This window comes from Microcebus murinus, chromosome 6, assembly GCF_040939455.1.
Source record: "Microcebus murinus isolate Inina chromosome 6, M.murinus_Inina_mat1.0, whole genome shotgun sequence".
NCBI lineage: Eukaryota > Metazoa > Chordata > Mammalia > Primates > Cheirogaleidae > Microcebus > Microcebus murinus.
Genome location: NC_134109.1, coordinates 110,057,406 through 110,125,664, shown reverse-complemented (window position 1 = coordinate 110,125,664; position 68,259 = coordinate 110,057,406). Strand labels below are relative to the sequence as shown.

General features: G+C 60.5%; 2 protein-coding genes across 2 annotated transcripts; one reads left to right on the top strand and one right to left on the bottom strand.

Moving 5' to 3' along the window:
- Positions 1-2,702: 2,702 nt before the first annotated feature.
- Positions 2,703-8,155, bottom strand: CIMAP1C (ciliary microtubule associated protein 1C). Its single transcript, XM_012735407.3, has 5 exons — positions 8,120-8,155; positions 5,751-6,088; positions 4,865-4,975; positions 3,933-4,046; positions 2,703-3,338 (listed from the first exon to the last, which is right to left on the bottom strand). Exons 2-5 carry the CDS (start codon positions 5,869-5,871, stop codon positions 2,857-2,859), a joined length of 828 nt encoding a protein of 275 aa, XP_012590861.1. The 5' UTR covers positions 5,872-6,088; positions 8,120-8,155; the 3' UTR covers positions 2,703-2,856.
- A 7,787-nt stretch (positions 8,156-15,942) lies between these two features.
- Positions 15,943-54,863, top strand: CSPG4 (chondroitin sulfate proteoglycan 4). The gene is made up of 10 exons (XM_012735408.2): positions 15,943-16,128; positions 36,626-36,789; positions 38,217-41,753; positions 43,136-43,618; positions 43,912-44,088; positions 45,721-45,919; positions 46,027-46,161; positions 46,306-46,472; positions 51,379-51,562; positions 51,852-54,863. Exons 1-10 carry the CDS (start codon positions 16,041-16,043, stop codon positions 53,684-53,686), a joined length of 6,969 nt encoding a protein of 2,322 aa, XP_012590862.2. The 5' UTR covers positions 15,943-16,040; the 3' UTR covers positions 53,687-54,863.
- The last annotated feature ends 13,396 nt before the right edge of the window (positions 54,864-68,259 follow it).

Below are 68,259 nucleotides of genomic sequence, written 5' to 3'. Positions count from 1 at the left end.
ACCCCCCTGTCCCCAAGACAGCAGGGTGTAAACTCGGCTGGGCTCCTGCCCGGCACTGCGCCTCATCAGCCCTCCAGTGTCTCCTAGAGGTTGGACAGAGCGAATTCTCACCCCCGCAGGGCTCCCTGGGAACGCGTGGTGGCCAGGGCCCCAGGTGCAACAGTCTCTCCATACCCTGGGCCACCCAGAGCCCCGCACAGGGCAGGGGCTCAGCCAGCGGCCACTGACTGGACAAATGAACGATGGGTGTTCGTGTCTGTGTGATCGGGGGCCAGGCTCCAGGGCCCAAGTACCTGTGGGCACAGGTTTAAGTCCTAGAGGCATCAAATCCCGGCTTTCTGCAACGCCAGCGTTGAAGCAGATCAGCACTCAGCCGTGGGGGCCATGCCTGTCTGACCTCCTGCAGGTCACCTATCAGGAGGCACCAGCACGGGGGGAGCAAGGCGAAGACATAGGATGGTTTCATCAAAAGACCAATCCCAAGCTAAACCCCTGTCATTTTGCAGGCCAAGGCACAAGGGAGGCCCATCATCTCCCTGGACTTCCAGCCCCTCGTGGCGGGGCCATCTCTCATGCAAACATCTCCATTACCCCAAGATTCACTCTGAACCCTCTGTCCTCCTTCTCTCCTCCCTTGGGACCACAAACCCACCCTAATAGTTGTCACCCTAGGGCCAGCTCCCAATCCAGCCCCTATCTGGTAGCAGCTGGGGCCAGGCTGAATGTCTGTCCCAGTCTGAACCATAGAGGCAAAAATCTAGGAAAGCATCTCACCCCAGACTGAGCCCCGACCCTGGCCACACACTGAGCCTGGACCTCTTTCTAGAGACAGGCCACTAATTTGTCGAGTGGGCAAAGTTATTTCCAGGCTCTGGGCCTCAGTTTCCTTACCTTTCTAATGGAGAGTCTTGGCCTGGGGTAGGCACTGAATCAGAAAACCCCTGTTCAGAGTTGGCCTGAAGTCCCCCCACCACCACCCCACCACCCCACCACCCCACCACCCCACCACCCGACCTGGTGACACAGAGACGCATCGCCTGCTGTCACCTGCCAGCCCCACCCCCACGCAACACTCTTGGCCCAGGCATCACTAATTCTTGCAGCCACCGTGATAAATGGCACTGTTGGCAAAATGGCATCTTTCCAGTCTGCTACAAGACAGATGGGTCCCCAAGCTCCCTCAGCCTCCAGAGAGCCGGGGGGGATGCTTGATGAGGAGGGGAGGGCAGGCCAGCTGCGACGCCAGGGCTGGCGCAGGCGGGTGGGGCAGGGGCTGCAGGGCCCAGAGTCGGGCATGTCCCCAGCGGCTCGCCGTGAGCCTCTTTTCTACATATTTAGTCATGTGTTTTCTTTTTAATATTCCAAAGATATTCTCTGTTCCTTTCTGTCCAAAGTTAGGTCTTCAATTCAATTTTCATTTTCAATTAAAACCTGAATATTGCTCAAGTTTACAAGGACGAGCCGTTGGACGCCGGTTCCGAGGTGGTCCTTCCTTCCTGTCTCCCTAAGCTCTGGCAGCCTGCTGCAGAAGGAAGTGCCTCCGCCCGAGTCCTTGAGTCTGGGCCTCTCCTCACCCGCCCTCTTGAAGCCCCTCTCCCTCGGGCTGCTCCCACTCCCCTCCCAGCCTCCCAGCTGCCCTCAGCTGCACCTGCTCTGGGCCTCACCTTGGCTCTGGCTGCCAGGTGGGGTGGAACTCCCTCCACACCTTTCTGCTGGGAGAGGGTCTTCTTCCAGGTGGAGGTGAATTGGGGATCCGGATGCCAGGGAAGAATGAACACCAGCCCCTGAGACCTCAGCCTCCCCAAAGACCAAAAGCAGAGAAGCTGGTTGGGGGTGGGGTGGGGAGTGGGACAGTCTTGGACCTGAAGATCGAGGCAGTGCTGCCCCCTGCTGGCTATTTTGTGGCTCCTCCTCTACCAGGCACTACCAGGCTAAGCTGTTGAGGCTGGGGACATAGCAAGTGACTCTCGAAAGACAGCATGTGACAGGCAGACCCCTCCCAGCAGCCTACTAGCTGACCACAGCCTCCAGGCTCTGCCCATCCTGTCCAAGCTTCTCCCACCGCCCAGAGAATCTTCCAGCCCGAGCACCCTCAGGACAAAGCCTGAGGCCCCTCCCCATGCCCGTGACCTGGACGCTGCTAGCAGCCCCGCCCCTTGCACTCCCTGTCCCTGCACCCTTGGTCCCACTTGCATGCTTTTGCTCTCACCTTCACCTGCCCCTACACAATGTCTCCACTTGTCCTCTTGGCCACTCCCCCAGGAGAACCCCCTCTCCCCCATCTGAATCAGAACAGCCCCTCCATCCTCTGCCTGCACCCCCCTTGCCCCACTGCTCTCTGGGGTACTGGCCAATGTGAGCGATCAGAGTCACACAGTTCTGGAACTGGGGGCAACTTGGACTGCTTCCAGACCTGCTCCCCTTCACTGTGCAAAGTGAAGGCCCAGAGATCCTGAGGCCCAGAGAGGGGCAGAAGCTTCACAAGGCCACACAGCATGTTGGTGGCAGAGTTGGAACTGGAACTCAGCTCTCCAGAGTCCCTGCCCAAAAGGCCCCTTGGAGGACGCACAAGAAGCTTCCCTCCTGGTGAGCCAGAGCGGAACTCCTCAAGGACGGGAGCTGCACGGTTCCTCCCAGTGTCCCCAGCCCCTCAGCACAGCAGGGCGCGCAGGAAGCAGCTGTGAGTATACGCAAAACAAAGGGATGAATAAATGAAAGTATTTATCTAATGCTTTCTGTGTGCTGGACATTCAGGAAGCACCAGCTTTGCTACTTGAAATCTTGGTCAAACTGCTCAATTTTGCATAGAAAAATGATTTCTGGGGGAGGGGGAGTGGTCAGTGCACCAGGAGGGCCTCAGTCACGGATGTCAACGACCAGCGGGCACAGGTGGGGCGAGTGCTTGACGCCCATGCTGAAAGCGGGCATGCGGGGCTTGTGCGCCGTGACCTGCTGGACCTGGTGGGAGCCCGGGCCCGGCCGAGGCGTGCGGTCGCACGGGTAGCTGAAGCGCTTGGCCATGCTGTAGACCGGACTGCGGTTCTGGTAGACGGACGGCTCAGGCCGGGCGTGCGCGGCAGGGCCGGGGCCTCCTGCCACATCCTCCTTGTAGAACCAGTACCTGTCTGCGGAGGCCAGACTGTAGCAGGGGGCGGCCCGGCTGACAGGGGCGGTGGGCCCCAGCAGGGCTGGCAGCTGGTACTGGTTGGGGGCCGGGTTGGGTTCCATCACTCTGTACGGGCATCGGTACCCGAAAGTATGCCGGGGAGCCTTGCGTTCCGCCGGTGGGGGGGTCTTCTCAAAGGGGTAGTGGCAAGGGGCCAGGGTGGGGCTCAGGCCTGAAAGTGAACACAGGGAGGGACAAGAGGGGAGAGGTCTCAGGGCAGGGACCAGGCCACATTCCCTGGTTAGCCTGCTGTGACTTCAGCATGACCACCTTAGCAGCAGGACAGGGACATCACTGCCCCTGCATGGGTCTATGACAGGGAGAGGGACAGCAAGATGGTCACTTAGGCCATCCTGACATCAGCAGGATGGCACTGTCCTCATAATATTAAAACAAGTGTCATCAGAACTTCACCCTTGGGCTGTCAGCATCCTGACACTGTCCCTCTGAGAGCACCATGGAAACATTCTGAGATCACCAGGGCCTGTGAGCTCATCAGCGTGGCAAAGTTGCAGCCACCACACCTGAGCCCCAGGACACCCTAACCCCGTGCTGTGACGTGCCTGCTTATCATAACATTGGCTTCCAGACACGATGATGTCAGCATCGTGACACTGGTGTCTTGATGTGCCACTGCGGGGAGATGCCAGCATGCACAGCTAGCCCTGGGGAAGGCAGTCGTAACCCCCGCGCCTGCTAAGTCCTAAGGGCGGGCCCCCATCCCCCAACCTCCCAGCCCCCACTTCCCTCCTCAGCCCCATCTTACGCTGGTTGGCAACACGCTCCTCGCTGGGGACCTGTGGGCAGCTGGACATTCCAAACCGGGTTATTTTGGGATCCAAGAAGTAGCAAGGCCCAGGGCTGCATATGTCCGTGATCCCTGCAGGGCAGCCAAGGAGAGGCTGGTCAGCCCCCAAGGCCCCCTCACACGGGGCTCCCTCCCCCAAAGAGGAGCAAGGGCTCCCTTCACATCCCTTTGGCCCTTGGGTGTTTGGGGGCCCTTGATTTCCTCATCTGTAAAATGGGACTTTTAACTCATGACCCGCCATTTTCAAGAACTGGTTCAGAGGAACGGATGAACGAACAGCAAGCAGCGCAGCAGCTGTCTGGACTCGAAAGGGCCCAGCCCAGACCAGGGCTGCTGCTGCTGAGGAGGGCGTGTCCCCCAGGGAGAGACCCCGAAGGCACCCTAATCTCAGACCCCCAAGGACACACCACCACGGCCTGCTCAGCCTTCCTCTCTCGGACCGGAGCCAGCAGCCCCAGGTCTCCTGTGGCCGTCTGCCCCACCCTTCCAGGGGCTGTAGGCCAGCTGGGAAGCTCTGGGGTGGCCACCCCGACTCCCCACTGCTGCCCCAGCCGCTCCTGCCCAGCCGCTGGCAAGCGAACCCCGCAGGACCGTGGCAGCCAGAGCTGGAGGGCCCAGCCGAGGGCCAGGCAGGGAGGAGCCCTGCTCTGCTGTCTGCACGGACCGTGTCCCGCAGGCTCCCTCGGGAGTCGGGCCGGGGACCCCCGGAGTTACCTCCAGAGGGATGGGTCACTCGGCACCTCTGCCAGCTCCCTCTGGACCCAGGAGGCCACTTGAGTGTGCCCCTCAGTGCAGACCTCGGTCGCTAGCGTCCTGTGGCCTCTCACTGCCCCACACCCCAACAGGGACCCTGCCCCCGTGGGGAGGCCGTGGGGCGGGGGTGTGCTCACGCTTCTGCGAGTGCCGTGTGTGCAGGGTGTACGCCGGCTCCCGGAACATGGAGCTGTCGTGGTCGATGTAGCCCGTGCAGGACGGCCGCAGGTACTTGGCAGGCCCTGGCCCTGTGAGGACAGACAGGGCAGCCTTCGCCTGGGCCCGCCGGGCAGAGGCAGGAAAGCCCAGACACAGCGCACTGGGCCTGCTCTTGCTGGCACCACGCTGCAGCGGCCCCACCCCCATGCCGCCAACTCGGGGAGGGCAGTGGTCCCAGACAAAACGCAGCTTCCCTTGAACAGGCAAAGCGCAACAAGAAAGGCAGCAGTTGCAGTTCGTGGGGAGCCTACTCTGCGCCGAGTACCCTGCTACGCATCTGATACGGATTATTTTGGTCAAGCCCCTAACCACCTCGTACGGTAGGTAGACCCTCCTGTCGTTCCCACCGATGAGAATATGGAGGCTTAGAAACATCAATCTGCCCAAAGTCACACAGGCTGGTCATGTGAAAGTTCTCATAATCGGCCAAATGCTTGAACCCAACCAAGCATCTGATCACTGCACCAAACCACCTCCCACTTAGAGCAATACTCAGTCATTAACAACATAGTAAGAATTAGCTTGCTCTCCCCTGAGAGTAAGATGAAGGGAAGTGAGGAAAGCTAAGCCAGGCTCGAGGCTCCCAGCCTTTCTGAAACTGGCTGCCTGCCTCGTGCTCTCGGCCTCCCCACCCCTCAGACAATGTCGGCAGCTAACACCGCTGTAAAGTTCAGCTTGGAGGTGCAGGTCTTCTGTAAGGCTTTGAGGAAGTCGAAGGGGCCTTGCAGGAGGCAGGCCGAGGCCGAGACAGGCTCCGCAGCCCTGTGACAAGGGGTGGGTCCCAGCCCGCAGGGCTGCTCTCACCTTTGATTGTGGCCATGATGACAGGGGTCTGCTTGATTTCCTGCCATGACGGCAACTGCTCCTTCTTCTCTGGGTGCTGCGCGTAGAACACAGATTTCCTGGCCCCCTGGGGCAGTTTCATGGTGGGGCCGGGAGGGAGCACTGCAGCTCTGGCTGGACCCGAGCGCAGCCCAGGAGCCGGGCACCCCTGCCCAGGCACTATGTGGGGCCGAGAAGGAGCCCAGGCCGTCTGGGGTGCAGCCAGCTGCAGGGCCCAGCAGGCTGGAGCTGGGATGACATCACAGCAGAACCTGGACTGTGAGACTCGGAGTGTTTATTTCCCCTGGTTGCCGTGGCGCCTGAACCATGGTGTAGAAGTCTTACGCTGTGAGCCGAGTTGTGGAACCCTGAGAACTCCGCCCCACTGTCCCCCACCACCAGCCAGGCTAAATGGCCTGGGAGTCCCCCAGACCTGGGTCAGGGGAGGGAAAGGGAGAGGCAGCGTCACAACCCAGACGGCTCTTCACGTCCACGGGAGCACTCAGGCTGGGGAAAGGGGCAAGGGCTAAGGGGTCCTGCAGCACAGACAGCCCCGACCCAGGGCCTCTGCCCTCACCCCTCCATCTATCTCCCCAAGCTCCAGTCATGCTCTCCCTTCTATCAAAGCCTGTTTCTCTCTTGGCAAAGGATCAAGTCAACTACTTCACACTAAGGTATGACTGTCTAAATAGCGCCTTTCCAGACTCCAATCCCAAGGCATGGTATCTTTTTTTTTTTTTTTTTTGAGACAGAGTCTCGCTTTGTTGCCCAGGCTAGAGTGAGTGCCGTGGCGTCAGCCTAGCTCACAGCAACTTCAAACTCCTGGGCTCGAGTGATCCTTCTGCCTCAGCCTCCCGGGTAGCTGGGACTACAGGCATGCGCCACCATGCCCAGCTAATTTTTTATACATATATCAGTTGGCCAATTAATTTCTTTCTATTTATACTAGAGACGGGGTCTCGCTCTTGCTCAGGCTGGTTTTGAACTCCTGACCTTGAGCAATCCGCCCGCCTCGGCCTCCCAAGAGCTAGGATTACAGGCGTGAGCCACAGCGCCCGGCCTTTTTTTTTTTTTTTTTTTTTGAGACAGAATCTTGCACTGCCACCCAGGCTAGAGTGCAGTGGTGTCATCATAGCCCACAGCAACCTCAAACTCCTGGCCTCAAGTGATCCTCCTGCCTCAGCCTCCCAAGTAGCTGGGAATACAGGCCATGCCACCCCGACACCTGGCTCATTTTTTCTATTTTTTTGTAGAGATGGGGTCTTGCCCATACTCCGGCTGGTCTTGAACTCCAGGCCTCAATCGATCCTCCCACCTCGGCTTCCCAAAGTGTTAGGATTACAGGCATGAGCCATGGTGCCAGGCCCAAAGCATGATCTCTTTAGAGATCCATATCTAGCTCAAGGAACACTTGCCTGCTGGTGGCATTTCAGAAAGGAAATGGGAGGCCAATAGAAGAGGATGGAAGGATGGAGCTGAGGCCACAAGGGGCCACTTCTTGTGCCTGTGGCCAAGAGCACTCCCTTGAGGGAGGAAGTGTGGGAGAAACATTGAGGGGCAGGGAAGATACCCAGACCCCATAACACAGGATGAGCCCCAGGGCTGAGGAAGGGCTGGAGACCTCCTCACTCCTCAGAAGCCAGAGGGCCTGGGGCGCTGGAGCCCACACCCACCAGCTCATAGCTCTGACCAGAGATCCGGCTGGGACCGGGCAAGAGCTGTCTGTCTGAGGGACCAGATAGCTGCTGGCTTTAGAGAGGGTGTCTGTCACCACGCTGGTGGACACATGTGGAAACTGAGGCCCAGAGAGGATCAAGAACGTACTCCAAGTTCCCTATTACATCAATAGCAGACATGGAACCAGGACATAAAATCCAGGGCTCTTCCGGATCATGGTCTCTGATTTAATGAGCACCAAAGCGTGCTCTGAGCTCATTCCCACCAGCAGGCACCACGAGGACTGACAGCAGCCAACAGGCCGGCGTGCCGGGTGCTCCAGAGCCCGCAGGGTCCAGGAGGCTCGGGGCAGGGGACAGGGCTCCCTCAGTGGCGGCAGGCCCTCCCCGCACCCCCACGTGCCCATGGGGTGACCGAGACTCTGGTCTCTGGGGAGGGAGGGCTGGCAGGGCTGGGGTCGACCGGCTTCAGCTGGCCTCAGCCCCACCCTCCTCAGCCTCATCGGCTCTCCACTGGTCCTCAGTGTTGGCAGGACCAGGCCTGGCGCTGGGCCCCGCCTTCCTGCTCTAGGGGTCTCCAGGTATTTCAGACCCAGGAGCCCCTGCCTTCCTCCCCGCACTGCTCCTGTGCTCAGCTTTCGGGGAAGCCCAGCCCCCCATGCCCCAGCAGCTCACAGCCACTCCACATTGGTCCAAGTGCTCCCTTCCTCCAGCTTCGATGGAGACCCAGCTCACCCCTGGGGACGCCCCTCAGCCTCTCCACAGCTGGCTGTCCCATCACCACACGCCCTCGTGCCTCATAGTGCACGGCGGAGTGCACCCCGCCCCCCTAGGTGCTCGGACAGGCCCCTCCCATCAAACACCGCTCCCTGGGGTGCCAGCGTCCAGCCCTGCCCCTCAGCTCCCCAGCTGCCATTTGTCCCTCATCTGTAAACTGGGCAACCTTGTCTCACAGCTTTCTCTGCCCTTCCTCCAACTCCTGCCATTACCATGGTGACTAAGGTCTCCCCCAGTGCCACCCGCCACTCTCCTGGCCTCCCGGTTGCCAGCCCCCACGTGTGAACACCTCCACTCTACCACTTCTCAGCCGCAGCCCTACAGCAATCCCGGGCTTCCCACCGCCTCCCATGGCTCTGACCATCCGCCTCCCCTCCCCTCCCGGGAATGCCAGCCCTGCCTCCCCTGTCAGCCACTGAGACCCTGTCGCCGACCCTGCACTTCCTCCTCGTCCTCCGGGGCCTCCTGCCTTCACCGCCCTCCCTGGGCAGCCTCTTTCCTGGTGGTCTGGCCCTGAGCCGCCCAGGTCTGCCTTGTCCACCTGCACCAGGCCGCTGAAGGCTGCTGGGGACAGTCACATCCCAGAACCCTGGACTTGCCCTCCTCACCGCCGGCCCCTCTGAGCAGCTTGCTCTCCCCTCCCTCTCTCCAGAATTGTCGCCCCTCTGTGTGCCTGGCCCTCCCAGGCCCTGCTCACTCACTCCCCAGCAGGGAAACTGAGGCCATCAGACTGACTCTGCCTGGAGCCCTCCACCACACCCGAGCCCCCATCTGTCCTCCCCAGCTCCCCCACCTGGGCACTGCGGGCTCTCCTCTCCTTTCACCTCTCTCTGGCCCCCTCTGTCACACTGCCAGTTGCCTTGCTCCCTCCACATGTGACGCTGACGCCATCTCCGTGGCCCCACACGCCTCCGCTGCCTCCTGTCTCCTCTGCCCAGTCGGCAGGCAGACTTCCCCAGAGCCATTTTCTCGAATTGTCACCACCCTCACCTCCCTGTCACCTCCACTTGCCCCAACCTCCCTGCTTGACTGGCTCCCGCGGCCTGCATGTGGCCACTGCTCCAGTGCACACTTCCAGCCCTTCTGCACCGGCCTCTCCCTGCTGGCCCGGGATGCCCGGCCACTCCCCTCCACACAGCGGCTCCTCCCGCTTCCAGGATGTCTTCCCCGCTGCCCCTTCACAGGCCTTCTCCCTGCCTCTTCCTCCTCGACCTGACCTTTCCGTGCTGGCCCATGCTGACTCACCACAAAGGGAAAAACAGCAACTTTACGGGGAGAAGCCTGGCAGGCACCCCTGGGCCAAGCGCTGGAGGCTGACACCCGGCAGTGGTGCCCAGAAGGCCAAGCCTCCCCCAGCACGCCAGAGGGACACACATCGCTTCTGGGGCGCTGCTGCCCAAGACGCAGAACCTGAGTCTAATCCCGAGGAAACCAGACAAACTCAAACCAAAAGCCACTCTACAAACCACTGGCCTGTGCTCGCCCAAAGTGGCAACGTCATGGAAGACAAAGGCGGCTGAAGAACCACACCAGATTAACAGAAAGGGAAAAGACAGGACAAGTAAATGCCAGGATTTTTTTTCTATAAAGGATATTGTTGGGGAAATTGACAAAACTTGGGGGTAAAGTCTGGGGCTCAGTTCAAAGTGCTGTGCCAATGCTGACTTCCTGATTTGGGGAACTGCACTCAGGTCATGAAGGAGAAGTCCTCGTCCTCAGGAAACACACACTCAGGTATTTAGGGACAAGGGAGCACATGTCTGCAACTGACACTCAAATGGCTAGGAAAAAAATATGTGCATATACATATATATAATGATTTAAAATGTGGTAAGATATTAGCATTTGGGAAATCTAGGTGAGTATGTGGGAAATATCTGTAATAATCTTGCCATTTTTATATAAGTCTAAAATTATGTCAAAATAAAAAGTTAAAATAAAAAATTGTGATGTCTCAGGGCTCAGTCCTGGGTCTTCCTCTAATTTTACACCACCCTCCTCTCTCCCGGGTGGTCTCACATCTCATCTCCCCTTGTCGCTTTTAGTCCCACTGGGGCACCCCAACAATTCGGCCCAGACCGCCTTCGAAGTGTGAGGCCATCGTGCCACGGCTGCAGTGTCACTCGGGTTCTCAGGAGCACCCGAGTCAGCAGAGGCTGTCTGTGGTGTGCCCCACCCTTTCGTGCCTCAGTGCATGACATGGCCACCACCCATCCGAGCACCCACGCTGGAACACTGAGCTGGTGCTGGACATGCTGGGACCTTCCTTGTCCTCACTCCCTCCCGTATCCAGCCAATCACCACATCACCCTGGGGCCTGTGAGTTTCTCAAAGGCAGACTCCTGTCTGTTACTCGCCCTGTGCTGCCAGCCCTCAGCATAGTGCCTGGCACACAGTCTGTGCTTACGGAACGTTTGTGGAATGAATGAATGAGTTGACCCATTGATTGATCAAGGAAACGCCACCCTGCCCCATGGGAGTCCCAGTTTCTGAGTCCAAGGCACATGTTGGGCCTGACTTGCTGTGCTGCCATTTACAACTGTGCAGGCTGGTATCCGCTATCTACTGCCGCGTGACAAATTGCCCTCAAAATCTAACAGCGTTAGACAGCAGTCTCCTGTTGCACACAGTTTCTGTGGGTCAGGAGTTTGGGGTGACTTTTCTGGGTGGTTCTGCTCCAGATCTTGGAGGAGGTGGCAGCCAAGATGTCAGTGGGGGGGCGAAGTCATCTGAAGGTTTGACTGGGGCTGGCAGATCCACTCCCGGGATGGCTCATTTACAGGAGTGGTGAGTTGGGCCTCAGCTTCTCTCCACGTGAGCCCTCCACAGGCTGCGCCACTGTCCTCAGCTCACAGTGGCCACTCTCTGAAGAGAGGAGGCCGAAGCTGCGGGCCTTTCTATGGCTTTGCCTTGGAAGCCCACCACCATTCTGCAGTGCCCTATGGGCTGCGTGTGCCAGCCCTGCCCAGTGTGGGAGGGACCACACGAGGGCAGGAATGCCAGTAGGCGAGGGTCACTGAGGCCATCTCAGAAGCTGGCTACCCCAAGATTTGTAACTATACCAGGACAACTAACCAGTGGGGCCAGCAGCGGCTAAAATCCAAGCTGTATATATATATATATATATATATTTTTTTTTTTTTTTTGAGACCAGGCTATAGTGCCGTGGCAGCAACCTAGCGTACAGCAACCTCAAACTCCTGGGCTCAAGCAATCCTTCTGCCTCAACCTCCCAGGTAGCTGGGATAATAGGCATGCGCCACCATGCCCGGCTAATTTTTTCTTCTATATATTTTTAGTTGGCCAATTAATTTCTTTCTATTTTTAATAGAGATAGGGTCTTGCTCTTGCTCAGGCTGGTTTTGAACTCCTGACCTTGAGTGATCCTCCCATCTTGGCCTCCCAGAGTGCTGGGATTACAGGCGTAAGCCACCGCACCCAGCCCAAGCTATATATTTTTGTCTAAGTTCCACGCAGGCAGGGCAGCCCTGCCAGCTGCTCCAGCTGTCTCTTGATTGTCCGTCTGGCTCTCCTCTGAGGGGCTCCCGGGAGCCAAGCAGAGAGCAGGACCCTGGCATAAACTGTTGCCATTGTCAGAACCACCAGGCACTGCCCTTCGCAGTTTTTACAGCCCCAGCACCTCTACTGGAGGCCATCATCCAAGCCCCATGGTGGCCTAAAGATGAGAAAAGGGTGCAGAAAGGTGAAGTGTCTTGCCTGAGGCCACATAGAAAAGGCTTGGCAGGACTGGACTTCTGGCTCCTAACCCCACATTCTTTCCACTGCCCTGCCCAGTGGCCAGCTCAGACCCACATCCCTGAACGCCCACTGCAAGCTTCATGCCCAGTCCTGAGCAGGTATCTCTCATCCTTCTTTGGGAACCCCACCTCAGTCCCCAAATGTGCCCGCCCCATGCCAGGCCCCAAGCAAACGCATTCACAAATTTTCCATCTGGATGGGGACTGTGCACTCCACTCCAAAAGGCTAAATCTGGAGGCGGCTGGGTGTCCGCCAGGGCAGCACCGCAGGGGTTAACAGCACGATCTGATATTTAGAAATAGCACAGCCCCACGGGGAGTCAGCTGTGGCCAGCTGGTCACAGCCACTGAAGCCACAAGCCTTTGTGGATGTGGTATGGAAGATGAGTGCCCGCCCCCAGGGGACAGGGGCTCTGAGAGGGTCCTCCACTGCCCCCACCTCTGTCTCCCCAGGACGGCTGGGGCACGGCTTGGAGCCTGCCCGGGGAGGGCAAAGCCAGCCACTGGCTTCCTGTCCACAGCCAGCTCCCGAGGGTGGCAGACAAACGTCTCGGCTCCCGAATTGTGTAATTGCAGGATGAGCTGCTTCTGCCCCTCCCGCCTGGCTGCCTGCACTTGGAGGAGCCCTCGGCCGCCTCGGCCCGGAAGCCAGAGCGAGACCACTCCCAGCAGAGGCCCCTGGTCAGAGGCCCAGGCCTGGGGCCCACAGCTCCAGAGCTCAGAGCCAGCACCTGATGCCCATGTCCCCTTGCATAGTGGTGGCCTAGGTCCTGTGTCCTTGGTGGCAGAGGGCCAATTCCCTGAGGGCAGGGCCCACAGCAGGAACACAGCCCGGCTCAGGCACCACCCCATCTAGGGCACAAGCACAGCCTCTCACCAGCAAGCTGGCTTTGGCCTCAGGCTCCTCAGGCGGGGTCAGGGCAGCCAGGGTGCAAAACACCTCGGCCAAGGGTGGGGCCGAGCCGCAGCCACTGCCTGCCGGACCGGGTACTCTCAGTCCAAGAGCACTGGGGGCAAGAGTGAACAGGAGCGCCCGGCCAGCACGCTGGCTGAACTCGGCTGGCAGGGAAGCGGGTGTTAATGGGCTCTCAGTTGTCTTGTTCTCCAAGAACACCAGGAGAAACTGAGGCAGCATGCACCCCAGGTCACTCTAGCTTCAGAGGATTTTTTATCTTCTTTCACCCTGGGGTGGGGGCGCTCTTCTTCACTCTTCAAGTGTGTTTCAGAGTCTCCCACACCCGGTGCCCTAGCCTGTGCTTTGTTGGGGGGCACTGATGCACACCTCCCGACCTGGCTGGCAGGCCCCAGGCAGCTAGGAGAACTACAGAGATCAGCACTGCAGGGAATCTGTGGGAAGAGAGGTCAGTGTGTGGGAAGGAAGGCCAGGAGGGCTTCCTGGAGGAAGGCAAGACGTGTCCAGGGAGGTGGGGCAGTCAGGGATGGTCACCAACCAAAGACAAGGGAAGTCCTGGCAAAGGTTGGAAGGTGAAAGGGAGAAGGTCTGAGCCAAGCCGGAGGGTGGTGGGGAGGCCCAGGTCAACTCTGCCCAGGATGAGGGCTGGGGGGCTCAGGGAGCTTGCTGAGGAGGCTGGAAAGGGGACAGCTGAGGAGCAGGTGCCACCCAGTCTGATGGCCTTTGCTCTGAGACAGTGGGAGGTGGCCAGGGATCAGTTCCAAAGCAATACGGGGGCCTCAACTTCCCGCCAATTTGCCTGGCATGACGCTGCTGGCATCGGCCCTGGGTTCAAGTCCTGGGCTAGGCCTGTGTGCACCCGAGCCCCAGCATCCCTTTTCCACCGAGAGCTTCAGTTTCCTCATCTGTAAACAGAGACGCTGCCCCTCAGCATGCACGTGAGGGTTGTCAAGAGACCAGGTGAGTTTTGCAAACGGGGCAGAGAGCCGGGCTATTACTGGCCCACAGCTTGCCATTATTTCCCAGGCCTGCGGTTCTCTGCCCAGCTAGCAATAAGGCGGGGCGCTCCCAGCGAAGCACCCGGTCTGGAGGCCCCACAGACTCCCCTGTGCGTGGGATCAGGCGCTCAGGGGCGGGAGAAGACGGGGAGGGGAAGGAAGGGGAAGATAGGGCTGGCAGGAATCTTCACCCTTCACCCACGTTTTTGATTCATAAAGAAACAAAGCCTTCTCCCTTCTTTTCTCACTCCTAAAATGGAAGCCCTTTCCTTCCAACACAGTCTTTCTCCCAGGCAGCCCTCCCAGGCCTCGGCCCACACTTGGCCAGCAATTAGTCCCTAATGAGGACCAGGTGTCTTGTGAGTTGGTGAGAAGGAAAAACAAGGAACAAGTAGAATCAGTGGCTTTATAGCCACTGAGGCCAGCCAGGCGCAGCCTCCGCCCAGGCCTCTTGGGGTGCCCAGATGGGAGTTCTTAGGTCTGCAAAATCCCCACAGAACAGCAGCAGTTGGTTTCTTAGTCAACCCCAGCCGGCATTTATTGAACACCTACTGTATACAGCTGCCTCTGGAGGGGAACGTTCAAGCTTCATAACCGACTTTCCATCAAGGGAGGTGATGCATATTAAGCTACATGCAAACCATGAAGCATAGGGGTGTGCAGGGTGACAGAGACAGAGGGGAAAGGACAAGCATTTATTGAACACCTACTGTATGCGAGGCCCTCAGCTAGGCACTAGAGGTACACTAAAGCATTTGATCCTCATAATCCAATTTTACATATGAGGAAACTGAGCCACAGAGAGGCAAAAGGTCTTATTTAAGGTTGGACAGCCAAGTAGGGGAGCTGGGATTTGAACCCAGGTCTGTTTGGATTCAAAACCATTACTTATAACCACCATGTGGACTGGGTACCATCACACGTGCTGTGGTGGTAAGAGCACTGGGCTTGGAGTCAAAGACCCGGCTCCACCTCTTAGCAGCTCTGTAGACTTGCTCAAGTTCCTCTCTCTCAGCCTCGGTTTCTCCATCTGCAAAATGGGGCTCAGTTTCATTGCAAACTATGAAGTACTGTACACATTGTGGGACTGTCATTGTTAAGGCAGCGGCTGGGAAAAGGGCGCAGGGTGAGGTGGGCTATGGCAGGCAGGTATGGGGGAGGGATTTTGGTGGAGGAGGTAAAGCAATAAACCAAGGTAAAGGTGGGGCTGGGCAGAGCACAGGCAGAGCCTCCTGGAGCGGGAACTCTTTCTCCTGTTACTTGGGAGCCAGGAGGAGAAAGGCCCGAGCCTGACTGTTAGGCAGGAGCTACATCCAGAGCCGGATTGCCAGGAGGCAGCCCCAGGAAGTTGAAACACTGGGATTCAGGGCTCGGAGGGCTGGGCTTCTGGCCCCGAATGGCCAGGGACCTACTGTCCACCCGAGCCTCGTAAGAGCCACTGTCGGTTCTGAGCCACTACTTCCCCCTTCGTGAGTGGGGCAGGGTTATTTTGAGGCGAATGTTACGGTGGAGTTGAGAATTCTTCTGCCTTGTGGGGGAGCGCAGACGTGTCTCCTTTACAGACGGAGACGGAGGCAGGGAAGGCCGAGGTCTCAGGCCAGCTGCAGAGCCCGGCAGAACTTCAGCTGGTTCCTCCCAGCCAGAATGGAGGCGAAGCAGCCAGGGCCAGCCTGGGGGCGCGGGTAGAGCCTGTCAGTCCTTCCTCCTCAGGCTGGAGCCTGCGCAGGGGCGGGGTGTCTCCCCATCTGCAGGGAGGGCGAGGGGCTGGCCCAGCTCACACTCTTTCCAGCGGGTGTCTCTAGGGGTCCCGGGGTCAGAACTGAGGGAGTCTGGGCCCCTCTGCAACTTTGTCCCCAATCTCCGGGGTGGGGCCCTGGTCTGATGGAGCTCTAACTCCTTCCCCGGCAAGAAGCAGCCCAGCATGGGCCCTTTAAGAAGGTTGGGGGGGCCAGTGGGGGGGACGGGGGAGCCCCAGCCTGAAACCCGAGCCTGGCGAGCCGGCCCCGCCCCCGGAGTTAAGTGGCCCGGCCCAGCCCCGCCAGCAGCAGAGCCCCGCCGCTCCCACTCTGGTGTCCACACTCTGCTCGGCACCGCGGCCACTGCACATCCCTTCCCGCCAGTCCCGCCAGTCCCGCCGCCCAGCCTGCGTGATGCCGACCAGCCCCCGGCCCCCGCCTGCGGCCCCCGCCCTGACCCTGGCTCTGGCCATGGCTGTGCTGGCCAGACTCACATCCACAGGTGAGTGAAGGGTCTGCGCCCCCACCCAGCCTGGCGGGAGCTATGCCGGCTCCTCAGGCAGGGAAAAGGGACAGGAGGGGCCAGAAGCGACTTCCAGGTCTGGAGTCAAAGGAGCTTCGCTTCCCCCACCACAGGCCAGGGTCTCCAGGTGCCCACCTGGAGTGGATGCAGGACCCCGAGCAATCTCAGGTTATGGGGGCTCTAGCTGTCCAAGCTGTCCAGGGGCCCCAGGATGGAATTGCCTAGGGTGTGGCTTTGGCTCCTGGGATTGTCTGAGACACCCAGGGGGGCCACCCCAATGTTGTCCAGGCTTTGTTTGCCAGGCAAAGTTGGGCTGATCGTGTTGATGCTCATAGGGCGCCCAGCGACAGAGGCTGGAAATGAGGAGGGAGCCGCCTAGCCACACTGTGTGGGGCCCACACCCCTCAGCCTCTGCCCCTTCCAGCCTACCCCACTCCTGCCCCCTGCCCTCGCCCCCATGTGGTCTGTCGGCCGCCTTCCCTCTAAGGCACTTCTCTCCCTCTCCCACTGCTGTTGGTGACAGGGCGGACCCCACCCACCACCTGCTCTTCAGCGAGAGGCAGGGCTGGCGCCCCTTGGGTGCCCTGTGCCCAGGAGGAGCTTGTCCCTCAGAGAGCCCTGAGCAACCCTCTGGCACGCCTCCCTGTCCCTGACACTGGTGCCTGACCCCAGAGAGACTGAATGGAAGTCTGCTTTCTGAGAGGCGCTAGGACGCGTCCCCTCTCTGTCACAATGCCAGAAATCCCAACATTACCACATTCTTCCTTTAGTGAAGACATGGTCTAGTTATGCCATAAGAACTGTGGCCTCCAGGCCCATCAGTCATTGCTACCCATGTATGAATCAGTGCTTCAGCCTACATCTTTCGGGACCATTCCCAAGAGCAACTTTGAGCAGAAGGGCCTGAGCCTCCCTTCCAACGGCCCAGACCACACCCTTCTCCCCTTCAGATGGGGAAGCCACTCTACCGGGGCGCATCCCGAGGTACCCAAAGGGAAATGAGTCAGGGGCTGGACCCCCTGCAGTGAGTCAGGGCTGGATCCCCAGGCTGGGTTCCCTGTCTGTAGGGACCTGACCTCTTAAGAGCTCAGGGTCTGGGTGACAATGGCGAGGCCATCAGAGAGTTGGGAAGGGAACCTCCAAGGTGACCGGGGACATTCCCTTCCCTTCTGGAGCTCATCCAGCTCCCAGCCAAGGGGAGATTCCAGCACCCCGACCTCCTTGGGCTTCAACTGAGAGCCACGCCCAAATCCCTCCACGCGCCGACCGCGTGCGGGCACCGTGCTAGGCGGTGGGCGCACGGCAGTGGGCAGGCTGAACTTAGGCTCATTCAGGATGCAGAAAAGCAAATGGAAACTCAAACCGCAATTCCTAGTTGTTTGCAAAGATCCAGCTGAAAAGTGCGGAGTGGGACAGAGGGCGGCCCGTGCACCACACCTCAGAGGCTGGGGAGGGAATCGGTGCTCCAGGCGGGGCTTGGCCTGCGCGGGGGTGCTGAGGGGTAAGCGGGGGCGCTGAGACAGGAAGGCCAAAGGCCAGGCTGCGAGGCATATTTTGAGCACAGGCCAGGGAGAGCCATTGGGCTTGGGCACAGAAACCTTAAATGGCAAAATGGAGCCCATAACCTATGCCCTGTTGGCAATGGGGGGCCAACAGAGGTTGTAGGGCAGGTGGTGGCATGGTGGCTGTGGGGTTTTTGGTTTTTCGTTTGTTTTTTGAGACATAGTCTCACTCTGTTGCCTGGGCTAGAGTGCCGTGGCATCAGCCTAGCTCACAGCAACCTCAAACTCCTGGGCTCAAGCAATCCTCCTGCCTCAGCCTCCTAAATAGCTGGGACTACAGGCATCTGCCACCATGCCCGGCTAAATTTTTCTATAAATATTTTTAGTTGGCCAATTAATTTATTTCTATTTTTAGTAGAGACGGGGTCTCGCTCTTGCTCAGGCTGGTTTTGAACTCCTGATCTTGAGTGATTCGCCCACCTAGGCCTCCCAGAGTGCCAGGATTATAGGCGAGAGCCACCGCGCCAACCCCTGCCTTTGGGAAGGATTTGGAAATGGGAGGGGGCCGGAGAGCACCCACTCAACAGCCCACGTCCAGCACCGCTCCTGGCCACGCCTGTCCTGTCTCTGGCAGAGGGGCAGCCCTGCCTGAGGACGCATCCTCCCACTGCCTCCTGCCGCGGGAGGGCCTAGCCGCCGGGCCCTCAGGTCACCCTCTCAGCAGCACAGAGCATCCAGGTCATGGGGCCTAGACTGAAGCCAAGTACCCTAGCAGACCATCTGGGCCAACCTTCCGATTGTACAGACAGGGAAACTGAGGCCCCAGGGAGGAGGAAAGGTCCTCTACGTCCCACAGAAAACCCAGGAAGAGCCCCAGCCCTGCTTTGAAGGAGCCCCCAGCCTGCTTGGGGGCTAGGTTTGGGCTGCTGTGACAGTGTGGCCGGCAAATGTGGTTTCCAGCTCCTTCTGAGCCCTGTGGGGGCCCAGCCAAGGGACAAGCAATGGTGAAGACTGGATTTGCTCTGGGACTTGAAGTGCAGGCAGAGAAGAACGGGATGGCACTCTGGTGAGAGGAGCAGCCCTGGAGCAGAGAGCACCCCTGCCCTGGCCTGGAGAGATGACTTTGAAAGGCAGGATGTCAGGGATTCAAGTGCGACCCTGGCGGGAGTACCTGGCAGGGAAGGCTTAAGGCTTGTGTGTGTTACCCGGATAGGGGCTCTGAACCGATGAGGATGTCTTGGAGAGCAGGGCTGCAGAGGTGCCAGGTGCAAAAAGTTGAACCAGGGTAGATCCTGCTGCCCCCAGGATGGTTTGGGGGACTGATGATTGCAGGGGCAGACTGAGCCTTGAGTGTGTCCGTGTGCTGCCCCAGGCCTCTGGGGCAGGGCATGGGCCAGGGCCCTTGGGCCAGCCCACCCAGGCTCTAGAAAAGCCATTCCAGAACCAAGTATAACTGAGCCTCCCTCCCAACATCCGCCTGCCCAGGCAGGACAAGAGGAGCCTTTTAGTGCTGCCTGCCTTGGGGGCTGGGGGTGGGCCGCACCAGGTGGGCCAGGCGGCTGATGCCAGCAGGAGGGAGTCAGGGGGAGGGAGTGCGGAGCTCGCAGAGGAAGTGTATATGCTCATCTGGGAACTGGGCGTGCTGCCCAGGAGGGGTGGGCAGGGGAGGGGAGTTGGAAATAGCCCTGACGTACACATCACTGGCAGCGCACAGATGTGGGTGCACACATGTGCACATGGCCGCGCCCGACCTGGATCTCCAACCCAACCCCTGCCTCATGCCTGGGCTGCTGGCGCCTTGTGGAGAAGGGGTGAGCATAGGGTGGGGGCTGGGAGGCTGAGCTGTGGCTCCTGTTCCAACCCAGGAGCGAAGGAATGAGGGCCCAGGGGTCTGGGGCTGGAGCCTGCTCCCTCCTGGTCCCTCTGCTCCTTCACCCCTCTCCCCGACTCCTGGCCACACCCAGCTCCCTCTTGCCCCCAGCATGCCCTCCGCCATGGCATGTGTCCAGTTCTGTAGAGCCTTCCAGAGTTAAGACTCTTCTTCCAAGTGCAGGCTTGGGGCACGTTTCAAACTTTCTGCATTGCTATTATTACTGCACTTATATGAACAATTTTGTACTTGGATCCTCTCTGGGGTGGGGGTTCCTAGCTCCCTCTGCTTCTTGGGAAGGCCCCTAACTCCAAACAGGGGAAAGGATGGGGCTGTCTTTTCACTCAGCTCTTACCTCCAGAGACATCCCTGGTGGGTGCTAGCCATGTTGTCCTGCGGCCTCATAAGAGCACTGCAAGTCAGGAAACATTCCCATTTTACAGATGAGGAAACTGAGACGCAGAGAAAAGCAGAAACTGCCGCAAGTCACTCTGTGGGCACACAGGCCATGGTGTCCTCACTCACCCCAACGGCAGGTTTCGCAGATCAAGCCAAGTATGCAGCCACCTACGAGTGGGCTCGGGACCCCAGTGGGGGAGACAGCTCCCTGAAGACTCCAGACCTTTGTTCCTGTCCCCCCACCCCCTCCAGCAAGTGCCTCCCCACCGCTCCAAACCCGCCCCCCTTCCTCACACATAAGCAAATCTCCTTCAGAAAAGCACCTCCACCTCCCCACAGCTCAGGTGGCCAGTGAAGCCACATTTGTCTCCAACCCAGGGTGACACCTCTAAGGGGCTGCCGTCAGGGTGCCTTGGTGGCATGGGTGGGACCGGCCAGGGACAGTGCCTGTCCTGTGGAGCATTCCTTCCCCTTGCTCAGCTCCTACGCACACGCGGGCCAGCCCCCAGCCTGCAGGGAGCCAGCCTTGCCAGCCGGCGTGTGGAGCCAGGCCTCCAGCCGTTGCTCATGCTTAAACGTTTCAGCGTGTGGGTCTCTCGTGGCCAGGCGGCTGTGATGCGTCAGTGAGGCTGCCTCCCTTCCGGGACCTTATGGTGGAAACCGGCCGCCCCCAGCCCAGGCTCAGAGTCCCACAGTGAGTCCTTAGCAGATTGGGGCCTGGGCCTCCCTACCCTTTGTCCTCATATCCCAGTTGGGCCAGCAGCTCGCTGGGAACAGACATCACATCCGCCTTGCTCAGGAATCTGCGCTGTGTTGCTGAGCACAGAGCTGGGCCCCCAGAGGCCCATAGAGACCACCATGCCAACTGGGGAGTTGCAGACTGGGCCCTAGGCACTCCGGGCTTTACACCTGAGCCAACCTGGAGGCGAATATGAAGTGCCAGCCCCAACCCCGATTCATGCATAGCAGCTTCTGGTTTTGTTTTTTTTTTGAGACAGAGTCTCATTCTGTTGCCTAGGTGATTGTGCCATGAAGTCAGCCTAGCTCACAGCAACCTCAAACTCCTGGGCTCAAGTGATCCTCTTGCCTCAGCCTCCCGAGTAGCTGGGACTATAGGAGCACACCACTAGACCCAGCTGATTTTTTCTATTTTCAGTTGTCCAGCTAATTTTTTATATTTTGTATTTTTAGTAGAGATGGTGTCTTGCTCTTGCTCAGCCTGGTCTCGAACTCCTAAGCTCAAACAATCCTCCTATCCCAGCCTCCCAGAGTGCTAGGATTACAGGAGTGAGCCACTGTGCCCAGCCCATAGCAGCTCCTCGAACATAAGTTTATGGATTTGGAACATAAGTTGGGTTTGTATAAGATGTGGTTTTGATAAAGGGTTCTGTGGCTTTAAAAAAAAAATTGAAAACTTTCTAGGTTTCAAAGAATTCCATTGAAGACAGAGACCAAGGGCCCCTGGAAGATGTCCTTCCCCAGGGAGAAGCACTCCATCCCAGCTTCCTCTGTAGCCAGGCCTGGGGATCTGGGATCTCTCCCGCCCCAGCCTGCGCCTCCTGCCACCTGCCTGCAGGCCCAAAGACGCCATTACGGGCTGGCACCCCTTATCCGAAATGCTGGGGGCCAACAGTGTTTCGGATTTTGGATTTTTTTAGATTTTGGAATATTTGCATATACATAATGAGATATCTTGGGGATAGGACCCAAGTCTAAACACAAAACTCATTTATGTTTCATATACACCTTATACATATAGCCTGAAGGTAATCTTATACAAAATTTTTAACTTGCGCATGAAACAAAGTTCATGCCAATACTTATGTGTGAATTTTTCCACCTGTGGCATCACGTTGGCACTCAAAAAGTTCTGGATGGAGCATTTCAGATTCCAAACTTTCAGATTAGAGATGCTCAGTCTGTGCTGTGCTGTGCTGTGCCTTCCCTCCCCGAGAGAGAGCAGCCTCCACGTTCAGGAGCCTGCACCCACAGACTGGCTGATGAACTATAATCCAGAATCCCTCCACTCTTCCACCTTTGCTCAAGCTGTTCCCTGCAGCTGGCCTTCCCCAGCCCTTCAAATTCAGCTGCTGCATGGCCGCCCCTGGGAGCCTTTTCTAAGCACAGAGTGCCCTGCAGCCCAGGGCTCTCTGCCCCTCTCTTGGGTCCTGTCCCCCATCCCTGTGCGGTTACAGGTGTTTCTCACCCTCACCTGCCCTCCACCTCCTGGCCCATGCCCCTCATTGGTCTGACACCTAGGAGGTGTGCCTGCGTGCACACGCACCCGCACGGCATCGTTCAGCAGGCTGTGGCAAGGAGCGTCCAGCCCTGAGCCAGCAGCTCTAGAGGAATCCCCCAACTCAGGACACAGCCCCTCACTCTGCCACCAGGGCAGGGCCTCTGGCCTGGGCCGGTCGGCTCTCTGGGGAGATAGAAGGACCAGGGAGAAAAGACCAACTTCCGTTCCCACCTAAGCGCAACCCCTTCCCCCACCCCCGGTTCGGGAGGGGCCAGCTATAAATATCAATGGCCCAGGACTCGGATTCCCACGACACAGCCCCTCCTGGTTCCTTCCCTGTGCACAAGCTGGGCCCGGGCCCTGCTTTCCTGCAGCTGGAGGCCTGCCAGGCAGGCTTCAGGCCCAGCTACACACACACACACACACACACTTCCCACTGCTCAGGGAAGGAACAAATCACCCTTTTTGGACGTCTCCGAGCAGCTAAGAGTGAGCTCCTCTCCCGCCCCTCAGCCCTGACTACGGCCCCGCGGCTGTCTTCGCCAAGTCCTGAGCTCCCAGGAACCTGTGCATGGAGGCAGGAGGCCGGGCACACGGTGGTTGAAAACAGGACCTTAGTTTAGGGTTGAATTATAGCCCTACACTCCATGCATGACCTCGGGCAAGTGACTTGGCCTTTCTGAGCCTCAGTTTTCTCCTCTCTAAAATGGGGATAAATAATTCCTCCCTCTTACATGTGTTGAGGATTAAGCAAGATACTTTGATTGGAATAAATACTCAGGAAGTGTCTGCTCCTGTGGCTGCTGTTGTCCTAGTATCACCATCTTCTTCCTGGGGCGGGGCAGGCCCAGCAACCCGGGAACTTCTACTTAGGAATCTTTATGAAAGCTTGCATGGCAAGGAGGCGACCCTGTGAGAGCATCTGTGTGGGACCAAGTGGCATGGAAAAGGGAAGGTGGGCTCCCAAGGGAGGTGTTGGCCAGCCACTGCCTGCCCTCTCGGGAGGGGCCGGGGCTCTGGCCCACGCAGCTGTCGCAGTGTGAGGAGGAGGAGGGCCAGCCCCTTTCAGGCCCTTCCCAGGATCTGTCTTGGGGCGGGGGGGGGGGGGGGCTCGTTCAGTATCAGTGCAGAAGGAACCCAGTCAATATGTGAACAAATGACCAAATGAAACTGACCCATCCCCGGAGCAGGGGCGGGGGGAGTGAGCAGACACCCGGACCTTTGCCGGGCCGAGGCCGGCCTGCCCTGCTCTCTGCCAAGCCCTCAGGGGCCTCTGTGCACGCAGGAGCTGGGGCCAGGGCCCAGCAAGGAGACATGGTTCACCTGCCACAGTTGCCGTGGGTCTGTTGTCACCACTCAGCGTAAGCAGTGGTGGCTGCGTCATGAGGAACAGAAATCCAGACTGAGGAAGGTGAGGGACCCTCTCTGCTCCGGGCTGCGTGGCCCCGGCAGAGGTGCCGGTGGTGCCTGAGGCCCGTGCGTTGTGAGATCAGAGCTGGGGGAGGTGAAGGGACGTGAGGAGATGGCTACAGAGTGGGGCGAGCAGCTGGGGCAGTGACCGCTGTGTAGGGCTGACCAGACAGAGCCTAAGCCCAGGTCAGGACCCCACCGCCTGTGCACCCTCTGCCTTCACCCCACAGAGGGGACCTCTCCACAGATCCTGGGGCAGGCCCACTCCCCCCCCCCACCCCCGGGCATGAGCTAAGGAACCCAGCGCCTGTTCCCAGCTGCAGTTCTGCCCTTGGCCGTCTGGGGCCCATGAGCTTCTGGCCACCCGCCTGGAGCTCAGCTGAGGGTACCCCTGTGGGGCCTGTCCCTCCAACTGTTGACATGACAGCCCTGGGGCAGGGAGACGTCGCAGAGACCTGAGTGTGATGACACTACAGCCCTTGGTATCCCTGGCCCTGCTGTGTGGCCTTGGGCAGACCCCTTCCCTTTCTAGGCCGTTAGGTGGGGTCTTTAGTTTCCTAAGTCAGCTCTAAAACTCGGAGCTCACGGCGCATGGAAACAGAACAAGGGGCTGTACCTTGTCCAGGGAAAGCCATCTGCTTGTCCCAGGCCACACGGCAGGGTAGCGAGGCCTGGACTGCGGCGGCCCAGCCTGCCACAGCTCCCTGGCCTCGGAAAACCACTTTCGTAAGTTGGCATAGAACCCAGGGGCTCTCCCAGGATGAGAGGAGTGGCTCCTCTCCACCCCCAGTTCCCAACTTCCACCCCTGGCCCCAGCCCCACCCTGCCAAAAATAACCCCAGACTACCCCGTCTTATACCAGCCAGACCCACCCAGCTCCTCCAGAGCCAATTGAGTCACTGCTCAGAGCTGCTCCTTATTTTAACTGTCTGAGTCACCGGTTGTGGCTCTGGCTCCATGACACATGCCCCAGGGTATCTTCACCCCACAGCCCCCAACGAGCACAAGCGGGGCTCTGAACAGAGGCTGGCGGCAGGTGTGAGCCCAGGCCACAGCCCCAGCTCGTAACCCCTGCAGGCCTGGCGGATCTGCCCTCTGGCAAGCCAGGGACCAGATCTGTGCCCAGGGGTCCTGGCCCTGCCCTGCCCCTCTACCCAAGGCAGTCTTCCAGGGGTCTTGGTGACAAGTCCATCTGCATGGGCTCTGTGCCACAGTGTTTCATGGCCTCCAACAGGCCTGGGCCTCCGAGCCGAGATTGCCAGGAACAGAGAGTCTCCAGGCCCTGGGTCCTGGGAGGTGGGGGTGGGCAAGGCCTGTCCTTCTGGGGTGAAGGTTACAGAAACCCTAAATCCTGCCCCCTCGCCTGGCTCCAACTCAGACGCTGACCACTATGCCCAGGGTGCCATGGAGACCTTCTGTGGGACAGAAACACCCTCCAACCATCCCTGTTGCTCTGCCTCCCTCTGCTCAAGGTGTCACTTGGGCTGGAGAGCTCTCTCCCCATCCCGTCTCTCTGTCTCTGCCTCCCCGTGTCTCTCTCCCCATCCCGTCTCTCTGTCTCTGCCTCCCCGTGTCTCTCTCCCCCATCTTGTCTCTGTCTCTGCCTCCTCGTGTCTCTCTCCCCATCCCGTCTCTCTGTCTCTGCCTCCCTGTGTCTCTCTCCCCCATCTTGTCTCTGTCTCTGCCTCCCCCTGTCTCTCTCCCCCATCTTGTCTCTGTCTCTGCCTCCCCCTGTCTCTCTCCCCCATCTTGTCTCTGTCTCTGCCTCCCCCTGTCTCTCTCCCCATCTTGTCTCTGTCTCTGCCTCCCCGTGTCTCTCTCCCCCATCTTGTCTCTGTCTCTGCCTCCCCCTGTCTCTCTCCCCCATCTTGTCTCTGTCTCTGCTTCCTCGTGTCTCTCTCCCCATCCTATCTCTCTGTCTCTGCCTCCCCGTGTCTCTCTCCCCATCCCGTCTCTCTGTCTCTGCCTCCCCGTGTCTCTCTCCCCATCTTGTCTCTGTCTCTGCCTCCTCGTGTCTCTCTCCCCATCCCGTCTCTCTGTCTCTGCCTCCCCGTGTCTCTCTCCCCCATCTTGTCTCTGTCTCTGCCTCCCCCTGTCTCTCTCCCCCATCTTGTCTCTGTCTCTGCCTCCCCGTGTCTCTCTCCCCCATCTTGTCTCTGTCTCTGCCTCCCCCTGTCTCTCTCCCCCATCTTGTCTCTGTCTCTGCTTCCTCGTGTCTCTCTCCCCATCCCGTCTCTCTGTCTCTGCCTCCCCGTGTCTCTCTCCCACATCTTGTCTCTGTCTCTGCCTCCCCCTGTCTCTCTCCCCCATCTTGTCTCTGTCTCTGCCTCCCCCTGTCTCTCTCCCCCATCTTCTCTCTGTCTCTGCCTCCTCGTGTCTCTCTTCCCCATCCCATCTCTCTGTCTCTGCCTCCCCCTGTCTCTCTCCCCATCCTGTCTCTCTGTCTCTGCCTCCCCCTGTCTCTCTCCCCATCTTGTCTCTGTCTCTGCCTCCTCATGTCTCTCTCCCCCATCTTGTCTGTCTCTGCCTCCTCGTGTCTCTCTCCCCATCTTGTCTCTGTCTCTGCCTCCCCCTGTCTCTCTTGCCCATCTTGTCTCTGTCTCTGCCTCCTCGTGTCTCTCTCCCCATCTTGTCTCTGTCTCTGCCTCCCCCTGTCTCTCTTGCCCATCTTGTCTCTGTCTCTGCCTCCTCGTGTCTCTCTCCCCATCTTGTCTCTGTCTCTGCCTCCCCTTGTCTCTCTTGCCCATCTTGTCTCTGTCTCTGCCTCCCCTTGTCTCTCTTGCCTATCTTGTCTCTGTCTCTGCCTCCTCGTGTCTCTCTCCCCCATCTTGTCTCTGTCTCTGCCTCCTCGTGTCTCTCTTGCCCATCTTGTGTCTGTCTCTGCCTCCTCGTGTCTCTCTTGCCCCATACCGTCTCTCTCTGTCTCTCTCCCCCATCCTGTCTCTCTGTCTCTGCCTCCCTGTATCTCTCTTGCCCCATCCTGTCTCTCTCTGTCTCTCTCCCCATCCCGTCTCTCTGTCTCTGCCTCTCGTGTCTCTCTCTCCCCATCCCGCCTCTCTCTGTCTCTCTCCCCCATCCTGTCTCTCTGTTTCTGCCTCCCATGTCTCTCTTACCCCATCCTGTCTCTGTCTCTGCCTCCCCGTGTCTCTCTCCCCTGTCCTGTCTCTCTGTCTCTGCGTCCCCATGTGTCTCTCCCCCATCCTGTCTCTCTCTCCCATCCTTATCCCTCTGTCTCTGCCTCTCCCGCCCCTGCTTCTCTCTCTTTCCCCATTCCCGTATCTGTCTCTGTCTGCCCATCTCTCTGGTCCCCCTCTTTCCTCTTTTCCCTGTCCTTTACCCAGTCCCAGTGACAGTGCGAAGAGCTCCCTCGGCAGCCAGCACCCCCGGCCTCTGCCTTCCCAGCGGATGTAACGGAGCCTCACCTCCGCCCATTCTCTCAAGGGACTCCGGGCCCCAGGGACCAATCCTAAGAAATTTTCCATCCCCCTCACCCAGGTTCCCCTCCCCTGCCCCAAAGTGCAGGCTACATCCTGTCCTAGGGACTGTCAGGATCCCACAGGCACTGCCTGGGGGCTGAGGAAGGGGGGCAGGGGCCTGGGAACGGCCACGCCAGGAGCCTGCACAGCCTCAAGAGTCTGCTGCTGTGGCTGTGGCCTCCGGCTATAAATAGGGGCTCTGGTTCCATTTTCTTTAGAAACAAGCAGCAGACTCTGTCACCAGAGGCCCAGAAAAGCAGTCCCTGGCTGGGCCATTCCCCACCTCCCCTTGCGTCCAGCCCCCTGTCTCTGAGCTCTGGGGCCCTGGAGGGTGGGGGAGGCCTGGAAAGGAGCCGGGAGGTAAGGCAAGGTGGGGAGGGCTAGGCCGGAGGGACAGTGTGGCCGCCCCTCCTGCCCTGGTGGCCCTGCCCTCCTTTCTTCCTTCCCCAAGCAAGGGGAGTAGTGTCTCCAAGGCTCAGTGTTAATGGAGAGAGGTGGCCGCAGCACAGCGCCCTGGGCCACCCCAGTGCAGGGACGGTGCTTTGGGCTGTGGGGCAGCTGGGAGGGACTTTCTTCCTGAAGGAGCGTGAGGGCCTTGCACAGGCGGAAAGGAGAGGAGAGCACGAGGGAGTAGTCCCCTGAGCAAAGGCAGCAAGCAGGGACCTGCTAGGCTTGCATGGGGACAGCCCGGGTCTAGTGAGGCTGGTGCGCGGAGTGTCCGAGGGCGGGGAGCAGGAGAGCCTGGCAGGCAGGGCAAGGGCACCCAGGCCTCCAGTGCCGCCCTGAAGGGGCTTGGGGCCTGAACCTGGGGCAATAGGGAGCCACTGAAGGCCTCCAGGCAAGGGAGGGTGATGGAGCTCAGGTTAACTGGGGCTGCTGCTGGCAAAGGGAAGCAGGAGATTCACTAAGCCAGGCGAGAGCTGGCGGCGACCTGCCGTGTGGACAGCACAGAGGAGCAAGAAGGGGCGGTGAAGCTGAAGGAGAATTTAGGGGCAGGGTGCACGGAGCAGGATCAGCGGGCCGTGGCTGCGGGGAGGCAGGAGGAGGTGGGTCAGACGACGCTCAGATTTCTGCCCAGCGACGGGTGGGTGGTGAGCCTTCACTGGACTGGCGAGCAGGTGGAGGGAGAGATGGCGTGAGGTCCCCCTTGCAGTGGCGAGGGCGGGCTTGAGGGCTCCTGTGGGCGTTCTGGCATGGATGCCTGGGGCACTGGCAGTGGCCGGAGCCCTGGAGAGCTGGTGCTAGTGACAGAGAGGCGGGTGCATCAGCACAGGCCGTGCGTGGGCCCAGGGCAGGAAGCGCCAGAGGGAGCGTGGCTGTGGTGGGTGCGACTGCGCAGGGCCCGCGCTGAGGGCGTCCAGGCAGCCGGCGGGGGCGCTGGGCAGGAGCCTAGTCCGGGAAGAGTCAGGCCTGCCCAGGAGGTGAGGTCTCAGTCTGGGGACCACTGGGGGCCTGGTTGGCCCAGAGGGCCACTGGCAAGCCACTGAGGTTTCCTGGTCCACCCTCCTGGCCACCCCCTCCTGCTGGCACACTGCCAGTACCAGGAGCTTGCTACTTTGCCCATCTGCCATGAGACAGCTCCACCGACAGAAAATCCCTCATGTGGGGCCGGATGCCACCGCCATTTGATCTTTTGTCCCCTTAGATGTCTCCTTCATCAGCATACACCCGTGGGCCCCCTGGGTGCACAGACGGTCCTGGCAGCGGGTACAAGCCCTGGGTCCTGTCCTCAAGAGTGTCCAGTCTGGCAAGGCCCGTGGCCGGTGAGGCCAGAGGTTAGGCCAGCTCTACCGTGCCCACTGCAGTCACCCACACTCGCTGGCCCCTCCTGTGGGGCTGGGCCGCCAGAGAGAGAGGGAGTACGCGCAGGTGCATGCGTGTGCGGGGTGGGGTCCCTGACCTAAGCGCCTGTCCTGGACATGAGACTTCTGTCTGTGGGGCCCTGCCACCCTCCCCTACCTTTCAGGTAAGGGTCTGAGGAAGAGGCCTGCAGCCTGTCGTGCACAAGCTGAGCCGCCAGACTTCAGACCGACAGTCATCATTTCCACTGTCCCCCATCCCGGCTCACACACTCACTATCTCCAAGCCCCGCCCATCAGGCTGGGGAAGCCCTGGGACTGCTCCCCGCCGCCCGTCACTTTCTGCTGCCAGAGCTGAGAGGGGCTCGAGATGCGCCTGGGCTTCCGGGCGGGCCTGGCCTGGCCCATCAGCCTCCCAGGGGCAGCTTCCCACCTGGGCAGAGCCCGGGCCCCTTACCTGTCCCCCCTTCCCAGACCTCCAAGCCCCCAGTGGGCAGGGCTGGCACTCATCACTGGCTCCCGGCACGAGCCAGCCCCGCCAGCCCCTGCAGAAGCCCTCCCTGCCCCGGCCAGCCCCAGAGCTGGAGAGGCCGGGCGGCCAAACCGCCCACCGACAGCAGGTGCTTCCCTCCCTCCAGCTCTCTCCGCCTCCGCTGACCATGACAGAAGGAGCCCCAGGGGACAAGAAGGGAAAGTGTGTCTTCCTCAGGCAAGGGGCCAGCTGCACACCCTCCTCCCGGCAGGCAGGCTCACTCCCACTCCCCGCCACACGGAGCCAGCCCGCGCTGTGCGCACGCACGCGGCCCTCACCCTCACTGACACCCACAGCGGCCTGAGTCCCAGCCTGCTTCTGCTCTCCACGGCCCTCGCACAGGGGACTGCCCTCTCCGAGCCTCAGTGTCCTCACCCACAAGATGGGAGAGGCCTCCCAGGGGCGATGCCAGGGCTGGGGCCGCCGGGCAGGCCCCACCTGGTGAGGGTCCCTCACGCTCTCTCTTCTCTGCCAGAAGCCCTACCCCAGCCTGGGTCCACATCCCCCTGGGCCAGGAAAGCCAGGGGGAAGGAGAGTGTGGAGAGGGCCGGGAAGTCCACCCCGTCCTGAACAAGGAACATTACAGGCAGGCAGGATAAAGCTCTTGGAACTGCTCCTGCCGCAGCGCCACGCCCTCCTCGCCTGGGGCTGGGGAGCAGCAGGGCTTCCACAGCCCCGCTGAGGCCCTGCTTCCGCCCCAGCCCTGCAGCCTGGCACACTGTGGGCTGCTGCCCCCCTCAGAACCCCTCTTTCCCCCCATTTCCTCTGTGGCAGGGCCACGTGACTGGAGCCCAGGGCACCAGCCCTGTCCCTATCAGTGTCTGTGGACTAAGCTCAGCATCTCCACCCCCACATCCCCTGCTTCCTCTCCAAGGGTCTTGTCTTCTGGGGGGTCCCTAAATTACAAATGTTCCCCAACATATGGCCTCAGCAAGGGTGACTCAGGCGCTTGCTTAGAGGACTAGTGGCTGAGGCCAGTGCCCAGGGCCAGGGCACAGCCAGTAGCTAAGGGAACTCTTCCTGCCCTGGCCTCCTTGGCCTTCCAAGAGACCAGAAAGGCACCAAACAGGCCCTGTACCCTGAGTGTGAGTCTCTTGGCTCAAGAGTTCTAGGGGCGAGGAGGGATGGAGCCACCCTGACCCCAGCGGAGGTCTCTGCGAGGTTAGACATGGGGGCGGTCTGCCCTGAGCACCATGGTGCCCACTGTGCCAGCGCCCCTCTGGGGTAGTAAGGCCTTGTCTCCTGAGAGGCACGGCTGTGGTTTTAAGTCCCGTGTGACTGTGAACCAACCCACTATTCGTATGGCGGCCCCTTTCCAGACAGGAGAGAAGCAGGCAGTGGGCGCGCCGCCGGGACGGCCTGGGCTGTGGGGTCCCAGTCTGGAACCCGGGGTCGGGGTAGCTAGAGAGCAGGCAGCGCTGCGGGCCTGCAGGTGTCTGAGAGTCTCCCAGGCAGCCCACCCTGGACAGCAGTGAGCCATCCAGCCTGGGCTCTGGGGACCCAGGGTCGCCGCTGCGCAGATATACTGTCCCCTTGCTCTCCTCAAGGAGACCTTGAAGTGTTGCCTGCAACCTTCTTCCCTGTCACCGTCAGAGTGACAGGGTTGGGAGAAGGTGAGAGCTCCGTTTGAGATAGCTGGGCCTTGGGGACTGCGGGCTGCTGCGGTGGCGGAGCCGCACCTGCGCAGCGCAGCAGACAGCCTTCGCCTGGCCAGGAGCCCGAAGGCAGGCGTGGGGAGAGGGCCTGTGGCCACGGCCCGCACCCAGAGCCCACCGCTGGGCTGGCCCCGCATCCTTGCCGGCCCTGTGCTCGCCGCCCGCCGCCCACTGTGGCTGTGCAGGGTTTGCGGGTGTGCTGTGTGGCTGAGTCCTCATGCCAGCATGTCCCTTGGCTCCCCCAACTCTGAACGGACAGGGGCGGGGACGGTGCACCAGCCTTGTGGGCCCTGGAGGCCATAGTCTGCTTCTGGGCCGGAGGGAACTGTCCACCACACACCCAGCCTCCTCAGAGGTTCCCTGGCTTGGGGACAGAATGCTGGTGGAAAATGGGGGGAGTCCCTTAGAAGTGCAAGGGGAGGGATCTGGCCCAAGGTCTAGAGGACCGGGTGACCGCAGGGAGGGTCCAGCTGCTAGGGCAGGGCACTGGGCCATCCCTGCTCCCACACAGGGCCGGCATTCAGCCCCAGGTGGCCCCTCACCCCCATGAGGGAGACAGAGCCCTTCGTCCTGCCCGGGCCTTCCCAGAGTACTCCACCCACAGCCCCCAGACTCCCTGGTGGGGGCCCTCCCAGTCTCAGCCCTGCCTGCCCAGACCTGGAACCAGGACGTGCCACCCCTGCTGCCAGACTCGAAGGGGCTGTGGAGGAGAAGTCCAGGCTGTCCTCAGAGCAGGCCACCCTCCCTACCCGCCTGGCAGGCTGGCTGGGTGTCCCCTCCTCAGTCCTGTCCACAGCCACAGGCGCACTGCCAGCATCCCACCTTCTCTGTCTCTCTTGCTCTCCTCCTCCACCTCCTTCCTGGGCCCTGGTCTGAGTTCCCGAACCCAGCCTTTGTGGGAGGGGCGTCCCTGTTTGGCGCCTGTTTCAGGCTCTGTCTTCCCAGGTTGGCTGTGCTTTCCATCCTGGGGCTGCACTTTTGTATTTATGATTGATTGAATGAATGAATGAGTGAATACAGGGCCCAGTCTCTGGCTCCCACCCTCGGCTGCGGGCCCGGCCCCACTGGCCGTGCTGCCCGGCGGCTTGGGCTCCCGAGCTCTCTCCCTTATAAAGTCAGGCGGCAGCAGACACCCAGGAATGCCGCCGCCCGTGACGCACGCTGGCTGTGGGGCCAGCCTGGCTGCCCCAGGCGGCTGGGAATGTAGCAGTGAGCGTGGGGCACACAGGATCCATCGCCGGGGAGTAGGGTGAAGTGGGGGTCCCTGGGGGTGGGGCCCAGGCAGGCGGGGCACTGGGAACCACAGGCTCTCTTTCTGCTTCCCTCTGTCAAATTGCTTCTCCCCTGGGCCTGTTTGTCTGTCTGGAGGTGGAGGCTTGGGCTGCAGAGAGCTCTGACATTGTGGGACTCGCACCCAAGCAGCAGCAGGAGGCCCCAGCCTGGCTCTCCAAACTGCCCTCAGGCAGAGGGCCTGCTCCCAGTGACAGCCAGGGCGAGATGGGGGAAGGGGAGCCAAAGACAGAGCCAGGCGAAACCAGGGAAAAGCAGCGGCAGGGACAGGCAGCAGGGAGACAGAGACAGGGAGACTCGACAGACAGGGACAGGGGTTCTGCGGACTCAGAAGGACCGCAGCAGCCCCCGGGATTGGAAGAGGCTTCTATGCTTGAGACCTGGGAGGGGCAGGAGCCTGAGGGGCAGAGCTCCTCCCACACAGTGACCCCTTGCCCCAAGAGTCTGCTGAGCAGCAGGGGATGGGCGGCATGATGGAAGCCAGCCTCATGTATGGACCCCTGGGCAGGGACCAGGTGGCCATTCACACTTGTCCTGGGAGTGCCCCAAGGGGCCAGGAGGTGCCAGCACAACCCATGCCCTGCCAGAGGGGCCTTGACCTAAGCTTCATGTGCCCTCTGAGGAGGGGACTGGCAGGCGGACACACAGGCTCCTCTGTGCCCCAGCCCAGGTCTCAGGAAGAAGGCCGGGCCGCCCCGCCCTAGGGCCCAGACAGCCTTCCCTGTGCACGGGGAGGAAGGGCGGGAAGCCTCCACCTTCGGCAAACCTCTCAGTGGCGCCGGGCAGGAGGGGCAGGAACCCTGCAGGAACACACGGCCCCTTTCATGGAGCCGGGCCCAGCCGGGCAGCAGCGGGCAGGCACCGAGGGGCAGAGCAGGCCTGGGCACAATCACTGCTCTGTCCCGGCAGCTCCTGGCCCACACACGCGAGCACACACAAACACACGGCCTTACGCAAACCCAAAGCACAGCCCGGCAGCCATCCACACGCTTGCACACAGACCCACAACTACTCCCCTGCAGGGCCATGGACGCCCAGCTCTGTGCCTTCGTCCAGAGAAGCCCGTGCACGCGGCGCTCGCCCTGCTCCTCCCACGCTGAAGGCTTGCCAGCCTCTGCACCCCCGTGTATGAGGGCAGACCCCAGACCTGGAAGGGACCTCTAGGGCTGATCCCTGCAGACAGGATGGGGACAAGGAAGGAAGGAGTGCCCATTTTACAGAATGGTCATACTGAGGCCTGAGCTGGGCCCCTTCTCCTGGCCCTGAGGGCAGCCCACACAGCTGCTGCAGGTCTGGACTGGTGTTCTGATGAATCATGGGTCTTCTTGGCCCAGGAGAGCGTGGCACAGGTCTGGTCCAACCTGTGCTGGAGCCTCCCGCTCCTCCCGGCCCTCCACGCCGATCAGGCCGCTGAGCCAGGGTGACCGCGCTCCTCTTCCCTTCACTTCTCTGCCTTCAAGTTATCCACAGCCTCTAGGGGGTGAGGGGACAGAAACCCTCCTCTGCCCCACCCAACGGGGACTGTGTATCCCTGCAAGTCTGTCACCTGGCCTTGCAGCCCGAGACTGCCTCTTCCCTCCCTCTCTCTCCTCTATACCAGCCTCACCTCCTCCAGGAAGTCTTCTAGGATTGACTCTTAGCTCATTACTTCTTTATCCTACACCCCTCTTCATCTGAAGCCCCTCTACAACTACCCCCACCACCCCACCTCTAAGACAGGGATTCTGGACTCTTGCAACCGCAGCCGTCAGAGACAGTAAGAGGGGAGAAAAAGGAGACCAGGAGGTTGGGGCGTGGCGCTGTCAGAGTTTCCAAAGCCCTGGCCAGCAGAGCTTCAGAGCCCTGTGTCAGGGCGAGGAGCTGCCTGGCCCTCGCACCACGGCAGCACAAGGCGGCCTGTGTGCGCCGCCCCGCCCGGCCCCACAGGAAACAGCAGGGCCCAGCCCCTCAATGGGCCCATTCAGACCCTTGCTCTCTGGAAAGTACCTCCGCTTCCTGCCACCCTCGCACTCGTGCCAAACAGGCTGCTGGCTCTCCTGCAGGGAGCCGGCCACAGGCAGGTGGTTCAGTGGTTAGGGCCGGCCATCTTCTCCAGTTCCTGCCGGCCCAGAGCCTGACTCGGCCCGTGCCCCGGGGGTCACACGCACCTTTAGCGCAGGGGGCGTCACCTCCACACGGGGCAAGTAAATGTTTAGCAGTAGGCTTTCTGGGGAGGGGGCACCGTGATCTTCGGTGTTTGCCTCTTTCCGTGGTATAAACAGCCTCACTGTGGGCAACGTCGCCTCGCTCACAAAATTCTGGAAAATTCAACAGTCAGCTCCTGCCAGCTGCTGTGAGCCACTCCAGCCCGCCACGGCGGCGGCTCCATCCCACAGGGGCCACATGCCCCCACCCCTGTGCCAGTGCTGCCCCCAGTCTAGCATGCTGTGTTCTGCTCTTAAGAATCAATGCTTCTCGGCCGGGCGCAGTGGCTCACGCCTGTAATCCTAGCACTCTGGGAGGCCGAGGCCGGAGGATGGCTCGAGGTCAGGAGTTTGAGATCAGCCTGAGCAAGAGCGAGACCCCGTCTCTACTAAAAATAGAAAGAAATTAATTGGCCAACTAATATATATAGAAAAAATTAGCCGGGCATGGTGGCGCATGCCTGTAGTCCCAGCTACTCGGGAGGCTGAGGCAGGAGGATTGCTTGAGCCCAGGAGTTTGAGGTTGCTGTGAGCTAGGCTGACGCCACGGCACTCACTCTAGCCTGAGCAACAAAGCGAGACTCTGTCTCAAAAAAAAAAAAAACAGAATCAATGTTTCTCAACATACACATTGTGGGGGTATAAATAAATTTATAACAAAAACTAACAAAGCATCAATGTCCTTGCAGATAAGGTGCCCACCACCTGCCAGCTCCCTGGTCTGTCCCCTGCTGGCACCAAGGTTTGATTCCTTTAGCGTTAGCTTCCCAGACAAGGCTCGTGTGGCTGGCAGAGCGGCCAGAGGAGATAACTGAAGGGATGTCCACTCAGCCCAAGGCAAGGGCGTTATCTTTCTCGGACATCCCTGGCACGGCTGCCCTCAGGGCACGCAAGGCTCAGGAGGATGTCAGCCGGCTCAGCTGGCTGGGGACCAGCACACGTGTGACCGGAACCAGACCATCCATATCGATGCCATCAGCCTTTGCTTGCTCACGGGACTTAAGGGAAGCCCAACAGGGATGAATCACCTTTTTAACCCATTTTTGTCTGCCCCCCAGCCTGTAGTGTAGGCAAAGTAGGCAAAGTCAAAGTTATATTTGGCTCTAATCACTGCAAAAGGAATGGACCAGAAACTGTAGCCGCAGGTTGGAGGCTGAGGTTCGGGGAAACTGCCTGGAGGAAGTATTAATAGCAACTGAAAAGGAGGCATTTCCCCATTGTGACACGGAGGGGCCTGCACAGTGACCATCGTGACACTGGGCAAACTCGGCTGTGGCCTGCCCATCTGACCCTCACCCCTTCCCAGGCCCGTCCCCAGCCTCAGCCTGGGAGGTGGGAACTCAGCTGTTCTCATCCCTGGCTCCTTGGCGACGGAAACAATGGGACCGGATCTGCATGCTCACTGGGACTCTCATGGCTCTGCAGCAGGAAGCAATAGCGAGGCAATGGAGGAAGTCTGGGCCCATTTGGGGTCTGACACCGCACATGCTCTCCATCTGGCCTTTGCTCTTTGGCAGACTCAGGCCAACAGGATGCCACCCCACCCCAAAGCAGCTGGGAGAACGGCCTGAGAGAGAAGTGGGGATGGATGGGCTGCCTGTCTGACACCACCAGGCCCCAGCCACAGCCCCAGCCACCCCACGGAGGTTGGGCGTGGTGTGGCAAGCATTGCCCAGGAGCCCGAGCATGAGGGCGTCTAGGGTTCCTTCTCTAGCTCCGGGTGAACTTAGGAGGAAGAATTTGAACAGGGAGCAGTTTGAGTTGGGATGTTCTCCTGAAACTCCCTTTTTGGGGGCTGTGATCCCCAAGCCAGATGATCAGGACAGTGATGGCTTTTCTTTGGACCAGGCAGGGGCCAGACCCAGGGTGGAGGGTCCCCGGGGGCTCGAGGAAGGAGAGACAGAGCTGGCAGACGCCTCTGGCCCCAGGATCTGCAGGGAGGAGACCTGGGTTGCTGGGAATGCCTGGGTCCGGCCTCCTTCAAAGTCAGGTCTGGGGCACACAGGGGAGGCTGTGCGTCTGGTGCCAGGACCAACCGGACCTGGGCCCCGCTGCCACTCCGGCAGGACTCGCCTCCTCAGCCGGCGTCCGCGCCTTGACCACAGCTCCTCCCTCACACAGCCTCCTTCTTCGGAGAGAGCCACCTGGAGGTGCCGGTGGCCACGGCCCTCACCGCCGTGGACCTGCAGCTGCAGCTCTCCACGTCCCAGCCCGAGGCCCTGCTTGTCCTGGCCGCGGGCCCGGCCGACCACCTCCTGCTGCAGCTCTTCTCCGGCCGCCTGCAGGTCAGCGCCTCCCCAGGATTGGGGCGAGATTCCTTCCCGAGCTTTGTGTGAGCCCCAACTGGCTGTGTGACCTTGTGCAGATCATTGTCCCTTGGGCTCTCAAGTTCTCCACTGTGGGGTGGGCGGGAGCATCCCAGAAAGTGTGAAGCCCTTATGAAAGGGCTCTGCCGCCCAGCTCTTTCCAACCTCATCTCTTACCACAGCCCCCAGCAGGCCTTTGTGCTCTGACCACCCGAACTGCTCTCAGTCCCCCGCCGGCTTGCGGTCATTGCCGCCGGGCTTTGCTGACTGCAGTCCCTCCGCCTGGCGCATGCCTCGCCCATTCCCTGCGCCTGCCTAGCTCCAGCCTCTCCTCCAGAAGGCACCCCCCTTGCTTGCCTGGGCCAGGCCCTCTCCTGGGACCGGCGCCCTGCGCCTCCTCTGGCCTTGCACCCCTCCCTCGGCACCAGCACTGCCACAGCGCACTTTTCCATTCCGTCCTTCGAGAAGTCGTAAGCTTTCCTGGCAAGGAGTCGCCTGGCTCTGTTTCGAGTCTCCCCTAACCACGAAGAGTTTACGCACCCAGGGTCTCAGCCCAAATCTGAGGCACCTACTCCCACCCACCCCCCACCCCCCGTAGGGAGAGGACTATGGCTCCATCCATCTGCTGCCGCCATTGCTCCTCACTGCCATGGAGCCCCACTGCTGCGCACTGGCCTGGCGCAGTCTGGCACTGCCGCTCTGCTCTGCTGGGCACGTGGCCCGCGGATGCCACGCCTGAACCCCCAGGTCGGGTTCCCAGTGCGCTGCCTCTGCAGGCCCCGTGCTCTGCCGCCATCCACCTGCCACGTGGTGCGGGCCCCACACTGGCGCCAGGTCTGCTGTTGGCGTCACGGAGACAGGACTGTGTCCTTTGTCTCTTCCAGCCCAGGTCAGGGAGCTTTTCTTCGCTAAACCTTCAGAACACGGAGCATCTGGCTGGGCCCATGCCTGAGCAGTGAGCCTGGCTGCCTCCAGCGCCCCGAGACTCTTGGCCCCGCTAGGGGCTCCTCGGAGGATGCCCAGGTGTCCGTCGTTCTAGGCGTGAAATCTTTTGGACTCAAGGGTGATTTTTCTGGCACCTCTCTCCCAAGGAAAGAGGGAAGAATAAAAACGTACAAGTTGGATTTCCAGGGGAGCATCTTACTATGTGTCAGTTCCTTGTGGGCAGGGACCACATATGACCCCCGTGATGTCCCCAGAGCCCTTCCAGGCCTGGCCTGGGATTCACCTTGGTGAACGTCTAGGGGAGGAATAGAGATGGCAGGAAGGCAAAGGGGTAGCACCAGAAGCCCTTACCCTAGGTGCCCTGCTCTGGGACTCCAAGTATGGACACCCACTGTGCTTTCATGAGGGAAAGTGAGGTCTTCAAAGTACTGACCCCCTCCCTCCCTCCTGTCTCTCCTCAGGTCAGACTGGTCCTGGGCCAGGAGGAGCTGAGACTGCAGATCCCGGCAGGGCCCCCGCTGAGCGACGGCCTCCCCCACACCGTGGCGCTGGCTGTTTCGGACAGCTGGGCCACGCTGTCCGTTGACGGGGTCCTGAACGCCTCTGCCCCGGTCCCGGGAGCCCCCCTAGAGGTCCCCTATGGGATCTTCGTGGGGGGCACTGGGCGCCTCAGCCTGCCCTACCTGAGGGAGACCAGCCGGCCCCTGCGGGGCTGCCTCCACGCGGCCACCCTCAACGGCCGCAGCCTCCTCCGGCCTCTGACCCCCGACGTGCAGGAGGGCTGTGCTGAGGAGTTTTCTGCAGGTGACGACGTGGCCCTGGGCTTCTCCGGGCCCCGCTCCCTGGCTGCCTTCCCCGCCTGGGGCGTTCAGGAGGAAGGCACCCTGGAGTTCACGCTCATCACGCGGAGCCGGCAGGCACCCCTGGCCTTCCAGGCGGGGGGCCAGCGTGGGGACTTCATCTACGTGGACATATTTGAAGGCCACCTGCGGGCTGTGCTCGAGAAGGGCCAGGGCACCGTGCTGCTCCACAACAGCGTGCCCGTGGCCGACGGGCAGCCCCACGAGGTCAGCGTCCGCCTGGGCGCCCGCCAACTGGAAATCTCTGTGGACCAGCACCCCACGCGGACTTCCAGCCGTGGCGTCCTCAGCCACCTGCAGCCACACGGCAGCCTCCTCCTCGGGGGGCTGGACGCAGCGGCCTCGCGCCACCTCCAGGAGCGCCGCCTGGGCCTGGCGCCGGAGGCTGCCAACGCCTCCCTGCTGGGCTGCCTGGAAGACCTCAGCGTCAACGGCCAGAGGCAGGGGCTCCGGGAAGCCGTGCTGACCCGCGGCATGGCTGCCGGCTGCCGGCTGGAGGAAGAGGAGTACGAGGACGATGCCTATGGCCCATACGAAGCTTTCTCCACGCTGGCCCCCGAGACGTGGCCGGCCCTGGAGCTGCCTGAGCCGTGTGTGCCTGAGCCGGGGCTGCCTCCAGTCTTTGCCAATTTCACCCAACTGCTGACCATCCGCCCGCTGGTGGTGGCCGAGGGTGGCACAGCCTGGCTCGAGTGGCAGCACGTGCAGCCCACGCTGGACCTGACCGAGGCTGAGCTGCGCAAATCCCAGGTGCTGTTCAGCGTGAGCCAGGGGGCACGCCACGGCCAGCTCGAGCTGGACGTCCCTGGCGCCCAGGCCCGGAGGATGTTCACCCTCCTGGACGTGGTGAACCGCAAGGCCCGCTTCATCCACGACGGCTCCGAGGACGCCTCCGACCAGCTGGTGCTGGAGGTGTCGGTGACGGCGCGGGTGCCCGTGCCCTCGTGCCTGCGGAGGGGCCAGACTTACGTCCTGCCTGTCCAGGTGACCCCCGTCAACGACCCGCCCCGCCTCATCTTCCCGCACGGCAGCCTCATGGTGGTCCTGGAGCACACGCAGAAGCCGCTGGGGCCCGAGGTGTTCCAGGCCTACGACCCCGACTCTGCCTGCGAGGGCCTCACCTTCCAGCTCCTGGGCGCCCCCACTGGCCTCCCCGTGGAGCGCCGAGACCGGCCTGGGCAGCCGGCGACAGAATTCTCCTGCCGGGAGCTGGAGACAGACAGCCTGGTCTACGTCCACCGCGGCGGCCCCGCACAGGACCTGACGCTCCGGGTCAGCGACGGGCTGCAGGCCAGCGTCCCGGCCACGCTGAAGGTGGTGGCTGTCCGGCCAGCCATACAGGTGCGCCGCAGCACGGGGCTGCGGCTGGCTCAGGGCTCTGCCGCACCCATCTTGCCCGCCAACCTGTCGGTGGAGACCAATGCCGTGGGGCAGGACGTGAGCGTGCTGTTCCGCGTCGCCGGGGCCCCGCGGTTTGGGGAGCTGCAGAAGCAGGGGGCAGGCGGGGTGGAGGGCGCGGAGTGGCGGGCCACACAGGCGTTCCACCAGCGGGACGTGGAGCAGGGCCGCGTGAGGTACCTGAGCACCGACCCGCAGCACCGCACCGAGGACGCTGTGGAGAGCCTGGCCTTCGAGGTGCAGGTGGGCCAGGAGACCCTGAGCAACCTGTCCTTCCCAGTGACCGTCCAGAGGGCCGCCGTGCGGATGCTGCGGCTAGAGCCGCTGTACACGCACAGCACCCAGCGGGAGGTCCTCACCACGGCCCACCTGGAGGCCGCCCTGGAGGAGGCCGACCCAAGCCCCACCACCTTCCACTACGAGGTAGTTCAGGCTCCCAGGAAAGGCAACCTTCAGCTACAGGGCACACGGTTGTCGGGCGGTCAGGCCTTCACCCAGGACGACCTACAGGCTGGCCGGGTGACCTATGGGGCCACGGCACGTGCCCCGGCGGCAGCTGAGGACTCCTTCCGTTTCCGCGTCACAGCCCCGCCACACTTCTCCCCGCTGTACTCCTTCCCCATCCACATTGGCGGCGACCCAGACGCTCCCGTCCTCACCAACGTCCTGCTCGTGGTGCCCGAAGGTGGCCAGGGTGTCCTCTCTGCTGACCACCTCTTTGTCAAGAGTCTCAACAGCGCCAGCTACCTCTATGAGGTCATGGAGCGCCCCCGCCATGGGAGGCTGGCTTGGCGGGGGACACAGGACAAGACCACTGTGGTGACATCCTTCACCAATGAAGACCTGCTGCGCGGCCAGCTGGTCTACCAGCACGACGACTCTGAGACCACGGAGGACGACATCCCATTTGTGGCTACCCGCCAGGGCGAGAGCAGTGGGGACGTGGCCTGGGAGGAGGTGCGAGGCGTCTTCCGAGTGGCCATCCAGCCCGTGAATGATCACGCCCCTGTGCAGACCATCAGCCGTGTCTTCCACGTGGCCCGGGGTGGGCAGCGGCTGCTGACTACAGACGATGTGGCCTTCAGTGACGCCGACTCGGGCTTTGCTGATGCCCAGCTGGTGCTGACCCGCAAGGACCTGCTCTTCGGCAGCATCGTGGCCGTGGAAGAGCCCACGCGGCCCATCTACCGCTTCACGCAGGAGGACCTCAGGAAGAGGCGCGTGCTGTTTGTGCACTCGGGGGCTGACCGCGGCTGGATCCAGCTGCAGGTGTCTGATGGGCAGCACCAGGCCACTGCGCTCCTGGAAGTACAGGCCTCGGAGCCCTATCTCCGTGTGGCCAATGGCTCCAGCCTCGTGGTCCCTCAGGGAGGCCAGGGCACCATCGACACTGCTGTGCTCCACCTGGACACCAACCTTGATATCCGCAGTGGGAACGAGGTCTACTACCACGTCACCGCTGGCCCTCGCTGGGGCCAGCTGCTCCGGGCCGGCCAGCCAGCCACAGCCTTCTCCCAGCAGGACCTGCTGGGCGGGGCCGTCCTCTACAGCCACAATGGCAGCCTCAGCCCCCGTGACTCCCTGGCCTTCTCTGTGGAAGCAGGGCCAGTGCACACAGACGCCACCCTGCAAGTGACCATCGCCCTGGAGGGCCCACTGGCCCCACTGCAACTGGTCCGGCATGAAAAGATCTACGTCTTCCAGGGAGAGGCGGCCGAGATCAGGAGGGACCAGCTGCAGGTGAGGGCGGAGGCGGTGGGCAGGGCACGGGCCTCATGCCGAGTGTGCGTGTGTGACTGGGGATGTGACAGTGGCACTCCTGGTCTGGCGCCCGTGCGAGCCTCGGGCATGCGTGTGGGAGCCTCGGGCATGCGTGTGCTTGCCGCATTCCCGAGAGTCTCTGGGGAGTTTGCCGCACGTGCATCTGCTATGAGTTGTGTGTGCCTCCAGCTGTCGTGTCCACACGTGTACACGCTATGGCTAACCGTGTGGATTCCTGGGCCCCACCCAGACCCACAGAAGCTCTAAAGTGGAGCCTGAGAATCTGGATTCTAGTAAGTCCCCTGGAAGGCTATCAGGGGCACTGACCATGGAGATAGGGCTCGCGCCACGCAGGCCCGCGTCCTCAGCTCTTTCCTCAGACTCAAGCCAGGCCTGCAGGGCGTGCCGAGGGCCGTGCCCACCCAGGAGCCTCACAGCGCAGCCTCGGCCTCCCGCGGGCTGACTTGCTGTGCGCCCTCAGGCCAGTCCCTTGCCCTCTTGGCCTTATTCTCCTGCTCTGCCAATTTCTGAGACCCTTCTGGTCCTGGATGCCTGGCTGTGGGGCAGACGTGACAGACGCACCTGCTGCCAGGAAGGCCACGCGCTGGAGGAGGCAGCGAGGAGGCTTCGGAGAATGCGGGTGTGGTAGCGGGGGACGGGATGGCATTCTAGGCAGAAGGAACATTCCAGGCAAAGGGACAGAGTCAGGAGTGTGAGTTGGGGTGAAGTCTAGCTGCTGTGGCTGGACCTTCAGGAGAGCGAGCACCTGTGGCCTTCAGGCTGGACCCAGGTCTGCAGGCGCCACGGGCTCCACGGAAGGCGCCTCCGAAGGGTGGGCTCCCTCTGGTGGTCAGCAATGGTAATGGCATGCGTGGAGCCGAAAGGCTCAGGCCAGCCGGCCCTGGGCCTGAGTGCACGTGAGTGTGCCTGTGTGTGTGTGTGTGTGTGTGCATATGTGTGCACATGTGAGTGTGTATGAGAGTGCGTGCATATGCGTCAGTGCATGTGTGTGAGTGCATGTGAGTATGCACTCACGTGTGTACATGTGTGCCACATCAGCATATGATGAGATTGTATGTCCACGTCACTGAATCTAGGACAGTGATTGTGGACCTCTCTGAGGGAGCACAGCTCAGGCTGTGACCACCCATGTAACTATATGTGGGGTGAGCATTGACATGTGTAGCCTCTCTGACAGCTGCACATCTGGATGTCATGTGTGTGAACCTGCATGTGTGCTTGTGTGTCTAAGAGAGCAGTAGTGTCTGGGGGAAGGAGGGGTGTGGAGATTGAGCCTGTTCTGGCTGCTCACAGTGGCCCTCTCTGTGACCCCGTGAGTGCCTGGGACCCTCTGTTCTCAGGCAGCCCAGGAGGCAGTGCCACCAGCAGACATCGTGTTCTCAGTGAAGAGCCCACCGAGTGCCGGCTACCTGGTGATGATGTCCCGCGGCGCCTCGGCAGGTACGCCGCCCAGCCTGGACCCCGTGCAGAGCTTCTCCCAGGAGGCGGTGGACTCGGGCAGGGTCCTGTACCTGCACTCCCACCCCGAGGCCTGGAGTGACGCCTTCTCACTGGCTGTGGCATCGGGCCTGGGTGCTCCCCTGGAAGGCATCCGAGTGGAGCTGCAGGTGCTGCCTGCTGCCATCCCACTGGAGGCCCAGAACTTCAGCGTCCCCGAGGGTGGCAACTGCACCCTGGCCCCGCCGCTGCTCCGTGTCACCGGGCCCTACTTCCCCACTCTGCCGGGCCTCGCCCTGCAGGTGCTAGAGCCACCCCGACATGGGGCCCTGCGAAGAGAAGAAGGACCTCAAGATGGGGCCCTTGGCACCTTCTCCTGGAGAGAGGTACAGCCGTCCGGGAGCACTGGGCCTGCGCCCCAGCTTGGGGACAGGGTGGGGGCCCTGGGGCCTTCCAGGCTCGGGTATGCACAGAGAGGAGGCGGGGGGCCGCATCGGGGGAGCGCCTCTGCTTTAAATACCTGACCTCATTTCTTCCTCACAACCCCTCTGGGAGACGGAACTGGTGGTTCCCAGTTTGCACTAACGGAAACTGCAGTTCTGAGGGGCCAGCGCCTCCAGCACCCACAGGCAGGCGTGGGGCCTTGCTGCAGGCCTGACTGCCGCCCGGGCCGCTTTAGGTGGAAGAGCAGCGGATCCACTACGTGCATGATGGGAGCGAGACAGGGACGGACAGCTTCGTCCTGGTGGCTAACGCCTCAGAGATGGGCCGCCAGAGCCAGCCCGTGGCCTTCACTGTCACCGTCCTGCCCGTGAACGACCAGCCCCCTGTCCTCACCACAAACACAGGCCTGCAGGTAAGAGCATCCCTGCGACCTCTCTGCTCCCAGACAGAGGCCAGATACCCTCCTTCCCTGCACATAGTGCCTGTTCTCTGAGCCTCAGTTTCCTCCTCTGCAAAATGGGGACACTGCCACATGCCTCACAAGGTTGTTGGAAGGAGAGGTGTGGTATTGCACTGCAGACAGAACACAGATAGGGTGCTGTTAGGGCTTGGAAGTGCAGCAGGAAGCCGTTCCCTGCCCACCTGCAGCGGGAGCCCTTCCTGCGGCTCCGGCCACCACGCTTGACAGAGCTTCTCACAGCCCTCAAGGGTGGGCGACAGACAGGGACCAGTTAAACTTCCCACCCTCACCCCCAACAAGTGACGTCCCAGCTTGGCCCCTGAGCTCCTGCGCCTTGTATAGCAGCAGAACAGAGGTGCCCCAGTCGTCAGAGGTAGAAATTGAGGCCCAGACAGGGGACAGAACTTCATCACTGTCACAAAAGTACTCACTGGAGGAACAGAAAGGGTGCGGCTTGACCAAGGCCACATGGCAGTACTTTGCCAGCTTCTAGGGTGTGTCCTCCTGGTCAGTAGGAGCCACAGAAGGTTCCAGAAGAGGGCCGACGTGGCTGTCTCTGACATGGGGTGCTGGGAGACGTAGGTGGTATAGGGGCCAGCCTGGTGGTGGGGAGGCGGCAGAAGAGTGGGACACAGGCCTGGCCTGCCATGTGGTGACTCGGCCACCAGGTGGTGCCATCCACCCACGTTCGTTCCCGGAACTTTGTGCTGACACCCGGCCCGCCACCTATAGCCCCCTTTCCAGGGCTCTGCCTGGCCAGGGAGGGGAGCCCTTTCCCAACACTGCCCGCAAGTCGCTGAGCCCGCAGGACATGTGCCGGGACCCCTGCTGCCCAGGGGGAGGCCTGAGGGGCCCCTCCACTCTCACTCGGGAGGGACATGGGCCGGCCCTCGGCCTCTCCGTGCCCGCTGCTGCCCCTGGGAAGCCGGGAAGAGCCCATTTCTAAGTACCCTGGGCAAGCCAAAAATAACTGTCCCGTCACATGCCCAGCCCTGCCTAGCGCCATGGGGGTCAGAGGGAGATCCCGCCCCACCAGCAGGCAGAGCCAGATTCCGCAGCCCTGTTGGCAGCGCAGGGTTCTGGGGCAAGGGTGAGAGCTGTGGCCTTCCTGGGGGGCATGAGCTGGCCTTGAGGGACAGCAGGAATGGGGCAGGCGGCAGGCAGGAGCAGGGCTAAGGGCCCAGCTGCAGCAGGGACGGCCTGGCCTCCATGCCCGCTGAGGGCCCAGCTGCAGCAGGACGGCCTGGCCTCCATGCCCGCTGAGGGCCCAGCTGCAACAGGACGGCCTGGCCTCCATGCCCGCTGAGGGCCAGAGCTGCAGGGATGGCCTGGCCTCCATGCCCGCTGAGGGCCCAGCTGCAGCAGGACGGCCTGGCCTCCATGCCCGCTGAGGGCCCAGCTGCAACAGGACGGCCTGGCCTCCATGCCCACTGAGGGCCCAGCTGCAGCAGGACGGCCTGGCCTCCATGCCCGCTGAGGGCCCAGCTGCAGCAGGGTCGGAGCCCTGACAGTGGCCCCAGGGCCAGGGAGTGAGGGGCGGGCGAATGTGGTGGGGACAGAAACTTCACGGGCCTGTGTCCCCAGATGTGGGAGGGGGCCACTGTGCCCATCCCTAAGGAGGCCCTCGGGGGCACAGATGGCGACTCGGGGCCCGAGGACCTGGTCTACACCATCGAGCAGCCCAGCAACGGGCAAGTGGCGCTGCGGGTGGCGCCAGGCACTGAGGTCCGCAGCTTCACACAGGCGCAGCTGGACGGCGGGCTGGTGCTGTTCTCCCACGGAGGTGGGTGCCGGGAGGTGGCGTGCGGATTCCTGTGGCCCCAAGGGATGCCCTGAGGGTGGGGAGCCCTCTCGGCCAGCGGGACCCAGCTCCCCTGCCTCCGTCCCCAGGAGCCCTGGATGGCGGCTTCCGCTTCAGCCTCTCTGACGGGGAGCACGTCTCCCCAGGACACTTCTTCCGAGTGCTGGCCCAGAAGCAAGTGCTCCTCTTGCTGGAGGGCAGCCGGACCCTGACGGTGTGCCCAGGTGGGTCTGCCAAGGACTGGTTCCTGTGTGCCAGGTAGTGGGGCAGAGCTGGGGGGGCACACCAAGGTCACGCTGCCTCTCTGCACTTGCGTGCCTGCCCTGGCTCCTGGTCACAGGCTGACAGGTCCCTTCTGCCTCTTTCAGGGTCCGTGCAGCAGCTCAGCAGCCAGAGCCTGAGAGCCAGCTCCAGCGCGGGCACCGACCCCCACCGCCTGCTCTACAGTGTGGAGCGGGGCCCCCAGCTGGGGCGGCTGCTGCACGCCCAGCACGACAGCACAGAGGCGGCCCTGGTGAACTTCACTCAGGCCGAGGTAAGGGCCCAGCTCTGCAGCCACGGCTCAGACTCCACCTGGCCTCCGGTGCCTGCCGTGACAACGGGCATACACGTGGACACGGCCCCAGCTCCAGTGTCGCTGGCAGCAGGCGCTCCCCAGGCTGCCGTGTGTGCACTTTCCTCCAGGAGCTGCCGGGCTGGCAGGGCAAGGGGGAGCTCAGTGCTCCAGGCGGAGGGAGGGAGAAGGGCACAAGAGGTCAGGGATCAAGACCTGGGGCGTGGCTTCTAGAAACAAGCTGTAGCCAACCCGAGGCGCTGGAAAGGGCAGTTGTGCGCCTGTGTGAAGGCACTAGTGGCGCCCCAGCAGCTGGTAATGCGCGGTGCGCGCTGCGAGGGGCTGGCGCGCAGCACCCAAGGCTGGGCCTCAGTCAGGTGGTCAGGTGCGAGCAAGAGCAGGGCAGGTCCTGGGAGCAGGGGAGCAGACAGAGGCAGCCGAGTAGGCCAAGGGGGTGAAGCCACCGTTCATGTGTCACCGCAGCTTCAGGACACAGTGTCCCAGAGCACACCAGAGGCCACCAGGGTGCACCAGAGCTCTCTCCATGGGTACGGCTGACGGCAAGGCTGCCGGATCGCTGGCTCTCTGTGCTGACTGTGCCAGTGGGGCCAGCAGCCGTTAAATGAGCACCTCTTCTAAGTAAGGCACCATGAGTGCCAGGACAGCCTTGGCTTCCCCTGCAGGCAGAGCAGGAGTTATCCCAGGACAGGGCAGAGAAGGACAGGCCTTCCGTGGGCTCTCCTGCGCAGGCGGTGCAGCCGGTGCACTAGCCGAGGGGCCGCGCGGGCACCCAGACCCGGTTCTGGCTGGGGAGGGCTCCCTGGAGGCAGGGCTGGTCGTGCCACTCGGAGCCACAGCACTGTGGCTCTGCTCCAAGAACCTCTGGAGTGGCCCACTTTGGCCCTGGAAAACGGCAGCACCCACCCCCAGATCCCTTCCAACTTCTCTCCCCCGTCAGACGTCCTGCGCCTGGCACACCCCTTCCCTCACCACCCCAGTGGTCAGTGCTCACGCCCTCCTGAGAAGCACCTCAGCAAGCAAGGCCAGAGTCCCCTCGCCCAGCAGGTGGCTCTGGCTGGGAGCATGCGGACGGACGTCTGGGAGAGGAGGCTTTGACCAGGGGGATAGAGTGTCGGGCCTCTCGCATCAACACCTCTCAGGCCTGGGCTCTGTGTTCTCTTGCTGGGGCCCCTTTCTGCCCAGTCCCCACAAAGAAATACCCGGCAGGCTGGCGGCTACAGCAGCTGCGCACCCTGAGTCTCTGGGGGCCTCTGTCATCCAAGGGCCGAGAAGGGGAGGGTACAGGACTGGGCCGTCAGCAACCCTCCCCACCCAACTGTCCCACGTAACTCAGAGCTGCCCCCACAGCCCGGCTTGTGAAGGGCTAGGCTAAATGGCCATCCAGAGAGGCTGGGAAGAGGCTATGTGACAGAGACAGCCTCCCCGGCTCAGGGAGAGGGTACACTGTCCCACAGTGCTCTGAGCGCGGCAGGGTAGGGACCAGGTGTCCCCATGGTGCCGATAAGGAAACCGAGGCTCGAGGCTCGCAGAGGTCAGATAACATGTGCTTATCCAGAGCACGTGGCGAGTGAGAGGCCAAGCAGGACTGTGCCTTCTGACTGCTGGTCCAGGGCTCCTTTCAGCCTGCCCCGAGCACAGGGCCTGCCCCACCTCACCTCCCTCCCCACTGGACACCTCCCACCCACGAGGCTCCTGAGCCAGGCCTATAGCTCCCACCCCACTGCTGGGGTCTGTTTCCTTCCTGCCCACCCTTCAGCCTGGGCTTGAGGTTGCACTGACAGTCCTGCAGTCCTTCTGGGCCAGGTCCTCAGATGCGTTTTATTTGGCCTGCAAAAGGCAATTGGTATTTTTCAATTGTCAACATGTAACCTTTGGGAGATTTCACAAAAAACCCAATTCCTATATTTTTTTTTATTTAAAAAAAATATATTTTACTTCCTTTTTCTTTTTTTTTCACCTGGACTTCTCAATTCTACCAATTCCTATTTTCTTAAAGGGCCTATGTTCCCTTTGACAGCAAAGAGCTGAGAAGCAGCCACTTCCTTCACAGCAAGTACTGCCCCCCAGCCTCTACCGCCTCTGTTTCTTGTTTTGTTTTATTTATTTATTTATTATTTTTATTTCAGCATATTATGGGGGTACACATGTTTAGCTTCCATGTATTTATTTATTTTATTTTTCTTAGACAAGGTGTTGCTCTGTCACCCAGGCTGCAGTGCAGTGATGCAGTCATAGCTCACTACAGCCTCGAATTCCTGGGTTCAAGCAATCCCCCCACCTCCGCCTCCCAAGTAGCTGGGACTACAGGCCACCACACCACCATGCCCAGCTCGTGTTTTTTGTTTGTTTGTTTGGTTGGTTGGTTTTGAGATACAGGGTCTCACTATGTTGCCCCGCTGGTCTTGAACTCCTGGTCTCAAGTGATCCTCCCACCTTGGCCTCCCAAAGCCCTGGGATCACAGGCGTGAGTCGCCACACCTGGCCTCTGCTCCCCTTCAGACTGGGCTCTGCTCCCGGTTCACCGCCCTACTGGCCCTGGCCTGCCACACACCGAGACCCCGTCCGTCTCCATCTCACTGTTGCACAAGTCCTGTTTTTCTATGAGAAGAAAAATAGTTCCCTATGTTTCCTAAAAGGGGAAAACAGAAGATAAGCCAAGAGGACACATTTCAATTAGGAGTGGGGAGAACACATTTCTTTATGGAAGTGAAGAATATTCCTCGCTGTTTAACATGCATACAATTGAGGTTGCAGGGGTAACAGGGTCAAGTCAGGGCCTGAGGGGTCAAATGGTGAGACACTGCAGTATTTGAGCAAAAGAGCGACATAACCTTATATTTAAAAAGGCTCACTCTGGCTTCCATGTTAAGAACAAACTGCAGGCCGGGCTCAGTGGCTCACGCCTATAATCCTAGCACTTTGGGAGGCTAAGACGAGAGGATCCCTTGAGCCCAGGTTTCTGAGGCTGCAGTGAGCTATGATGATGCCACTGCACTCTAGCCTGGGCAACAGAGTGAGACCCTATCTCAAAAAAAAAAAAAAAAAAGTACAAACTATAGGGGCAGGGGGTGAAGCTGGAACCCCGTTAGAGGCCAATGGACTAATCTAGGCACAAGATGCCATGGTCAAGGATGACTCCAGGGCTTTGCCCTGAGCCACGGAGGAGCAGAGCTGCCCTCATCAGAAGTGGGACGACTGCAGGAGGCGGGCAGGTTGGGTTTGAGAGTCCGTTACACATCACACGGAGCTGTCAAGGGAGCAGGCGGAAACTCCAGTCTGGGGCTCAGGGGAGCAGTCTGGGTTAGGGCTACCAACCAGGGCTCTTCAGCACCGCGGGCATTGAGGCCAGGAGACGGAATGAGAGCCCATCGGGGTGCCTGTAGACAGAATGGGGTGTAAAGACCAAGCCCTAAGGCTCTGTGGAGAAGAGGGAAACCAGCAAGGGAGTGTGAGTAGCTGGAGTGGAATACCCCAGCTCTCTTGGAGGAGGGAGTGCCCGTGGTGCCAATGCAGCTGGCAGGTGAGGGAGAGGCCTGGGAACACACCCCTCGATCCAACGCACGAGGCCCTCGGTGCGCTTGGCGAGAACAGTTTTGGTGACGTCATGGGAGCAAAATTCTGGGCAGAGAGAGCTGAGGACACATGGGGGGAGAGCGCAGACTATTCTTTCTGGAGTTTTGCTGCATAGAGAAGCAAAGTAGGGGGGTGCTAGTGGAGAAAGTGAAGTCAAGAATATTCCCTTCAGTCCAGGTGCTTGGCTCGCGCCTGTAGTCCCAGCACTCTGGGAGGCCGAGGCAGGAGGATTGCTTGAGCTCAGGAGTTTGAGACCAGCCTAAACAAGAGCAAGACCCCATCTCTAGTAAAAGTAGAAAAGTTAGGTGGATGTCATGGCTCATCCTGTAGTCCCAGCTACTAGGGAGGCTGAGGCTGATCACTTGAGCTCATGAGTTGGAGGTTGCAGTGAGCTATGATGACACTACAGCACTCCAGCCTGGGTAAGAGAGCGAGACTCTGTCCGACAAAACAAAAAGTTCCTTCTTTTTTATTTTATTTTTATTTTTGAGACAGAGTCTCACTCTGTTGCTTGGGCTAGAGTGCCATGGTGTCACCCTAGCTCACAGCAACCTCAAACTCCTGGACTCAAGCAATCCTCCTGACTCAGCCCCCCAAGTAGCTGGGACTACAGGCATGCGCCACCATGCCTGGCTAATTTTTTCTATATATATTTTAGTTGGTCAATTAATTTCTTTCTATTTTTAGTAGAGACGGGGTCTCGCTCTTGCTCTGGCTGGTTTCAAACTCCTGCCTTTGAGCGATCTGCCCGCCTGGCGTCCCGAAGTGCTAGGATTACAGGCATGAGCCGCCACGCCTGGCCAGTTTCTTCTTTAAGTCAGAGAAAGAACAGCATAGTTGCATAGAGAAAGGAATGATTCATTCTGGGGGGAAACTGACACCATAGGAGCAAAAAGTGAGATGTAGCGGTGGTGTGTTCAGCAGGCCAGAGGGGATGGGTTGCAGTGCGTATGAGGAAGGGCTTGCTTTAGACAGGGGCATGGCTAGATCTCCACATTCCCCGGTGGCCGCTTTGCCTGAGGGGCAGGGCTGGGGTTTGAACCCAGGCATTTGGCTACAGAGCCCAGCTCTGTGCTGCCACACGACTGCCTAGTGGTGACCCACTGGGCTGGTGAGGAAGAAAGTGGGTCACACACACAGACCTGGGAACAGCCAGGAGAGCCAGGAGGGAGACTAGGCACTGAGGGGTACTGGGGAGACAAGAGCACCCAGTGCCGGTGCCCTCCTGGGGGTGGGCTCCTGGGCACCCCAGGCTGCACCTGCCTCTCACCCCAACAATGCTATCTCCCTTCAGGTGTATGCTGGGAATGTTCTGTATGAGCACAAGATGCCCCCTGAGCCCTTCTGGGAGGCCCATGATGCCCTAGAGCTCCAGCTGTCCTCACCCCCTGCCCCCAGTGTGGCCGTCACCCTTGCTGTGGCTGTGTCTTTTGAGGCTGCCTGTCCCCAGCGCCCCAGCCGCCTGTGGAGGAACAAAGGTGAACTGCGTGACAAGCTGGCAAGGTTGGGGGGACACTGGGAGAGGCCCACAGAGGAAGGGACACAAGACCAGGCCAGCAGCTCCTGTCTCAGCCCCAGGACCCCCTGGGAGGTCACAGAAGGGTGGGCGGGAGGCTTTGAGATCAGAGGGGTGACACAGTCCTTATCCTCTTGGGGACTCTGAGCCCCAGCTGGAGCACCTGGCCTGGGGGGGAGCACACTCCTGCCCAGGGGTCCCCTTGTCAGAGTCCATGGACTGGACCTTCATAGTTCTCGTCTCACCCCCAGGTCTCTGGGTCCCCGAGGGCCAGCGGGCCAAGATCACCGTGGCCGCCCTCGATGCCTCCAACCTCCTGGCCAGTGTTCCCTCGCCCCAGCGCCCAGAGCACGATGTGCTCTTCCAGGTCACGCAGTTCCCCACGCGGGGCCAGCTGCTGGTGTCTGAGGAGCCCCTCCACGCCGGGCAGCCCCACTTCCTGCAGTCCCAGCTGGCTGCTGGGCGGCTGGAATACGCCCACGGGGGCGGGGGCACCCAGCAGGACGGCTTCCGCTTCCGTGCCCGCCTCCAGGGGCCCTCGGGCTCCTCTGCGGCAGGACCCCAAACCTCGGAGGATTTCACCATCACGGTGCGGGATGTGAACGAGCGGCCACCCCAGCCACAGGCCTCTGTCCCGCTCCGGCTCACCCGAGGCTCCCGCGCCCTGGTCTCCCGGGCCCAGCTGAGCGTGGTGGACCCGGACTCCGCCCCTGAGGAGATTGAGTACGAGGTGCAGCGGGCGCCCCACAATGGCTTCCTCAGACTGGCGGGGGGCAGCCCTGGGCCCGTGACCCACTTCACGCAGGCCGACGTGGATGGGGGGCGGCTGGCCTTCGTCGCCAACGGGAGCAGCGTGGCAGGCGTCTTCCGGCTGAGCGTGTCTGACGGCGCCAGCCCACCCCTGCCCATGGCCCTGGCCGTAGACGTCTTACCAGCTGCCATCGAGGTGCAGCTACGGGCGCCCCTGGAAGTGCCCCAAGCGTTAGGGCGCTCCTCACTGAGTCGGCAGCAGCTCCAGGTGGTTTCAGACCGGGAGGAGCCGGACGCGGCATACCGCCTTGCCCAGGGGCCGCGGTACGGCCACCTCCTGGTGGGCGGGCAGCCAGCCTCGGCCTTCAGCCAGCTGCAGGTAGACCAAGGCCAGGTGGTCTTTGCCTTCACCAGCTTCTCCTCCTCTCACGACCACTTCCGAGTCCTGGCCCTGGCGAGGGGCGCCAACGCATCGGCCATAGTGAACGTCACTGTGAGGGCCTTGCTGCACATACAGGCAGGCGGGCCATGGCCCCAGGGTGCCACCCTGCGCCTGGACCCCGCCGTCCTGGATGCTGGCGAGCTGGCCAACCGCACGGGCAGCGTGCCCCGCTTCCGGCTCCTGGCAGGACCCCGGCACGGCCGTGTGGTCCGCGTGCCCCGGGCCAGGACGGAGCCTGGGCACAGCCAGCCCGTGGAGCAGTTCACTCAGCAGGACCTGGAGGATGGGAGGCTGGGGCTGGAGGTGGGCAGGCCAGAGGGCAGGGCCCCGGGCCCCGCAGGTGACAGCCTCACTCTGGAGCTGTGGGCACCAGGAGTCCCGCCTGCCGTGGCCTCCCTGGACTTTGCCACTGAGCCTTACGATGCAGCACGGCCCTACAGCGTCGCCCTGCTCAGTGTCCCCGAGACTGCTCGGACGGAAGAAGGGAAGCCAGAGAGCAGCAGCCCCACGGGCGAGCCAGGCCCGGCGGCGTCCAGCCCTGTGCCCACTCTGGCCGGGGGAGGCTTCCTGGGCTTCCTCGAGGCCAACATGTTCAGTGTCATCATCCCTGTGTGCCTGATCCTCCTGCTCCTGGCACTCATCGTGCCCCTGCTTTTCTACCTCCGAAAGCGCAACAAGACAGGCAAGCACGACGTCCAGGTCCTGACCGCCAAGCCCCGCAACGGCCTGGCCGGCGATACTGAGACCTTTCGCAAGGTGGATCCTGGCCAGCCCATCCCGCTCACAGCTGTGCCTGGCCAGGCGCCACCCCCGGGGGGCCAGCCTGACCCAGAGCTGCTACAGTTCTGCAAGACACCCAACCCTGCCCTCAAGAACGGCCAATACTGGGTGTGAGGCCCGGCCGGGGACCAGATGCTAATCGGGCCAGGGACAGGCTTGCCTACACCCTGGCCCTGTTGCTTCCTTGCCCTGGTGCTGTCTCGGTACCCCCAGAGCAAGAGAGACCTGGAGAGAGCAGGGGTGGAGAGTGCTGGGAGATAGTCCCAGATAGCGTGGAGTCTAGAGCTGGAATCCTCCTCAGTTCACTTGGGCCTGGAGAACCGCAGGGCCAAGGCAGGAGGCAGGCTTAAGTTCAGTCCTCCTGCCCTGGAGTTGGTTTGCACTGTCAGAACCGGGGCACCCTCCTAGCTGCCTCAGGACTCTGGATCCTGGGTCTGTGACCTTGGGTAAGTCACACCTGACCCAGGCTGCTAAGAGAACAAAGAGAAGAAAGCACCCTGGGGGTAAGGGACACAGCAGGGGGACTCCTGGGTTTTCTACCCCAACCAGGCCTCCCCTTGTCTCTGCCCCAGGGTTGAGAGAAAACTTCCCCTGTTTCGTTAGGGAGATGGTATTCCCTGGAGCAGAGGCCAGGAGGACAGAGCCCCTCCACTCTCTAGAAGGCATAAACCAATAGAATAATATATTCAGGGTGCAGGGTGGGTAGGTTGCGGGGGGACGGGCTTATTTAAAGGGGTTGCAAGGAAGCTATTTAACATGGTGCTGAGCTAGCCAGGACTAAGGAGCCCCTAGCGGGTGGGGTGGCGGAGGGTCTGCAGCCAGTTCATTCCCAGGGCCTCGCCTTCATGGGCTGAGGGCTAAGCAAGCAAGGGTTGGCTGCCCCGGAGCAGCTGGGCCAGAGATGGCAGAGGGCCTCAGGCCGAGGGCCACTGCAGTGCCTGTGCTCCTGGGGACCAGGGGCTGGCAGCGGGGGACACTTGGCTCCACGGAGCGTAGATAAACGGTGCTTCGAAGGCTCTGGACAGCTGTGTGTTATTTGTGTCTAACCATGTGCTGAGCCTGGTCCACGTGGCCTGCACTTCCCTGGAGTCAGCCATCCGGCCCAGCCTTGGCCAGCGGGATGAACGGGCCAGGCAAGCCCTGCATCTCCATCTCCGGGGCCTGCGGCGCTCCTGTGCCCCAAATGTGTGGGTAAGTGGGCCGGTCCTGGGAGATGTCGCCAGGCCAGGTCCTCTGCAAGCAGCTTCGAGAAAAAAATAAATATAAATGCTCCCAGTTAGGGATTTCTTAACATGAGTTTGGGCCTCCATAGCCCTGTCCCTTCCCACCCACCTCTCAAGGGGCCGCAGCAGCAAGGTGAGGAGAGTGGGCAGACTCTGGGATCCCGGGGCCAGGCCGCCACAGGCCACCCCCCCCACTCCCTCGGCTGCTGGAGGCTTTACAAGGACGATGACCTCTGCCGGTCTTCCCAAAAGGAGGACCACAGGTGTTGTCAGAGGCAGAGGATGTCCCTGTCAGTGGCCTCAGAGTCCATCATTTGGTTACAAAAAGGTTATGAGACCAAGGGCATCTCCAGAATGCCTTTTTTTTTTTTTTTTTTTTTTTTTTTTGAGACAGAGTCTCACTTTGTTGCCCAGGCTAGAGTGAGTGCCGTGGCATCAGCCTAGCTCACACCAACCTCAAACTCCTGGGCTTGAGTGATCCTTCTGCCTCAGCCTCCCGAGTAGCTGGGACTACAGGCATGCGCCACCATGCCCGGCTAATTTTTTTATATATATATCAGTTGGCCAATTAATTTCTTTCTATTTATAGTAGAGACGGGGTCTCGCTCTTGCTCAGGCTGGTTTTGAACTCCTGACCTTGAGCAATCCGCCCGCCTCGGCCTCCCAAGAACTAGGATTACAGGCGTGAGCCACAGAGCCCGGCCGTTTTTTTTTTTTTTTTTTTGAGACAGAGTCTTGCTCTGTTGACCAGGCTAGAGTGCCATGGCGTCGTCATAGCTCACCTCAAATTCCTGGCCTTAAGCAGTCCTCCCACCTCGGCCTCCCAAAGTGCTAGGATTACAGGCATGAGCCACCGCGCCTGGCCAGGAGGCCTTTCTATGAGACACTGTCCTATGGGCCTTGAGAGGCACTGTCCTGTAGGGCTCGGGGCAATGGAGACAGGGTCCGGGTCCAGAGAGTATGCCCGGCCCTGGGAGTAGGTGGGAACCGTCAGGAGAGAAACACAGAGGCGTCTGAGCACTGGGGCTTGGGCACAGCTGGCTTGTGGAGTGCGGAGCCCCAGCCAGCCTTGGGCAGCTGATCAGCACCTGGGGCCAGAGTCATCTCTCCGCTGTGCCCCATATCTGTGACGTCTGAACCAGAAACCAAAGCAAGAGAGGAGACTCCCTTCCCGCGGCATGCCCTGGACCACCCTCCTCACAACACCCTCTATACCGGGGGTCCTCAAACTTTTTAAACAGGGAGAAGTTCACTGTCCTCAGACCAGTGGAGGCCGTTGGAGAGTGAGGCGCCCATTCCACACATGCGCATTGTGGGCCCGGAGCGGCTGCTAAGCAGGACAGGCAGCAGTGGGGGCAAAAACACCTGGTGAGCCAGATAAATGTCCTCGGCGGGCTGTATGTGGCCCGCAGGCCGTAGTTTGAGGACCCCTGCTCCACACCCTCTCAGCCTCTGGCCTCTCAGCTCCTCCACTCTTGGAAGCTTCAGGAAGGAAGCCCGGAACCCAGGTTCATCACTGCTGACAGGCCACAGAAGGCCGGGGGAGCCCAGCAGGCAGGGAGCGGAGCGGGCTCGCCAGGGTCACACGGAAGGTGGTGAGTGGTGGTGTGGCTGAGACCAGGGCCAAGCAAGGCTCTTCTTGCCACACTGAGCAGTGCAGCTCCCCAGGGCAGTGGCCAGGGCCCCAGAGATCCCAAACACCTTGAGCCTGAAGTCCTAGCCCTAGATTCCTTTTATAAGCTTGGTCTCTCTGGCGCCCCCAGGCCAGCCACACACAGGGGCCCTGCCAAGGGTATCTCCACACTATACCCCACACTCTGCCCAGGCCCTCCCTGGAGTGCAGGACTGCAGCCTCGAGACCCTGGTATCTGGGGCCAATCTCCATCCAGGGCGACCAGTTTCCCTGGAAATGTAAGCCGAGAAGAGGGTGACAGACCCACTGGGCAGGATCTGGCCTCATCTCCAATTTCCCCCAGAGGACTGACGATGCTCTCTGTTCACACAGCCTGCCTGCCCTGCCCCCACCGAGCTGGCACCAGCTGACACAGCTCCTGCTCCTCTGAGCCTGTGTGGGACAGTGGGCTGCTACCCAGGGCCTTGTGCCAGCAGTTCTGCTAGGACCTGGAAAAGGGTCTTTCATGCATGCCAGGGCCAGGAGCACAACCTAAACGCGGGCCTTGATTTATGTAAGTCCCTTGCCCCCTGCAGATCCGCACCTGAGGCTTAAGGGGGTCGTCGTCCACTTTATAAAATAACTCAGCATCCCCTTCTTCTAAGGAGCCAGTTCCTCCTGTCTACCAAAGACAACAGCAACCTGTGTGCAAGTGTTCGGGAATGCTTGGGAGCTCCTGCCCTCCTTAACGCACAAATGCACAACGTATGCTTCACTCGTGACCTTCAGACACACAACACGGAGATAAATACCTGCCTGAGTAGCACGTGCACAGGCAGGAACACAAACTTCAGAAGTCTGTGGCCCTCCTCCAGTCCCAGGAGCTGGCTGTGTGGAGTTAGGGGGCCAGGAGGCCCTGCCCATTAGGGGACCTAAGCTGACATTAGCAGAATTGGAAAATGACCCCATGGGTGAGCTGAGGGGCAGGGTAGGGCTTGCCAGAGGGGCCCAGGTTCCCAGCTTGGAAACCCTGCCCACCATGCTAAATGGTTTATGTCTCTTATGCTAAAGAAGGGGCTCCCTTTGAGCCCTTCTCATCCTAGAAGCTGGCCCTTTAAGTGGGGTTGCTACGGCAGCTACGGACCCACTGAGCTGGAGCACCCACCCTCCAATAGCAACAGAGAAGTGCACCCCCACCCCACGCTGACCTCTCCTAGCCAGTGGGAACTGCCAGGGGTGCGAGCACCTTCCTCTGGGCCCTGAAGATTCCGGATCTTCAAAGGGTGGGGGTACCTGGGCAGACCTCCAGCATTCTCTGGCTGGGTGGCCCACTCCTGGCCATGGCATGTGAGGGAGGCCTGGCAAGAAGGTGGAACCACGGTGGGGAACCAGACCCAGCGGACTCCTCTCTCCCCGGCCCCCACCCTACCCCAGGGCCTCTCATAGTTAGTTACCACTAAGATGGGTCAGGCATTGAGGAGGGGTTTTGTGCCCAAAACGCTGTGGAAGAAGCAGAGAGGAATCCACCGGCCCTTCCTGAAGAGCCCCAGACGTGCCAATGGCTGCTGCACCGTGACGCGCCTCGCCCCAGCGGCGAGGGCGGGCAGTAAGGGAAAGCCGGTGGCAGGGTCCGCTAGCCCTGTGTCCGCCTTCTCCTCTCAGGGAAGACCGGGCCATGCCGAGCTCAAGCTGCATATGCAGCCACGTCCCAGTTGTGCTCCCACTCCCAGAGTAACAATTACAGTGCTGGACCAATGGCTGCTGTCCCTACAAAGGGCGTCAGCCCCTCAGAGGATCTTCTGTGGCCACCAGGGAAACCGGTGGGTTGTGCTGAGTTCCTTCATGTTCCAGATGTCCTGAGAGCCCCTAAAGATAGAAGCAGCCCTTGGTTAAATCAACCAGTGACCAAGAAGGGACGTTTTTACCCAAACACAGCCTCAGCAGGGGCAGAGGTGCTGCCTGCCCACCAGACTGAGGCTGCCAGCTCCGCTGGCCCAGGGCCCGCAGCTAATCCCAGGCCTTTCTTCTGATGCCCTGTGAGGTCTGAGGGCTCAAGTGACCCAGTCTCTGGGGCTTGAAGACTCGATTGGATGGGATCGCTGAGTCTGTGCTGCTCAAAGTGGGGTCCACAGATCAGCAGTTCCAGTGTTACTTGGGAACTGAAAAACCTCAGGCCCTACCCAAGACTGGCTGGATCAGATGGCATTTTAATATGATCCCCAGGTGATTAGAATACACACTACGCAGTAAAATTTAAGATGCACTGACTTAAGTCCCTTCCTTCAACCCCTAATTAGGGGAAACTGAGACAGGAAAGGCAGCGCCCAGGCCAAGATCACAGTGAGTTGGTGGCTGAGCTGGGAGGTCAGACCCCACGACCCTGTCCCAGAGTTTGTCTTCCACTTGAGTTGTCTATCTTTCTCCCCCACCTCTTGCGAAGCCCACGTCCTCTGCAGGCTTGGGGGCATGGATCCTGATGTGGGTTCCTGCTCCAGGGGCCTCCAATGAGGACAAGAGAGGGAAAGGAGGGAGAGCAAGGCTGGCAGCCAGGCCTAGGGTCTGCAGGAAATAGCCCCTCCCACCCTTACCTCCCAAAGGCAGGTCCTAGGAAGGGGAAGGACAGCAGCTGCCACCTCCTGCCTTCTGTAGCCAGCTGGTCCTTCCCTTCCCAGCCCTGCCCTGCCTGTCTGGTCCCGCCTGTCAGAGGGAGGAACCAAGGGAGGTGTGGGCCAAGGTCATCAGTCAGCTTTGCACCAGGCCTGGGGCCTCCGGATGGAGGAGCAGCAGCCCCAGAAGGGAAAGAAGCCACCCGCTGGGCTCCCACCCAGGCCTAGTCAGGAAGGAGGGGGGAGCCCAGGCCTAGTCAGGAAGGAGGGGGGAGCCCAGGCCTAGTCAGGAAGGAGGGGGGACCCAGGCCTAGTCAGGAAGGAGGGGGGAGCCCAGGCCTAGTCAGGAAGGAGTGGGGAGCCCAGGCCTAGTCAGGAAGGAGTGGGGACCCAGGCCTAGTCAGGAAGGAGGGGGGAGCCCAGGCCTAGTCAGGAAGGAGGGGGGACCCAGGCCTAGTCAGGAAGGAGGGGGGAGCCCAGGCCTAGTCAGGAAGGAGGGGGGACCCAGGCCTAGTCAGGAAGGAGGGGGGACCCAGGCCTAGTCAGGAAGGAGTGGGGACCCAGGCCTAGTCAGGAAGGAGGGGGGACCCAGGCCTAGTCAGGAAGGAGGGGGGACCCAGGCCTAGTCAGGAAGGAGGGGGGAGCCCAGGTCTAGTCAGGAAGGAGGGGGGACCCAGGCCTAGTCAGGAAGGAGGGGGGACCCAGGCCTAGTCAGGAAGGAGGGGGGAGCCCAGGCCTAGTCAGGAAGGAGGGGGGACCCAGGCCTAGTCAGGAAGGAGGGGGGAGCCCAGGCCTAGTCAGGAAGGAGGGGGGACCCAGGCCTAGTCAGGAAGGAGGGGGGAGCCCAGGCCTAGTCAGGAAGGAGTGGGGAGCCCAGGCCTAGTCAGGAAGGAGGGGGGACCCAGGCCTAGTCAGGAAGGAGGGGGGAGCCCAGGCCTAGTCAGGAAGGAGTGGGGAGCCCAGGCCTAGTCAGGAAGGAGTGGGGAGCCCAGGCCTAGTCAGGAAGGAGGGGGGACCCAGGCCTAGTCAGGAAGGAGGGGGGAGCCCAGGCCTAGTCAGGAAGGAGTGGGGAGCCCAGGCCTAGTCAGGAAGGAGTGGGGAGCCCAGGCCTAGTCAGGAAGGAGGGGGGACCCAGGCCTAGTCAGGAAGGAGGGGGGAGCCCAGGCCTAGTCAGGAAGGAGGGGGGACCCAGGCCTAGTCAGGAAGGAGGGGGTTGGCTTCCCGGGTTCTGCCTCCTGGAAGGAATGCTGGGTGAAGGCCTCAGCCCTGCACACCCCATATAGTAAACACTGTTTCATTCTACATGCCCCAGGGCCATGTCCAGCCTGGCCCAGCACAGCTGTGCCCAGGGCTAGACACGTAGTAGATGTTCAGGAAACACGTCCTGCCAGAACATAGCACCTCCCTCCCCACGGAGATGCCTGCACGCAAGAGGCCTTAGACCACGCAGACCTCCCCTCCTGGACACCCATTCCAGGCTCCCTATATCCCCGGAGGTGCGGGTTGGGCTCCCAACTGCTGCTCTGGTCCCCAGATCTTTGCCAGGCCCAGCAGGCCTGGCCCCAGGCCTTGAGTTTCTTTGTGTGTGTGTGTGTGTGTGTGTGTGTGTGTGTGTGTGTGTGTGTGTGTGTGTGTGTGACAGAGTCTCACTTTGTCACCCTGGGTAGAGTCCCCTGGCGTCAGTCTAGTTCACAGCAACCTCAAACTCTCAGGTTGAAGTGATCCTCCTGCCTCAGCCTCCTGAGTAACTGGGACTACAGGTGCTGGCTACCATGCCTGGCTAATTTTTTTCTACTTTTAGTAGAGACCGGGTCTTACTCTTGCTCAGGCTGGTCTCAAATTCCTGAGTTCAAGCAATCTTCCCACCTTGGCCTCCCAGGCTGCTACGATTACAGGGGTGAGCCACTGTGCCCAGCCCCAGGCCCTGAGTTTCTATGGGGCAGGTTTGATCTGTCCCTGCCAGACTCTTCAGAGCTCACACCACCCTCCCTCCCCACTTACCCATGGCTCTCTCCTACCCAGACACCTGGTGTCTAATCTGCTCAGAACCCTACAGGCAGAACATGTTCACCAATTCATGCATGGGAGCTACCCACAGATAGAAGCAAGGTGATTAAATGGGGCAGGAGGAGACACCCAGAACCTCCACACATCAGCCTCCCCCCTGCCCTGATAGCCCCTGCTCAGAACCTCCAGGCTCACGGCCCCCATACCAGCCAGCTGACCACTCGAGGGGTTCACTTGATCCAACCTGCAGGGGCAAGGAGCTGAGCAGAGGCAAGGGTGCCCTCTCCCCCACCCAGAGGACCCTGCATGCAATTAAGAGGCCCAGAGAAGAGGTGTGACTCACCCACAGTCACATAGCAATTCACTTGCAGAGCTGGGCCTCCTGGAGGCTTGAAACCCTTCCAGATAACAAGGATACACCCGTCCCTGCCGAGGGATCCCAGCCCCTAGGGAGACATCAAGGCAAGTGCAATGGGCCAGGGATGCCAGACACACTGGGCAGGGCAAAGATCTCCAAGGACCAGAGTGCGGCAGGGGAAGCCTGTTGAGTCTTGTTGGGAAGGTGGAGCCTGGGTTAGCGGTGGCCTAAAGGGCTGCAGGGCAGGCAGGCAGGTGAGTGAGGCTGGCAGAGCCTGAGCACTCCTGAAGGAAGTGACTCGGGCTAGAAGGGCCCCTTCTGCTGGGTCAGCCTGCCAAAAGTTTGCCTCGTGAGTGTTGCACCTAGACGGGTGGCTGGAGCAAGGCCCAGGGCCCCCAAGAATATTCTAGGCCCCAGGACTTCTGCTCCATGATCTGCCCTAAGCACCTCAGAATCTGGGGACAGAATCTGTGAATTGAAGGAGGGCAGGCAGAGGCAGTGACTGTCCACTCTTGAGCTTATATTAAATACAAGTCCACCTGTTCTAACTCGAGAGGGGATCATTGGCCCAGAAAATATGGAGCCAGGCTTGGGAGCTCAGTGCCTGCTTTCTGCCTAGAGTCCAGCCTCCTGTCTTCATTTCTGCCCATTTCCTGTCCCTACCAGCATCCACGGCATGTGCTGGCCAGAGGCCCAGCCCAGCTCCTACCCTCTGCTTGAGTTAAGATCTATCAAAACAGTACAACTGACCAAGGCTTCTTTTCAAATGCTCAGTGTTACGGCAAAGCTTTTAGAACAGCTTCTTGCACACAGTAAATGCTCGATAAATGTTGACGTTGTTAACAGTGCTCTTGTAATGGTTATTATCGACAGGCCCAGGGTATGGGTCTGGCATATTGTATGTAGTGCTGAATAAATGGTAGAAGCTGACATTATTGTTATTATCATAACTTATTGCAGCCATCACAGTGCCTGGCAAATGCTCAATCCTTGCAGAAGGCCAAATGCATGCCGTCCCCATCTGGCCAAGAGGAACAGGAGGGCACTCTCCTTTGCTGGGCTGAGGTGGGAGTGGGGTGCTCAGCAGGGGACCAAGTTCTGGGTGGGAGAAGCTGGCAGCCCCACTCTGACCTTCCTTCCTCCATCCCCACCCCACTGATCTGCTGATCTGCTGATCGAGGGACTCTCCCTGAGGTGGGTGGGGACTATCTGGCCTACCTTGGAGAGGGCTTGGTCACAGGGACCCAAGAGGGAGGCGGGAGGAGCCCCACAAACCGTTGCCCAGGTGGAGGTGGGCAGGGTGGGAGGGCGGGCTGTCTGGGCTGGGCTGGAAGAAGTAGGAGTGCTGGGCGAGGCAGAGCAGGAGGGTAGGGGAGGATGGAGCTGTGCCACAGCATGGTGAGACGGCCCACCCAGCAGATGGGCGCTGGGAGCAGGCTGAGAGAAGCCACTCCCTGACAGGGAGGAGCCAGGTTATGAGCCTGGCCCTGGCTGAGGGTGGGGTCCCCCAGCCCTGCCCACCTCCAGGGCCAACCCTCTAAGATGCAGACCTGGGAGGGAGAGTGGAGGAGTAGCTGAGCCTCCAGGCCAGACTTCTGTGCCCAGGTGGCCCCAGCTTGAGTGGCAGCTGGGTGCCAACTACCCAATAGTTCCCCTAGGAGCCTTAAGGGCTGGCCAGGATGGGACAGCACTACCCCTCCTAAATACCTACCCCACACCCCACCCAGCCAATGCCAGCCCGACCCGCTGGGCTTCAAGGCCAAGGAGGGGGGAGGCTGCTGCTCTGCTGGCAGGGACAGCACGGCCTGCTGCCAGTCGAGGAAGGGCAGGAAGGGGCTCTCTGGCCCCTCCAGAGGGCTGAGCAGGGACTGGCACGCACCCATCTTCCACCCCTTCACATCCCCAGCCTTACTGAAAAAGAGGGAAATACTTACCAGAACGAGTCACTGGGGCCTGGTGGGTGTGGGAGATGACATCAGGGAAGAGGCACGCATTCAGCCACCAGCTGCTGTGGCAACACACACATGCAAACACACGCAGATTCAAGGACTGCCACATGCAGCCGTGCACACAGGTATGTGCAGACACTGACACAGCGGTGGACGGGTGTAAACTGGAACCTACCCACATATCCACCCCAGAGACCTGCAGACACAGCCGTGCAAACCTCTGAGTCACCTGCTGGAAGCCAGGCCCTGTGCTAGGCTACAGCAGTGAGCCAGAGGGACAGACACCGACTCCCCTGAAGGGAGGCACACCAGAGACAGACACATTTCAAACATAACTTTTCTGAGCTTGCAAGAAAGTCCAGCCTGTTCCAGCATCCTCTCTTCCACGGGACAAGCTGTTATATAGATAGAAACAGCATGGGCAGGCTGCAGTGGCTCACACCTGTAATCCTAGCACTCGGGGAGGGCGAGGCAGGCGGATTGCTCGAGGTCAGGAGTTCAAAACCAGCCTGAGCAAGAGCAAGACCCCGTCTCTACTATAAATAGAAAGAAATTAATTGGCCAACTAATATATATATAGAAAAAATTAGCCGGGCATGGTGGCACATGCCTATAGTCCCAGCTACTCGGGAGGCTGAGGCAGGAGGATCACTTGAGCCCAGGAGTTTGAGGCTGCTGTGAGCTAGGCTGATGCCATGGCACTCTAGCCCAGACAACAGAGTGAGACTCTGTCTCAAAAAAAAAATAAAATAAAATAAAGCCACCATGGCTCCTGTTAGACCATCAGGGAGCAGAAGGGCAGCTCGGGGGCTACTGCAACAGCCTGGGCAAGCCTAGAAGTTGGGACCCAGGTAGTAAGGTGGTGAGAGTGTCAGATTGGGGTCTCTTTCGAGGCGCTAACAAGGCTTTGCTCACGGGTAGGATGTGGAGCAGGAGAGAAAGAGAGGAGCCAGGTGTGAGTCCAAGGCCAAGCCCGAGTTTCAGGGCAGCAGGCGCCTTTCACAGGCGGGGACACTGGGAGAAGCTCGTGTGGCCGAGGGACTGCAAGCACCAAGCACCACCTCGGGGACGCGCACACTTTCTCCTTTGTGACCAGGCCCTGCTCCAACACCCAAGCCTGAGGCCCTACGGAACATATCACTCCACAAACATTGACTCGGCACTCTCTGTGGGCCAAGCCCTCTGCCCTTTCGCCTGCTGGCTTGAAGGCGCACGGCCCCTCTGCACAATACCTGCCACCTGCGTGCCCACTGCCCTCAATTCCCAGCACCCCTGCGTTCACACTGCGGCAGGACAGTGGCCCAGCCCTGCCCAGCCTGGCAGCCTTTGAGAGGCAGCCTGGAACAGTGGAAAGGGCAGGTGCATGCAGGCGGGCCTCTGCCTGGGGCTGCCACGCGGCAGCTGCCAGTCACTCAGGGGCTCATTGCCTCTTAGCCACCATCTGTTGCCAAATGTCCAACAGGAGTTCTAACCTTCCAGAAAGTTATAGGCAATAAGGTAACTTGCGTTAGGCAATTAGTCCAGACACAGCACATAGTAGCACTGAAAAAATGGTAGCTGTTGTGCACTTAGGCCCACACCTGCCTAGCTGGTCTCTGTGGCTTTGAGAACACACCCTAACCAGGGCAGCGACAGTGTCCACACTTGTGAACACGTGGCCTTGAGTAATCATGGCAGCCCTCACTTGAAAGACGTTGGGGGAAACTGAGACCAAGTGATGACCTTGTCTGAGGTCATGCAATGAATCAGTCCATGGGATGCCTGACGTCTGAGATTGGGTTTCCTAACTCTTGGGCCATGCTGTCCTGTATGCACTGGGGTATGTGACTGCCATGGACCCAGTGGATGCCCCCTGCCCTGGACTGACAAATACCATGACAGCCGGGAAGCCCCAAGGAGTCTCCTCCCCATGGAGACAGTGTAGCAACCCTGGGCAAAGCTCGAGGCCTGGAGGAGGTCAGGGACTCATCCAGCTTAGCCCTGCCATCTGCCCACGGTGTGGCCTCAAAGGGCTGCCCCATCAGTTTTCTAATCTATGGAGTGGGGTGCCAATATCCTTGGCCCGGCCTCTCCCCAGGGCTGCTCTGGCTCTGCCTAGAGGCTGATAACCCCAGCTACCCTTGCCTGCTGTACGAGCTGTGCAAGACAGCTGATGTGTTTTGCTCCTGTAACCCTCTGACAGCCATCTGAACTCCATGCTATCAACAGAGAAGTGGAAGCAGGGCAGCTAGGAAATGTCCCTGCAGCAAGGACACATCGGCAGGATTTGCACTTCGCTCAGCCACTCCAGTCCTGCCTCTGGGTGGTGGAGGTAAAGGAGTGGGGCCTGCTGCCATCTGTGGGGCAGCAGGGTTGTACGAGGGGCCTCATATTCCTCCCTTATCCCCAGGGCATGCCTGCCAAATGACAGCAAGGAGTTCGGTCGGTCCAGAAGAGGCTCCAGGTGCCCCAGTGTCAGCGGCCTGCGGTTCGTAGCCCAGCATCGGCCACTGGCCTCTCGCACAGGTGGCCCAGGCCTGGACATCAGCACCTCCGTCACTGGCCCCGTTTCCTTGTCTGTAAAATGATGTTGATGATCTCTTGCACACAGGGTGGTGGTAAAACAATGACCACCCAGTGTCCGTCATGGCACTGCCCTGCACTGTGACAGGCAGAAGCCCCGGGGGGGGGGGGGGACCCAAGAGCAGTGGGACTTACACGTCCTTCCCAGGTAGGACCCCAGGGAGGCGGCCAGACCCCAAGTGACAAAGGGTTGCATGGGATGTCTAAGCAGCACCCCAGAGCTCCCTGTGAGGTGGTAGCTGTGGGGTGATGACCATGGACTGGGGGGCTACAGGCCACAGAAGGGACCTTTGCCAGCCCCTGGGGCAATGGAGAGAGCCCTGAGAGCCAGAGAGCAAAGTAAACGCCAGACCCACAGAGCCTCAGGACAGGCACTAGAGGAGCAGGCAGTGGGAAGGCAGGAGGCAAGAGAAGATGACCGGGGGCCCAGCACGGACCACAGCCGCGGCGGGCAGCCCAGGCCCAATGCCAGGGTCTAGAAGCCCTACAGGAACCAGCCCATAACGACATTTGCAGCGGGTGGGAGCGCAGAGGAGCAAAGCACCAAAAGAAAAGGCAAAAAAGGAAAAGAAAAAGGCAAAATCAAAATTAATAAGTTTAATTAAATATCTATAAGACAAGAGCTACATTGTCAAGTCATAAACTAAACCCTTTAATGCAGAATGCACACAAATTTTAACACGTGTGCGGGGTTGTGGGATTCAGCCTCTAAAATTCAAAGTGCTGGGGGCCTGCCCAGGGTCTTCAAATGTGTCATCCTCAAAACGTGTATGCATTCCTGGGGAAAGGAGGGGTCCCCAAAGTAATTTGAGATTACTTTTCTGTCAACCGGGAAAAGGAGGAGCAAAAGAGAAGCTCGGGTCAGATACAGGAAAGTGAAGTCATGCTCCTCACACATTCCTCTGTAAATGGAGCCCCTGAGTCACTGCACCAGCCTTGCAATGCTGTGTTCAAGCTCTGCGTCTCTGTGGGCTGGGGGCTCACCCACCCCGCAACGCCCTCGCACATCAGCACTTGGGGGCCGCAGCCGCCTATTCTTCACACCTCTGGAGTGGAGCTCTGCGGCTGCCTCTCCCTTTGGGCCCAAATGAGTCAAATGACTTTAAGGAGTGAAAGCAGAGAGCCGGATTCAAATCCAGCCCTGCCAGAGCCTCACTGTGTGACCCTGGGCAGGTCCCATCTCCCCTTGGGCCGAGTCTCAGTCTGTGTGCGACATGGATTAATGGTGCCTGCCAGGGCTGCTGCACAGACCACAGCTGTGTGATAGCTGTGTGATCACTGCTTTCTAAAGACTGCACTGCCATGGGGTTTGACTAACAAAACCAAACCAAAAGAAAAAGGGTCTGTGTTAAACTGTGTTGAACCCCAGAGCTGGGTTTCACAATCAGCCTTTCTGAGCTGTCTGGGGGAGGCAAGGTTTGATTTTTGCCCCTGGTCTTCTTGCCTGGGCTCCCTGTCTCCTCCTGCCTCGGCCGGGGCAGGACGGGGGGGAAGCAGGTTGGGGTGGGCAGGGGAGCTGGGCAGGCTTGGCTCCCAGAGGCCTGAGTCAGCGGGCAGGGCGGGCCCAGTCCTCACATGCTTGGGGAGGAGACGGTGCAGGAATGTCCCTCCCGCCCAGGCCCGGGCCCTGCCGCTGAGGACGCTGCAGCTCGGCCTGGCTTCACAGACCGCCGGTATCTGGAGCTTTGCTGGGTGGGTTCACCAGGGGCCTTCAGAGGCAGCCTGGCCCTGGGGATTGGCTCCGGAGTGGGCAGGCCGGGCTACAGAACCTGCTCAGAGCTCGGCTCTGGCCCCGAAGTACCCCCGGCCCTCTGGGTGGTGTGGTGTGGCCGGCTACCACTGCTCACAGGGCCTCAGGTCACATCTGTGCAATGGAGTTGAACTTGGACGTTTCTGATCATCCCGACTGCACATCCAGACCTCTCAGGGGCTGTGCCTGCATGTGGTACTTGTGACTTGCCATACTCCCCCTTGGGGACACTCCTCCCAGGGCTGCTTATCCCCAAAGCTCTCCTCCTGGGTCTCTCATGAGCTGGTCTGGGGGCCTGGGAGATGGTGCAGGTGTGGTCCAGGCACAGACAAACTTGTGACACTTTTGCTATGTACATGTGTGACTTTGTGCCTATATAGGCCTGAATGTATGGCCATGACCATGTGCATAGGACTGTGGCATGGCCGTGTGACAAAGCAGCTGAAACTGATGCTGTGAATGGATGGTGACACGTGTGGAAGTGGCTGGTGTGGCCGTGAATGTGTCATAATGGGTGGCAGGGTGGCTGGGGTGCAACTGTGTGAGCACACGAGCATGCAAGTGTGGCCTACACGCCTGTGAACCATGTGCGGTTGTGTCTCTGGGGCTGTCCTGTGGGT

Coding starts and splice junctions, on each gene's coding strand:
- CIMAP1C (XM_012735407.3), bottom strand. CDS start 5,871: ATGAAACTGCCCCAGGGGGCCAGGAAATCTGTGTTCTACGCGCAGCAC. Junction 4,976..5,750: donor CATCATGGCCACAATCAAAG/GTGAGAGCAGCC, acceptor CTGTCCTCACAG/GGCCAGGGCCTGCCAAGTAC. Junction 4,047..4,864: donor CACACGGCACTCGCAGAAGC/GTGAGCACACCC, acceptor GCTGCCCTGCAG/GGATCACGGACATATGCAGC.
- CSPG4 (XM_012735408.2), top strand. CDS start 16,041: ATGCCGACCAGCCCCCGGCCCCCGCCTGCGGCCCCCGCCCTGACCCTG. Junction 41,754..43,135: donor TCAGGAGGGACCAGCTGCAG/GTGAGGGCGGAG, acceptor CTCTGTTCTCAG/GCAGCCCAGGAGGCAGTGCC. Junction 44,089..45,720: donor CCACAAACACAGGCCTGCAG/GTAAGAGCATCC, acceptor CTGTGTCCCCAG/ATGTGGGAGGGGGCCACTGT.